General features: G+C 40.6%; 3 protein-coding genes and 1 long non-coding RNA gene across 12 annotated transcripts; all 4 read left to right on the forward strand.

Moving 5' to 3' along the window:
- Window positions 1-581: 581 nt before the first annotated feature.
- Window positions 582-18,163, forward strand: LOC131232538 (uncharacterized). The gene is made up of 8 exons (XM_058228842.1): window positions 582-812; window positions 9,324-9,396; window positions 9,535-9,661; window positions 11,767-11,880; window positions 12,757-12,955; window positions 13,067-13,112; window positions 16,157-16,232; window positions 17,247-18,163. The coding sequence occupies exons 2-8, from the start codon at window positions 9,340-9,342 to the stop codon at window positions 17,450-17,452; spliced, it is 825 nt and encodes a 274-aa protein (XP_058084825.1). The 5' UTR covers window positions 582-812; window positions 9,324-9,339; the 3' UTR covers window positions 17,453-18,163.
- LOC131232539 (uncharacterized) lies at window positions 13,970-16,150 on the forward strand. Its single transcript, XR_009164880.1, has 3 exons — window positions 13,970-14,574; window positions 14,632-15,428; window positions 15,462-16,150. It is a non-coding gene; the product is annotated as an uncharacterized LOC131232539 (long non-coding RNA).
- Window positions 18,164-22,307: 4,144 nt separating the features above from the next.
- LOC131233960 (serine/arginine-rich splicing factor RS41-like) lies at window positions 22,308-31,311 on the forward strand. 4 transcript variants are annotated; one of them, XM_058230856.1, is made up of 6 exons: window positions 22,308-22,443; window positions 28,455-28,600; window positions 29,896-30,008; window positions 30,108-30,346; window positions 30,683-30,952; window positions 31,061-31,311. In XM_058230856.1, the coding sequence occupies exons 2-6, from the start codon at window positions 28,495-28,497 to the stop codon at window positions 31,086-31,088; spliced, it is 756 nt and encodes a 251-aa protein (XP_058086839.1). In that variant the 5' UTR covers window positions 22,308-22,443; window positions 28,455-28,494; the 3' UTR covers window positions 31,089-31,311. The 4 variants fall into 4 exon arrangements, with proteins under 4 accessions (XP_058086839.1, XP_058086841.1, XP_058086842.1 ...); XM_058230858.1 differs by lacking the exon at window positions 22,308-22,443 and having other exon boundaries at window positions 28,461-29,675; XM_058230859.1 differs by lacking the exon at window positions 22,308-22,443 and having other exon boundaries at window positions 28,461-28,600; window positions 29,339-30,008.
- A 24,136-nt stretch (window positions 31,312-55,447) lies between these two features.
- LOC131232582 (protein CELLULOSE SYNTHASE INTERACTIVE 1-like) lies at window positions 55,448-61,410 on the forward strand. 6 transcript variants are annotated; one of them, XM_058228914.1, is made up of 4 exons: window positions 55,448-55,669; window positions 55,822-55,967; window positions 56,313-56,355; window positions 59,588-61,410. In XM_058228914.1, exon 4 carries the CDS (start codon window positions 59,613-59,615, stop codon window positions 61,281-61,283), a length of 1,671 nt encoding a protein of 556 aa, XP_058084897.1. In that variant the 5' UTR covers window positions 55,448-55,669; window positions 55,822-55,967; window positions 56,313-56,355; window positions 59,588-59,612; the 3' UTR covers window positions 61,284-61,410. The 6 variants fall into 6 exon arrangements, with proteins under 6 accessions (XP_058084897.1, XP_058084898.1, XP_058084896.1 ...); XM_058228915.1 differs by having other exon boundaries at window positions 55,822-55,964; window positions 56,311-56,355; XM_058228913.1 differs by lacking the exon at window positions 56,313-56,355 and having other exon boundaries at window positions 55,811-55,967.
- Window positions 61,411-68,837: the final 7,427 nt, after the last annotated feature.

Raw genomic sequence — 68,837 nt, forward strand, 5'->3', positions numbered from 1 at the left:
TAAAAGGTCCATCCATCAGGTGGTTGGGATTGTTCATTGAACCACATGCTTGGTCTGTTTCCCATTGATAATGGGACCCTCCAGATGAGTGATTTGGATGGCTGAAAGGCGGGCCTCACATTTAAGGAATGCTGGTGAGAAAAAAAATTGACAATTTAGGCAGAGGATTGTATACCTTTCAATTTTAAAAAAAAGAATTGGCAGTTATTGTTAGTTGATCTGTTATTTTTCTGATTTATGTAATTACAAAAGATCTTTTATTTTTATTATTTTTTATTGTTGGTCTTTGTCAAGTGTTCCCATGTATAATATACAATAAGTCCCTTCTCTTTCCTTCTAATTATTTCAACTGGACTTCTTCAGATAAGGATTTCATTATTTCCATTAACATATGTGCTATTTGCTTATTAAAATAGTAAAAAAATGTGTTATTTGCTTATCATTAGTAAGTTGATTTTTTTGAGTAATAACAAACACACTATTTGCTAAATCAAGTAAAATTGATATACATATGGTCAAAGGAAATCGATGTCGACTTCCATCACCGCTTTGGCTCTTCCGAAAACCCGCGAGAAATTAATGGGAAGCCAGCCTTCCGGGAATCCTTCGACGTTAATTACGAAGTCGCGACTAGAAACAATGGCGGCAAGAGGGCTGGATCGGGGAAGGGAGGTGATCAATGATCATTCTGTCTTGGAATGTGAGGGAGATGGGGAGCAGAGTCAAGTGAACCAAGATTAGGAAAGTTTGTAAAAGAGCGAAGGTCGACATCCTCGTATTTCAGGAATCCAAGCTTCTGGACTTTCCTCCAGGTACATTAGACTCTGTATGGGCTATTGAAAATAAGGATTTCATTGCTGTTGATGCAGTGGGTACTACAGGGGGAATTATTCTCTCTTGGAACACAGATAAATGGAGAAAGGTCGATTTTCTGCCCGGGTCTTTTACTTTGTCTGTTTTGCCATGCGATGTTTCAACTGGCTTCCAATGGGTGATGACCACGGTCTATGGTTCATGCAAAAGAGATATGCGTAGCCAGTTATGGGAAGAGCTTGATGGGGTTAGACAGAAATGGAGCTTTCCTTGGTGCGTAGGAGGGGACTTCAACGTATTGTGCTTCTCATATGCGAAGTCCAAGGGAGCAAAAATCTCTAAAAGCATGGTCTCTTTTTCTGATTGGATTAATCGACATCAGTTGTTGGATTTGCCATTGGGAGGGGCCAGATTTACTTGGACAAATGGTCAAGCAGATGCCATTATGTCGCATCTTGACAGATTTTTAATTTCAACTGATTGGGCTGATAGATTTCTGGTAGCGATTTAGCGAGGTCTGCTCGGGGCCATTTCCGATCATAGACCTATCGTGCTTGAAGTTCTGGAAGAGAATTGGGGTCCTAGGCCCTTTAGATTTGAGGCAGCCTTGTTAGAGGTGGATGGACAGCTGGTGGCAGACTGGTGAGGTTCATTTTCTGTGGATGGATACGCAGGATTCAGGCTTGTTAGGAAGCTCAAATTGCTTAAGGAAAGAGTGAGACTGGAAAAAGGATTTTATTGAGGCGAGAGAGGCTGAATTTGACAAAATAGTTGAAGAAATTCATGTTTTCTATCTGTCAGAAGAGTGTGGAGCTTTATCGGAGGAAGACAGGGAGAAAAGAAACAACCTATCTCTCATATATGCTCAGAAGGCTAAGGAAGAAGAGATTAGGTGGACGCAGAGATCAAGGGCCATTTGGTTAAAGGAGGGCGACGTGAACACTTTCTACTTTCATAGCGTAGCTAGTGCTCGGGCCTGCAGCAATAGGCTATCTAGTCTGTTCATTAATGGCAACCATACCTCAAACAAGGTTGTTTTTGCTAACTCTATTACATCCTCTTTCCAGAATCTTCTGACTGCTGAAAAATGGGGGAGGCCGAGGCTAGATAATATCCAGTTTGAGAAGATTCTAGAGGATGAAGCTTCCTTGCTTGATAGACCCATTCTGGAGGAGGAGGTTGTCTCGGCTTTGCGTGCGATGTGTGGGGATAAGGCCCCAGGCCCCAGGCCCCAAGAGATTTTGTATTCTCTTCTTTTAGAAAATTTGGCATACAAATGATGTTATGGATTTCATCTCTAACTTTGCTGATAGGGGTCGCTTGTCGTCTGAGATGGGGGCCACCTTCATTATCCTATTTCCGAAGGTGGAAGGGGCGGAGCAAATTAAGGACTTCAGGCCAATTAGTCTCATTGGAGTACCTTATAAAATCCTGGCAGATAGATTCAAGAGCGTGCTCCCTAGAGTTGTATAGGAAAATCAAGGTGCTTTTGTTGCAGGAAGATAAATTTCGGACAATGCGTTAGCGGATCATGAATGTATTAACTTCAGGTACAAAGAGAATACAAGTGGGCTTGTGTGCAATTTGGATATAGAAAAGGCATATGATCATGTTGATTGGGATTATTTTTTTTGGATTATATGCTACTTAGGATTGGTTGTAGCCAGAAGTGGAGATATTGGATTAGGGCTTGTGTTTAATCTCCCTCTTTTTTTTGTCCTTTTGAATGGATCGTCTAAGGGGCATTTTAAGTCCTCAAGAGGGTTGAGGCAAGGGAATCCTTTATCTCATTATTTATTTGTGGTTATTGGTGAAGCATTGAGTGCTATGCTTCGCAGATGGGCGGAGTTTGGCTTGTTTCGGGGCTTCAATGTTGCTGGAAATAGTCCTCAGATTGCTCATCTCTAGTATGCGGACGACACATTACTATTCTGTGAGGCGGAGGCTAAGGCTGTTGATAATTTACATAAGTTGACGGTTTGCTTTGAAGCAACTTTGGGTCTTAAAGTTAATGCGGCAAAATTGAACCTTTTGGGCATTCATGTAGGGGAGCAAGAGCTAAAGTCTCTCACCGGCAATTTTGGTTGTAAAATCAGATCTTTTCCCTCTGCCTATCTCGGTTTGCATCTTTGTATTGGTAAACCTGCTTCTTATCTTTGGGATTGGGAGATTGAGAGAATTGAAAGGAAGTTCGCTTGTTGGCAATGTCGCTATCTTTTGCTAGGGGGCCACTTAACTCTCATAAAGACTACTTTTGCCAACATGCCCTTATACTTTTTTATCTTTGTTCCAGTGCCCGAAGTCGGTCTTGCCAAGGCTTGAGAAGATGAGACGGGACTTTCTTTCGAAGGGTGCTAGCGATGGCAGGAAATTTCATATACTCAAATGGAACGAGGTATGCAAACAAGATTGAAGAAGGCGGGGCAGGCATTAAACCTTTGGGGACTATGAATACAATGTTACTCGAAAAATGGATTTGGAGGTTCGGTGCGGAAGAAGGCAAGATGTGGAGGGAGTTAGTTGTTGCCAGGTATGGTACTCAGGTGGATGGTTTGTTGAGACCTCTTCTCTATATCGGGCTTCAGCGATTTGGAAGTCGGTGACGGCTACTGAGAACCTTGTCAGGGGGTATCTCCTTTGCCCTTGGGAAGGGGGTTTGCATTCATTTTTGGGTGGACGCGTGGTGCGGTGATCATGCGTTGCAAGCGCTTTTCCCTAGGATTGCTCACCTTGCTCCTGATCGCTTTGTCGTTGTGGAAGATTGTTTTTCAATTATCGGGGGTTCAGTGGTTTGGGCTCCTCCTTGCCGCAAGGACTTATTGGATGCTGAAATTGGCGAGTTCGCTAGCTTGCTCCAGATGCTTTGCAACGTGAATATTGACATTTCGAAGGAAGATGAAATGGTCTGGAATCGTAGTCCTTCAGGGAAGTTTTCTGTTAAATCTCTCTTCCGCTTGATTTCAAACCCTTTGCAACGATTTGCTATTCGTCCATTTCAGCACTAGTTTTATGGGGCTCCTCCCTAGGTTGTAGTCTGCGTGTGGTTGGTTTGTTGAAAGAGGATCCTTATCCTTGATAATTTACAGAGAAGAGCTATGATTCTCCCTAGTATTTGTTTGTTGTGTATGAATAGTGGGGAGTCGATCGATCACCTTTTTATTCACTGTATGTCAGGCCCGTGTCCTAGATTGTACCATTTCGTAGACTCCCGCGGTTCTCCTGGTCGAATTCCAGCGACCCGCGATGCCTAGATAGCATTTGCGCGCGACCCTGAGTCGCGTCATGTCAATCTGAGTCGACTTGACCGGAGATGGTACCCATGCGACTGCGCCGTCGCCGTGGTTCTAACGCCGCGTCTCACACTCCGATTCGATACCTAGGCCAGGAGTTGTGGGCCCGCGTTTATCTCGAGGAAAACACCGCGCGTTGCAAATCCTAAGAAAATCTATCAATCAATCACATCAATCAAGTCAAGTACAATAGGTACAACACCCATGCCTCTCTTACCAATAAGCATGGCGCCCCTCTCTCTCCCATCCTTAAAGTCAACCTTCCTTACAACAACCCATCCCTCTCTTCTTACATCTCCTATCTCTCTCATTTTCTTCACCATTATTCCAAGTAATCCAAGGAGAGGTGACCGTCCAAGCTTCCTATGGAGAAGCTATGGTGTGGCCCACTCCCTACCACCGTATCACCCATCTCCACCATCCAACCTTCATCAACTTCCATCAAAGGGAAAGCTAAGGAGTTTAGGAGTCCAAGGAGCCAAGAAGGAGCGAAATCGGTGGGTGATCTACCGTTGATTTCCATTTAAGGGCCCCACTTATTTTGGGACCCATTTTGATATATGTGTGTGATCAAAGAGGGCCCCATAGTGACGGGGTCCCTCCACTACGCCGATCTCTCTCTCTCTCTCTCTCTCCCTCTCTTTCTTTTTCCCACATGTCATGGCCCACCTGTAATGTATGTATTTTTATCCATGCTGTCCACACGTGGGACCATGTGGCCGTGTGGCTCACCTAGATGGATCCCATCATGATGAATGTATTTGATCCATGTCGTCCAACCAAGTGGACCAAATCGGGGGCCCACCCACGTGGACCCCACTGATGTTTGTGTTCTATCTATGTCGTCCATCACATGGACCCATTGCTAATGTGGCATCCTCACCGTCCATTGCTTGGACGGTGGGCCACTTTGTTGTATGTATTTTATCCAGCCGTCCATCACTGGACATTGGACGCTGCTGATCTGCAATAAAAACAAACAACAAATAAAATAATAATAATAATAATATATATAATATATTATGGTGGTCCCCACTTGGGACCCACCTTTGTAGAAGCCGATAGGTCGGTGTACCTACAACAGCTATTTAGCTGCTGTATTGCCGTCAGCAAACCTCCATCATGGGATCCCAACCGTTCACCCATTTGCTGGTGGGGCCCACCTTATACATTGTATCCACGCCAACCATCCATCTGTGGGCCCTATCATGAGGTATGTGTTAAATCCATACCATCCAACACCCTGGATGGGTGGGACCCACCCCTATGTATTGTATCATCACCGTCCAATCTCTGGACAGTGATTGGCTGGACCACCCTAAACCAGCTGTTTAGCTGCTGGATGAGTTCCAGCAAGACTGTGGGCCACAACCCTGATGTATGTGATGATCCACACCGTCTAGATGGCTGGACGGTGGGATCCACGCCATGATGTATGTGCTACATCCAAACCATCCATCCAATTGTTGAGCTCGTCTTAAGGCTTGAGATTAAAAATAAGACAAATCTATCAGGTGGACCACACTGCAGAAAACAGCGGAGGAGTGAATGCTTATCGTTGAAACCCTTTTGGGAGCACAGAGGTTTTGGATCGGTATGAAATTTGTTTTTCCTCTTAATTTAGGTCTTTGTGACCTTATGAACAAATTGGATGGAAAATAAATGTTATGGTGTCCCTGTGTGGTTTAAACAGTGGAAAACATTATCTCCACTGTTATTTGTGGTATGGTCCAGATGATCTTTCGATATGATTCAGTTTTGGGAAATTCTCTAAAATGACCCCTAAAAATAGATGAATGGTGTAGGCATAATATAATGGAAATGCAGTGTATGGGTCTCACCTTCATGTGATGTACTTTGGGCTCGCATGAGAGGCCCTTTATGATGTGTTTGAGGCCCACGGGTTGAGGCCCATTGGTGCGGCCCACTTGATGTATATGAGGCCCATTAGTGCGGCCCATGTGATGCGGCCCACTTGATGCATATGAGGCCCATTGTGATGTATTTGAGGCCCAAGGGTTAAGGTCCAATGTGATGAATATAAGGACCATGAGTGAGGCCCAATGAGATGTATGTGAGGCCTTTGTGTGAGGTCAAATGTGATGTATATGAGGTCCATTGCGATGTGTGATTCCACCATGATGTATGTAATGATGTTTATGGCGGGCCATGCCTTGGGAGCAATGATGGTTTAACGTCCACATTCTAAGAGCAATGATGGTTAAATGTTTGCATCGTAACTTTCCCTAGGGCCCATTGTTAGGCTCACATTTGTAATGTGTAAGCTGCCTAGGCCCATCTTCGTTATGAATAGAGTTCATCACCATATAACATGCTTAGTATGGCTCCATGATTCATACTCATGCGTATCATATGTATGCTTGATATGAGGAGTGACTGATCATAACATATGCCTTCGGGCAGATTGTTTATGCAGCTTCTTGATAGGCGGAGTTGCCTCACATGAGCGCGTGGTACGCGTGGGATTGCTGCATGACTGAATGTGTGATTCATGCACCTCGAATTTGTATGACATGATTATTGTACGCCCTAGCGACATCAGGGCTGTGGCCTCCACAAGCATATCGTGGATGACAGGATCGGATACCGAAAATATTGTTACTAGCATCGGGATGCCATAGATGTCCCTGGGTGAAAATACCTAAATCCGATGGTACCGGAGGATGACTCTAACGTCAAGACCGAGTAGATACATGAGCGCATGAGGGCTGAATATCAGGAGGTTGCGTCTCCCACTGTGTCATGGTCGGTTGGAAGGGGGTGTTGCCTTACCCGCCCGAGGGTAGGGGGCATTGCTAGGCTGAGTGTGACCAGCTTGTAAATGGGTCCGCTATCGACATATCGGATAGGTATTGGCAGACTATTGACCAGCTGGATAGTGAGCTTTCTTACGCCCACTTAGATTGCGCGCCTGAGGAAAGGAGAGTGTCATTTGGAGTGTACTAAACCCTGGTGATTATCCACTGAGAACTGTATTGATATATGATGCTCCAGAGATGAGCTGGATTGATATGTGGATTGGTATGCTTGAGCTGCATCTTGCACATGACATTGGCTATGTAGGCCTTGTATCGTATGGCCTTGGTGTGGCCGATAGCATTCATGCCTTGCATCGCATAGCCTTGGTACGGCTGATTGCATTCATGGACTCATCAACATGATTCCGCATTACTCTGATATTGCATTCTGAGCACGCTCATATTGCGCACACACTTACACCACTCTTTAAGCTTTCTATAAGCTTATGCACGATTGATGCATGCAGGTGACGCCAGGACGCAGCTGTAGCTTAGTCGCAGCAGGAGCGTGCAGTCGAGCTTCAGGAGTTTTCATTATTATTATCTTGTATTTTCCTTTATACGTATTGTACCTTAAAGTTTTTTATCATAATAGATTTTGTGATGGTGTTCTTGTGGTGTTTGTTCATGGGTTATGCTTATGGTTATGCTTATTACGAATCAAATTGATGTTGAAAATCCTCCTTGTAGGATCCCAGGATCGGAACCTGGTATATGGGTGCCGGGAGCCGAGAATGGAGTACTACGGAGGCTGTCGGCGCCGGATTCGGCGATCGGGAATTTTGTGAGCCCGGTTTCCGAGTTTGGGGCGTAACACTGTCCCTTTGTCGGAAAGGTGCGGAGCCATTTCCTATCACTTTTCATATGGATTGGGTGATGTCGGCCACGGTGGAAGATCTCCTGTGGGCTTGGCACGATCGCGGGGTTGGTAAACGTGGTCAAGCAGCCTGGAAATTGCTCATTATGGCTATGTTTTGGGTTATTTGGGGGATGAGAAATGGGTGAGAATATTCTAGCTAGGGTAGTGGAGGCTATAGCTAAAGTTAAGGCTTCCTTAGAGGGTTAGATTCGTTTTGTTTAGCTCTCTGGGGTCTCTTCCCTTAGAGTAGTTATGGTTTTTTGGTTTTTCCTTGCTTTTGTTGGGTGTAGTATTCTTTACTCACTTCTCGTGAGGTTGCTTAATAAAGTGGCTGTTACTTAAAAAAGAAAAGAAAAAGCACATCGATGTCCATCTTCCTAAAATACTACCAACAGAAATCAGGTCTACAATATGACATCAGTTCTCACAGAAGGGTGCCAAGACAATTGTCACCAAGATGATTATACGAGTATCTTCTCTATGGGATAGTTTAAATCCTTTATTTTTCATTGTCTCTGAATGCTATTTATTTTATCAAGGGTGATAAGGTGTTTGACATCTTTGACAACATGTAACATCCACAAGCACTCTAATGCTGCTATTTTTGCATCCTTAGAACAAAATTATGATCTTGCTACACCAATGGACCATTCCCAATGTAGCACTTTACACTTGGAAAGCCAAGACCATTTTTCCGAAGACTTTTATTTTCCTATATTCACAAGAACAATTCTTATCAGTTCAAATAGCGCCCGTAGCGTACGCTACGTAGCGTGGCCGTAGCGCTACGTAGCGTCCCAAATAGCGTAAATCCCCTGTAGTGTACGCTACAGGGGTCGTAGCGTACGCTACAGCTACGTTGCGCGTAGCGTAAGCTACAATGTATTTTTTTTACTATTTTAGTTTTTATTTTTATTTTTTCACGTTTTCTTTGTTTCTAATGTTGAGGAATGTGACACTTGTATTGTACTTGATACTTTTAACCTATGAGATTTTTATTTCTTTTCATAATTGTGACTTGTGGTTTCAATTAGACATTATTAATTAAAGTGGTTTGCTTAGGAAGTTGTTGATGCGATAATGATTTGATTTGGCTTATGTATGTGGATTGACTTTTGATAAATGATAACTAATAACTTTTTTGAACATGCTAATAATTGATAAAATGAATCATCTTTTAGGCAATTTTATATTTCCCCCCCCTTTTTTTTTCCCACTATTTATTATATTTGTCCTATTTTTAAATTAAAAAATAGAAATATCGTATAGCTTACGCTACATGCTACGTATTTACGCTACACGCCATAGAGGGCTGAGCGCTATGCATCACGCTACCGCTATTTAAAACACTAATTCTTATTGATCAAGAAAAGAAGACAGTTGTTTGGCATTACTTCTTCTCATGTCTTTCTTTGGATCTATTTTTCGGTCTTTTTGATGCTTCACAACTGCAACTTTCTTTTTGATGCATTCTTTGAGGGAAAATATACTTTATTTTTGATGTACAAGTATTTATGGTGTTAAATACTTTCCATGATTTAGGTTAAGGAGTCGAGCTATGGACCTCACCCCTTTCAAGCGTGACATTGATGAGCTTATAAATGAGTTCTCTGAGGTATTAGTCTTGTTTCACTCTCTCTCTCTCTCTCTCTCTCTCTCTCTCTCTCTCTCTCTCTCTGTGCATGCGCGCGTCTGCATTTTTTCATACGTGTGTGGTTCCACAGTAACCTTTAACATTTCATTCAAATTTCAGGATGGATTAACAACTTTGGCTGATATGAAGAGAGTATGGCTGTCTCGAAAGTTCTCCTTTATTTATGAGGCCAAGCCAGCCTACAATTTGGCCTTGTTCATGCAGTCATTGTATGCCCATTCAATCAGTATGTTCTTATGATTCTCTATTAAATGTTTTTCCATTTCCTCTTTCTTTTTTCTTTTTCTTTTTTCCCCTTGTAAATGGTAATTTTATGACTAGTGAGAAACGCACATTGAAAGAGGATAGAAATTTTCTTTACAAGTAGATGTCCTAGCCATGCCCTCCCATAGAAAGTTTCTGTCACCTTACTAGCCTTGTGAAGAACATGACAAAAGAAACCTTTAGTAGGTTAATCATGTCTCATTGATAGTCCCTGCATATCTCTGACCCTGATTTTCCTCAAGTCCATGGAACTACTTTGAATGAGTTCCTTTCATGTTTAACTTACCTGAGAAATAACTACAAGCCAATGGTATTGGAAGAGACCAATTTACCAACCCTCCTAATGTCACGAACCTCACACCAATACCAAAGCATCTTGGATTACTGATGAACTTCCACTGGAATGGAATTTAAGAACACCTTCCAGTGGTTATTTCCACATTATTTTGGTCTTTGGTTTCTTATTCTTCCTCCAGTGATGGTACAGGCATGATCAAGGGCCAGTGCATGTAATGTGTAGGCCAGCAGCATGGGCCCCACATGAGGATTTGGAGACCCTGTTATCTACTTTTCGATCATGTTACCTTATCTTTTAGTTCTTAGATAAACTTTAATTCTTAGTTGGAGATTAGTTAGGATTAAATTAACACTCTTGATGAAGATAGCATAAACCTCTATAAATAAATAATGTGCAATTTTTCTAAAAAGTTAATGAATTGGTTTTGAGTTTCCTAGCCTTGAGGTGTTCCTTAGTTTTCCACCTTAGTTTTCCAGCTCCAGTATTGAAGGAGCCTGATTTGATCCTGATCGAGAAACTCATGTATTGTTCGTGTTTGTGGCCTTGCTGATCCCCACTATTTGAGCCACTCACAGGGTGTTCGAGGACCAAATTATTCTGCCGATTTCATTGGCATACCTTTCTCTTTCCGGCTGTCTGTATGTGTTGCCGACGACCTGAATGGGCTTCAAGCGACCAACCTCCATTTCTTAGAAAACATCTTGTACGCTTTGCTCAATAAGCCCTTCTTGTCTTAGCCCGTAATAATGGTGATCTTGTTTCTTTTTGTTGGTTTCAGTGTAAAAGCATCTCTCTCTAGAATTTCTCTTATTTCTCCCATTCCATGTTTTCCACTTTCCTTTTGTTTGGGAGGCAAAAGTAGCCTTCCCTGTTCTTAATGGTTGTCCATTTCTCAGGTTTTCCATCTTCCGTACCCCTCTTGCTCAGCAACCACTTTGATGCCTTAAGGTTTTCTCATGGAAATGATTTACAGGCATGCAAGCCCTATCTAAGAATGCAAGCCCTATCTTAGTGTGAAAGATGAGATTTCCTACAGCTTCCTTAGTGTGAAAGATGAGATTTCCTTCATCCAATAGGCTTGTCTTGGTTATATAAAGATCTAGATAGGTTGCATGCCATAATCAGTCTCTCCTTGTCATTCTCATGTATTCTGACACGTGACTTTCCTTTTGGAGTAAAAATATTATTCATCTTGTCTCCTATTGTTGTGAACTATTTTCTCTTAAATTCATCTGTGTTTCATCCTTTATTTATAGTAGTTATATCTATGTCTCATGAAAGATCACACACTTGTATTGTACACGATGTGTCCAGATGACACTAGAGCACTACTTGATTGCTGCTTTTAAGCAATTTTGGCTATGGACCCACCTTCTCTCAATGTTAGCTTATAGTTTCCCATCCCCTTTTACATGTACATCCAAAATATTTGTCTTATTTCATACATCCTCTCTATGGCAAGCTTTTTCAACTAATAGCGATTTGATTTTGTAAGCCTTCTACACTTGAGGCTACTTTCCAGTTGGAAACAAACCATTTGGCTGGAACTTGGTGTATTGGCAGCAGAGTCATACTTCCAATGTTTCTGCTGCCATATTATTAAGGAGACTAAAATCTAATGAATAGGATGTGATCTCTTAGTTTTATTTTCTCATTGGAAGATGTTTATGATCATTAATGTAAAAGGTAGAAGCATTGATCCGATGGTTTAGAAAGAAAGATCCAAGCTTTAAAGCTTTATGTAATGAAAGAACTATTGGGTTATGCAGGTCACATGGTTTCTACTGGTTCCCTGTCGCAAAGATTGGGCGGGCTATATTGCCTTTATTGCCTTTATGAGACTCAGCCATTCAAGCCTCCTTTCAAGATTTATTTGTCTCTTGGTATGGTTTCTGTTTTACATCATGACCACTTGCATCTGGATAACACATCATCGTCATGAGTTTTTTTGTATTTGTATTTGTATTTGTTTTTGTTGTTCTTCTAGAAACAAAAACAAAGCTAACACTTGTTGTGAGCTGTTTGTTTCATGCGGATTGTTAGTGTATTCCATGTTATCTCAAAAATGGTTCCATCAATTCTATTTCTTACATCAGAAGTCCAAAAACACACTCCTATACCTCTTTAAGATTAGGCGGTAAGCATGTTTAGCTACTGTATAATACTCCATGTATTAACACATTATTGAGCATCATTAAGATGGACATTAACATTTCTTGTGGTTAAACTTTCTTCCATTCTATCATAGCAAATCTAGTTCAAATGGTCTTAGATTCCTTGGCATGTTATGACAAGGATGTACTTCATGAATTTGGAAATATATTGAAATAAATATATGGATAAACATTTGGTGCTAAACTCAATACGAGATGCTAATTCAACTGGGCTTCACCAATGTGGTTGGGCCTCAAAATTAAACACCTGCTTATCCTCTACTGGATCACTGTTTTAAACTTTTGAAGGCTATGTCAACCATTTGGAAATCCCGGGGAATTGAATTAATGTCAGCAAAAGACATCCACCTTTTATTGGTGCAATTTGGTAAACAAGAACCATATTAGGTGGAGTTATGATTTATCATTTCACTGCAAATTGTGAAACTTGTAAATAGTCCACAAAAACATATTTGCATAATTTTTGGAGATTTTCTTCTTTCAAGCATATATAATGTCAAATATGCTGGGTTGACATTAGGGATTTTTCATGTTAGCTTACTTCTTTCAGCTCTCTCTCTCAATTATTTCTGCTGTTTCAAACAGGAGAATTGGGTAAGTTAAGAAACATTGTTATTGATGCAAAACAAAATGGTATCGGAGTTCTACCTGTTCTAGTCAAAAGGATGCTAGAAAGAAACATGTTTCTGTTTGGGTCTGTTGACATAGATGACAGTTCAGTGACTGAGAGAGTTGATGAAATCACAAAGCTACAGAATGCACGTATCCAATTCGCTTATAAAACGTATCTTCCCAACTCAGTACATTTTCTTTTTTATTTCACTCGAGTCAGTTTTGCTTCTTATAATATTTGTACTAAGCTTTCAACTGTGATTGTTTCCCTTTGATCAAACAGGTTATTTGCAAATACCCGGATTGATGAGCGTCTGCAAATGGATCTTGTAAGTTGTGTCCTGTCCTGAGTAGTTATGAAAATAACCTGATTTTTACACGTAGGAGAAAGATTCAGAAACCAAGAAAATCAGATGCCAATTGAGGCAATCATGATTGGTTACTACTACTTGGTCCTTCCCCACCCCACCTCCCACATAGAATGAACAGAAAAGCTGACACAATGCACATAGTGCATCTAAAAGTGCCTATTGGGACACTGTTTAGAATCCGATGTCTCATTCCTCATTTTTTAAACATGGCGGGTAGTCTTCGAGGTGATTTAAAATGCCAAATTATGACTTTATTACATCTAATGGAATTCTATTCTTATAGGAAAACTCTTGTTCGACTACTAGTAGGCACAGTCTGTGAGGGGAAGGACTTTAAGTTAATGCGGGGGCATTTTCACACTGGGCTCGAGTGGGGTCGCTTGTGGGATGCAGGGGCACACTCGGGGTGGGTGCGGCCCATGGAGGAGGTGTCGTGTTCAAGATTCCTCACCGGGGGTGATTAATGCGCATTTCACATTAGGCTCGAGTGGTGTAGTCCGTGGGATGCGGGGACACTTGGGGTGGGTGGCCCATGTGATTTGGGGCCTACAAAGGGGGTTCAGCCGAGGTCTTAACCCATGTGATGCGGGGCCTGGGCTATGAGATAAAGGGATTAATTCGCCATACTCTAACAGTTCGAGCTTCTAGAGCAAGTTGTTAATTGTCCTGCATCAAATTGGTATCAGAGCAGGAGGTCTCGTGTTCAAGACTCCTCACTAGGGGTGATTAATGCAGGGACATTTTCACACCGGGCTCGAGTGGGGTCGCTTGTGGGATGCAGGGGCACACTTGGGGTGACTGTGGCCCATGGAGGAGGACTCGTGTTCGAGACTCCTCACCGGGGGTGATTAATGCACATTTCACACTAGGCTCGAGTGGTGTAGTTTGTGGGATGCGGGGACACACTCGGGGTGGGCGGCCCATGTGATTTGGGGCTCACGAAGGTGGTTCGGACAAGGTCCTAACCCATGCGATGTGGGGCTCGGGCTATGAGATAAAGGGATTAATTCGCCATACTCTAATAGTTCGAGCTTTTAGAGCAAGTGGTTAATTGTCCTGCATCATAAGTGCATGAGATCCACCCTGTCTATCGGGTACAACACCTCTTTAGCTCTTGATCTCAAATCAGGCTGATTCAACACTTAGGTGGGCCACCCCATAGGTAATAATGCCTCTAAGTTCACGTGTTATGGACCACCTTATTTTTGGAATAGCATGGTTTTTGGTGAATGCTTTCATCCTGTCGAGGCAAGTTAGATGAATGGATTGGATGAAATATGTACAGCACTGTGGGCCCTGCACAAAACCAGTGGTGGGCATTCCATACCAACTCTTTCCTATGGTGTGGCCTAACCTAAGTTTTGGTTTGTCAGGATTTTGGGTTCCAATCTGAATGAGCGGCAGCATACCTGATGAACAGGTTGGATCTAATGAAAGTTCAACCCATGTGGTGGTAGGTACGCGGCCTGATAAACAGGTTGGATCTAATGAAAGTTCAACCCATGTGGTGGTAGGTACGCTCCCCGCGTACCTATTGGTGATCAGGCTAGCGCAGCTCATCCTTATATGCACGTCACTGTTCACCAATGTTACATGTAGCACACGTGTAAACAGGAGTACAAAACACAATATACAAGATCTGGGCCACTCATTAGGCAGGTCCCTCCATGGATGTCACCTGATCCAAAAATCAGAGGGCTGGATTATCGTAACTGTTGGATTTGAGGAACCATATGAAAGCATAAAAAAGTTGATGAAAGGTCCATATGCAATGCTTATTCTGCTGTCTGAAATGTTAAAGTGATGTGATATTTGGACCAGATCACATGTGATGGGCAACTGGATGAGCACCTCTGGTATCGTACACAAGTACACCCTTCAGTGCCTTCACCCACTCTCCGTACATAATGTTGGTGGATGTGCCAGTAAGATTAGTGCCCCATACAGTTATGATGGTTAAGGATGTCAAAATGTGATGTTAATGGATCTCCCAAACAAGATCCTAGCTTACACCAAAGATGGGTACTCGGGCAGTATGACTAGGTTAACACACTTGTACAGACTTCTAAAGAAACTAGACAGCCCTTGATCTTTTACAGCGCCCCAGATATCAATGAAGGAGACTTCTCAACTGCAAAGACTGCTTCAAGAGATATCTAAATAAATATCATTCTACTCAAACAATAAAAAGGCAGGATTACAGCCAGTGTTTAAATAGCTATGCTATGTAGCGTGTAGCTTATGCTACGTAGCATAGCATTGCCTTAACGCTATGTAGCTCATGAAAATAGCTTAAGTCGCTTGTAGCCTACGCTACATCATAATTTGCATGCGCTACACGTTATGTAGACTACGCTACCCGCTATGTAGCTCACATGATGTTTTCAATGATTTGTTACATTTTTCCATTTCCAATAAAAATTAGTTAACATTTTTAATGCTTTCAGTAAAATAATCTAAATAACAATATTAAATCAGTTTCATTGCTCTTTCTTTGCCTTTATACTTAATCATTTCCCTTTCCTATTACTTTAGGTTGCATTTTATTGCACCAAATATCATGAAATTTTGTTAAATTTCATTATTAATCAGTCTAATCTGGTATAGAATATCATGACATTGGTGCAACCAAGCACCTTGATTAAAAATCCAGAAGTTGTGTAGCTTACGCTACATGCTATGTAGGTTACGCTTCATGCTTCAAAGGGGTGAACGCTATGCTACATGCTATTCACTATTTAAAACACTGATTACAGCTACTTGAGTGCTCAAATGATAAAAAGACTGAACACAGTTGCTCCTTGGTAACCTTTGGACAAAATTCACTACTGTTCTCATGGCAAGTAGGCTTGTAAATGCCAAGTTTCTAGCAGTTCTTGGGTCATTGGAGTTACCAGCAAAAGTATATTTTGGTGCTTTTCCCTACATCTTTGTAATAGTTTCCTGCTATCAAGGACATCTTTTCCTGGCATGTAGCTAACTTTCATATACTCATCTGTCAGGGTGAAGAACTGGACTTGAAAGGACTAGAGAAAATGTCCACAGAATATGCAAAAGCTAAGGAACTAGCCGTCCAAGGTACCTTCCATTTTCTCCTTTCCTTCTCTAGTTAATACCAATGTAACATGAGTATGTTGCACAAGCATATCATGATAACACAGAAAGTTCAATCAATGGGCACTTGCGCATACTTACCCTACATGTGTTGTAGATTTGGGCATTTTATCAGGCTGGCACCATCATATGTGGATCCCAAATCATGTCAGTCCACCCATGAGTTGGGCGATGTTGCACTTGTTTAAAAGAATGATTAGATTTTAGCCAACGGTCCACGTTTGAAATTCATGGCCTCCCAGATAATTGGGCCATAGGTCTAAAACTTGGTGCTTGTCTCAAAAAGTGGCCGAGTCGACTGAGGGTGATTTCGAGCCGAGTCACTTGGAAACTTGCTTGTAGGCATGACCTGGTCCTGACTTGTTGAGTCGGCTGGCTGACTTAGTCAACTCGACGCAACTTAGATTCTAACCAGTGAGTTTTTGCTAAGCGCATACGTGTGTGCAGTAAAGCTCATGTACACACCACACGTGCCCACATTGGATGATAGACCGGAGGTTGAATCCATCCATCAGAACACCGCCACCGTATTGATGCCCTAGCCCAAGGATCAGGTTTATCCACTTGTCAGGTGGGCCACAGTTTGCAAAACAAACTTACGGCTCTGAAAAACTTGGCTGAAGTTTTCTAACCTATCCAACTTTTTAAATATTGGGGCCTACATGCTGAGCGGACCAGATTTATTTTTGGGAAAACATGTACAGGGTTGAACCAACCTGATGGATGGATTGGATTTCGCACCTATGTGCTATGCTGGCACATGTGTGGCGTGTACGTGTGCTTTATTGCAGGCACCTTTGCGCTTAGCAAAGCTCCTAATCAATTCAATTGGTTTGATGATGGGTCAACTGTTTTGTTGATAAAAGTTAAGACATAATGGTGGATCCGGTGTGCCACCAAAAACAGTGCCCACATCGTGTCTGGGCTGTCAACTATATCTTTTGTTTTTGTGACATCATCTTTATCATTGTATTAAAGAGGCCAGCGCAGTGGTTGGAATCGATGATATAAAGCACATAGCTCAGAACAAGAACTTGATCGGAGATGTAGTAAGGAAGATCTCGGATGAGTGGGATGCTCAAAAGGAAGTGTTCCATCAACAGACAGGAGTAAAGCATCCCCATGAAGAAGCAGGGACTGATGAATTCGATAGGGAGTTGGAACACCTGTTAACTGATTGCTAGTTGGGAGTTATCCAGAATGTGACCTAAAAATCACCAATGCACTTTGGCCACCTGCACGTTCTTGAAAACAGAGGCCCACCACTGGCCTAATCCAACAAGTTCAAACCTAGTTGACTACATCGGCTCTCTCAGTCCAATGTGCTCGAATTGCTGTTATTGGCTGCAGCCTTCAAGTGTCAGAGATGTGAAGATGTCATCAGCTTCATTTCATCCCGATAGCATGCATGTCCAGCTTTATCTTGCCATAAATTCTTCAGCATCTGTAATCAAGAGCCCGTTTGGATGCCCTTCTACAAAATGGGGTTTCTGCAAAAGGGGTTTTCATGCCCACTTTTTTGGTTGACTCGATGAGTCGGCTTTTTAATACATATTTTGCTGAGTGGGAGATGAGATGATGTTTGTAAAAGTGCATCCAAGTGCATAACATGATGACATTCAGGTGTCAAATGCCTCTTTTGAGGGTGTGTCCAAATGGGCCCTGAAGGAATGAAGTTGATGGTCCTGTCAATTTATTGGATATTAGTAGCTGTTTAGGGACGATTATCATTGTCATTATTAATTTTTTTTGAAAGACAATATTGAATTCATTGGAATTTCATCAGACGATGTAATGGGTAATGACACTATTTGCTTGATACGTCATTTCTAGACGTGTATTGCGTCCCAAACCTCAATAAACAGAATTGTGGCTTTCAGTTCCACATTTGCATGGCTTGTGGTTTGGTAATCTGGACTGGTTGATCTGACAGCACCATTTTTAATTTTATTATTATTATTATTATTATTATTATTATTATTATTATTTTTATAATGGATGCTATAGTAATTCCCCCAAATTGGAAGATCCTTGATCCTCCGAACTTCCGCCTAATCTGTTAAGGGCTGACTGTTGCTGACCCTCTTTTCCTTAAACCTCCAGGTGGGTTGCTCACGTAGGACCCATCAGATCAACAGAACAGTCTTGATAACCGACCATGACCTGGACATTTATAGAATTTGGGGCTTGACATTACTGGACAATCACTGCGACTCTGGAAGTCCTCTCCGATGTCTGGGGCCGGTTTGTAATACCATTCATCTTACTTGTGTCCCACATGCGCCACATATGCCATTGTCCATCTTCAATCCTCAAATATGCCAGCTGTCAAGTCTTGTGCCACTGTTAACTTTCAAATACCTCACATGTGTGAGTCTTGTGCCACTGTTAACCTTCAAATACCTCACATGTATCACATATCACACGTGCGACAATCCAGCTTCAAGTGCTCACATGTGCCATGTATGCCATATATGTCACTATTCATCTCTAAGCATTCCACTTCTAATATGGCACGTGCTAGTGACTTCTTTAAAAAAATCTAAGAAATTTTTTATTTAAAGATTTTTTTTTTCTTAAAATTTTTATTTATTTATTTTTTTTATTTTTTTATTTTTATTGCCTAACAACAAACTTGAATTTTATGAAAAGAAAAGCAAATTAAGGAAACGATTGTTTCCTTGCCCATAATTTTTTTGAAAATAAGGATTTCCAAGAAAAACTATTTCCATTCCAATGCTTTTCATGAATCCAAACAGGCCCTTGGATTATTGGTTTAATGAGTTGATCTTCACCCGCTTAGAAAATTAAAAACATCCTATTGGTCTATTTCCACAAATGACCGTACACAATCAGCGGTTAGGATTGATAAACTAATCTGATCTTTTCAGGTGTAACTGGTGCATTAGCATGATGGGGCCCACCATCTTGTGTGCATGTCCACAATGGGATGCACAATTTGGTTGGTCAGGATAACTTCATAAACCATCCAAATCATACTCGCATGGTGCAGCCCACTGATTTGTGCATGTCTTTTCATTCTGCTGGTTACCATGTGATTAGGCCATCGACAATGTGATGCACGAGTTAGATGGCCTAATCATGAATCCCCATGGTGGGGCCTATGTTTTATATACGTGTTAGGGATCTAGGCCATTCATCAAGTTGGTTCACTAGATTAGGGTAATCCCTGATTTTTGGCATGTGCCATGCGCTACTTGATGAATGGCTTAGATCCAAGCCATCCAAATGGTGCACTCGCATGGTGGGGCCTATTGTTTTATTCATAACATAGGCTCACTCGATTAGTATAATCCCTGATTTTTGGCATATGGCATGTGATTAACTTGCTTTATTGCAGGTTTTATATTTGAATCTGGCATCCTCTGTTTGCTACAAATAAAAAATTTCTATTTGTTGCAATCAAATTAAACCAAATCATCACGACATAAGAAAATATAAATTTTCTGTTTGTAACAAATAAAGGATCCAAATTCTTTATATTCAAATGTAGTTGTAATGTTTTTACAGCCTGCAAAACCTTTATAGGTAGTTTCAGGCATCAAACGACTTTGCAATCCCATTACCTATAATTTCTTTACAACTTAGGTAAATTGTTTCATTTTGTCATATTTCCTCTGCTCATGCTCCTCAACATTCTCAGAATGGTTACATCACTTAAAAGCTTTTGGCCACCTCACCCAACTGACAACTCTCCCTTTACCCTTTCGGAACACATAATGAATGTTTCAGCTTAATTATTTTATTTCCTCTCTTCTTCCAAGTCAACTAGAACCATGATAGAATGGTAAGTTGCCGAAAGATTCTTTGCCTTTTGCCCCAACCACCACCCTGCCATGCCATGCCACCAAACACAATAAGTGAAGGAAAATTCTTCTATCATGAAAGAGCCCCCGACCTTACAACTCTTTGAGGATCCTAAGGTTGCTTACAGATGAAGATTCTTCTTTATGTAGACCTAAGAAAATTTTAGACACTACAAATAGTTAGGATGACTTCATATGCGATAATCTTGTAATGGCTAAGAATATTCTAGAAAAAATTTAAATTATTAATATTTTTACAACAATCTATTAAAAATTTTACTTTTTTTTTTTTCACAATTTTACTATATTATATATACACATAACTCGAGTGTACAAGTAATACCAAAAAAGGCGGAGCGACTTGAGAGCCTCCTGAGAATGACTTGTCTATTATAATATCTCCCACCTATTGCATCAATAGCCTCGTTGATCACTTGTTGATGAATTTCCATCAGTTCCTTGGAGTTTTACAGCATGTCATTGTGTCCTTGTAATCTTTGGTAAGCTGCAAGGCTGATATATATATATATATATATATATATATATATTAGGTTAGCTTGTTAGTAGACACCCATGTCAGTACACACACTCCATGTTAGCCACCCCCACCAGGGATCGATACCAAGACCTTAAGTGTTGAAACGATGCATCTCCACTCAGTCTGCCAGTTGAGCTATGGATCTGATATTATTCCAACCTAAACCTTCACTTTAGCACCATAGTTCCCAGGCTTGGTTGCCTCTCATCCATGATGCTAATCACTGCAAGGTAGGGTGGTAGGGCTGATATTATCCCAGCCTTAATCTTCCCGTCCATCACGCATGATCCAACTATGAAGTGGGCCTACATCATGCACAACACATGTTGGATGTGCCCATTCATCATAAAGGGCCAACTTTTGGTGTAGACTGTCCATTACATGGGCCCACGTTGATGTGGGTCATCTATCATGTGGGGCCCACCATCAATGTTAATTGTCCCATCTTGTGAGGTCCACCTTCAATGCCCACGGCTCATCACATGGAATTCACCTTTGATGTGAACCATCCATTGTGTTGGCCCAACCTTTAGAGTGGGCTATCCATTATGGATGATATAGGCATTCATTATAGGGCTGACCTTTAATGTGGATCATCCATTATGTGGGGCCTACTTTCAATGTCCCATCATGTGAGCCCCCTTTGATGTGGATCATCCATGGTGTGGGTCCCACCTTCAAGGTCAGTCGTCCTTCATGCGGGGCTGGCCTTGGATGCAGGCCATTCATCTTAAGAGGACGACCTTTGATGTGGACCTTCCATTATGAGTCATTCATCTTACGAGGCTAATCTTTTTTTTTTTTTTTAACACATGCACACACACCCCCACACACTCACACCACAGTGGATTTCACCACCTATGGATACCTGAACCCTGAACTGGGTGTTGAAATTCCTGAGAGTCTACCTCCAGAGCAAGAGAAAGGATCCATATGAGGCTAACCTTCAATGCCCATTGTGCATCACGTGGAGCCCACATCATCTGAAGTATGGGCCTCACCTTTGATGTGTACGTCCATCAAGTGCAAAGACGAGAAAGAGAAAGATGAGAAGGGAAGAACAAAGGAGAAGAAAAGAATAATGTTTTTACCTCCATTGATACTCCAACGTTGTACTAAACTCTTAGGGCCTGTTTGGCCGGGCGAATCCCTTGGGATTAGGAGGGATGGGATGAATTTTAAGGAAATGATGGTGGTGTCAGTGGATAGGTTTAAATCCCATGGGATTACTATATCCCGGGACAAGTTCACTGGGTCTATTTAGCAAGCCCGGCATATTTACCTTCCAATCCATCCAAGGGATGAGATCAATTTTAAGGTAATAATGGTGATGTCAGTGGATTGTTTTAAGATCCATGGGATTGCTTATATCCCGGGATAAGTTCACCAGGTCTGTTTGGCTCGTCATGCAGGTCCCCGGATATCGCGATCCCTTCCCTCCTAATACCATGGGATCGGTTTGGCCCAACAGGCCCTTAAGTATGTTTATCCTACATTTTATAGGATTTGACAAACAAGGAATGAAACAACTAAGTGCAATATTATATGTGTAATTGGACGGAATCCCATCAGCTACTGGGGCCTCATTACGCCCCCGGTCGGACATTCCATACGCATGCTAGGAAGGCACGTGTGCTACCTCTGAAGGTGCGTGTGGAGCGGCTGCGTGCGTGTTGGGCTGGCAAGTCGCAATTTAAAGGTTCGCATTAAGGGGCTTCCGCACTTCTCACTTTTAGGGTTTTTAGCCCCTTTCCTCATTTCCTTGCAAGGTCTCGTGTTCTGCGGCGTCGAGATCTCTTCTGAATCGAAGGTAACAAAACCCCAATCTAATCTTATTCGATCTTTCTGATTTTCGATAGCTATTTTTCTCAGTGCATTACAGATCTTCTCGTTACCAATCTGCACAGACCTTCATTGTTAGGTCGACGTTTTTTTTTTTTTTTGTTTCCTGCCTAACCTCTGTCTTGATTTCTGCAGCCATCATCTGTTTACGGAAATCGGTTTCTTTCCTATGATTTTGCTTCGTTCTACGATTTCTCTTTCATTTCTGATGGTTTGATTGCTTATGCTTGAATGCTTGAGGAATTATTCAACTACGTACAGATATTCTAGAAAAATTTTCGACTTCTCGATGTTTAAGGCATCGAATTTGAGAATCAAGAAGAATCGTGGAGTCAGAAAGAATCTTTTCTCCAAATTTTAGATTCGGGTCTTCTTCGTCTTCATCTTCTTATTTGATTTTGATGCGTGCCTTCCTGGAATTCTTGTGGAACGTAAGTGGTGTATAAGGTGGCCCCCAGCAGTAATTTGGAGATACTGAAAAAATCAGGATGGTGTACTCATCAGGAGGGCCACTTGTGTTTATTGAATGTAGACCCTTGGCAAGTTTTTAAACCATCTATTCTTTTTGTGTAGTGGTGGCCCACCTGATGAGTGGACCAGCCTGGTTTCATGCAGGCCTTGCAACGGGTGGGCCCGGAGTTGGTGCAGGCCTGGATTTTGAACTGGTTGGGCCAGGCCTATCCAGCTGGCCCTGTTCAAATTTTTGACTTCACTTGGTCCAGGTCCAGTCCATTGCCAGCCTTACGTTAGTTCATCTTAACAATTGGTCCACCTTATGCCCTCTCAGATGCTCCACACGCTTGTCATGCTGGCAATTAGGAAAGATTGATCTTTTCTGGCTTGTTCGTGTTCTGCTCCTTTTGAGTTAAATTGGTTCATGCGAGTTGACAGGGGCAGAAGGTACAAATTGTTTGAGTTATGTCATATAAAAGCAAAAAAAAAACTTCAGATGTTTTAAACCAGCATGAGTTATCCCATTCCTGTTAACAATTTATAGTGTAATAGATTGGAGAAGACAGTGCCTATAACAACATGAGTTATCCCATTCTTAGCGTAGTTAATGTCTCACCATGTTGTGCCATTTTGTTTAAGATGGTGTAAAGCGATGATAAAAGGGTGATGGGATCTTTAAAAAAAGAAGGTGATGGGCTACTTTGGTGGTATAAACTATAGTGTCACTAGAGAATGGAGTTTTTTTTTTTTTAAATGACATATGAATTTTTTTGAGTGCCATTTAGTTTTTGTGGAGTGCAAAAGGTTCAAAAGAGGAAATTAAGTAAAATTATATTCGTTGCACTATAATTTGCATTATATTTAGATGAGAAAGATGAGAATGAAATGCTAAAGCTCTCTAGCACCTTGAAGGTGATGAATGGTGCTGATTTGCCGAAGTGATGAGGATCCAACAGATTCCTACACAATCAAAGATTTGTGGATCTTGAATAATAAATTGAAAATCTACAATCTCTTTCAGTGGCTCACCTAATTGACTATCAGAGAGGAATGTGATGAGATCCACAAATACAATGGCCCATTGGATGCAATCAAAGGATTGGATCACATGATCAAAGTGCATTGATAGTCAATCAAAGGCCATCACTTTTCTTCTCTGTTCCCTCGTCAAGAACATCTTGTAGTAATTCTCAAGGTCAAGACCTCTTTATTAAATAACACGAGATTAAGGGGATGTTATAAGGTATAAGGATAAAGAATAACAACCTTATCTCTCAAATTTCCTCTCCAGAAATTCAAATGGTTGGGGGTTTGCAGCCCTACCATACCCCGCCCACTAGTGGTTGCATAGAAAACCAATGAAGTTATCTGATTGGATAAGAAGTTGTGCCTCCAGGCCAAGGTATTCCTTAATGGTAACGATGGCCGTAATGGCCACCGCCGTTACCATTACGATACAGGGTGTAACAGCTGTTATGGGGGCCTCAAAGGCTGTTACGGTCTCTATTTTTTTATTGGAAAAAAAAAAAAAAACTTGTATCAGCCCTATAATGGACCGTCATGGACTTTATGGGGGGCGTAATGATATGTTACAGGGGCTGTAATGGCCTTTAGGGGTCATTTTTTCTGTAACGGTCGTTACGACTTTTACGACCCCATAATGTGTAACGGCTGCCACAATTACCTTTACGTAATGGCCTTTACAGCATACTATGTTATAGGCTGATATTGAAAAATGAACAATGTCCTATGTACCTTATGCGAGTTCACTAGGTGGCTTTATGTATGCCATGTTTTGTAGTTGACTAGACATTAGTTGCACAAATAGAAATTGTCAGCTATTTCTAGAGTAACTGGGGATAATCTTATTTGCAACCCATCAAACATAAGGATTAACATGTATCATATCGTCCATGATCGCTTCTAGATATATATGGATGATGTGTAAGTTTTGGTCCAGAACAATTCCAAAACCCCACAAAATGGATTTAAAACATGTTAAGAAATATTTCTAAATACATATCTCCTCAATGAAGGGCTTAAAATAGGTGAATTGAAGCTTCTTGGTGAGACCGACTTGTATAATTGAGCACCGAAACTGATACCTATCTGGCGACATATATCTCTCTCTATAGATACTTCAAACTTCGGTCAAAAAATATTTTGCTATCTAAGATGGACAAAAGACATGATGCTTTCTTATGAAGATACCAACCAAATTGTAAGGGTTTTTTGATGCAGTCTGGGGTATGGATTCCGACATGAGGAAGTCAACTTCATGGTTAATTTTCTGCTATTTGAGAGGGACAAAGATCAACTTCATGGTTCATTTTCTGTTTTTTTGAGGGGGCAAAGATCAACTTAATGGTTCATTTTCTGATTTTTGGGAGGGACAAAGCACCCATTTCTTGGTTGAGCAGGAAACAAACACCAATAGCCATATTGTTCATGGAAGATGGGTATTGCTTGTTCTAGAGCAATTTAGGAAGTTGTTTGGGTCTAAAGATTCTTGAGAGGTTGGTGTTACGAACACATGTAGCTAAGGATTGATAAAAACCTTTGCTGTTTGATCTGGCAAATGATTCTAAACATCATAAGAAATCAAAGCATATAGAAATCAAGTATCACAATGTTCAAGAGCAAGTAAGAGATAAAAGGGTAGTTCTTAGTTACATTCCCATCAAAGAGATGTTAGCAGATCTCATGACGAGCTAGCTAAAGATCTATTTTAGGTTCATGACAGGCAAGAAACAAACATCAATAGCCATTTTTTTTTGTTCATGGAAGTTGGGTTCATAGCTTGTTGTAGAGCGATTCAGGAACGTGGTTGGGTCTTAAGATTCTAGAGAGGTTTGTGTTATGAGCACGTGTAGCGAAGGATTGATAAAAAAACTTTTCCATTTGATCCGACAAAGGAATCTAAACATCATAAGAAATCAAAGCATGTAGAAATCAAGTATCACAATGTTCAAGAGCAAGTAAGACACAAAAGGGTAGTTCTTAGTTACATTCCCATCAAAGAGATGTTAGCAGATCTCATGATGAGCATATAGCTAGAGATCTATTTCAGGTTCATGACAGGCAAGAAACAAACACCAATAGCCATTTTGTTCATGGAACTTGGGTGCATAGCTTATTGTAGAGTGATTCAGGAAGGTGGTTGGGTCTAAAGATTCCTAAGAGGTTGATGTCATGAGCATGTGTAGCTAAGGATTGATAAAAACCTTTTCCATTTGATCTGACAAAGGGATTCTAAACATCATAAGAAATCAAAGCATGTAGAAATCAAGTATCACAATGTTCAAGAGCAAGCAAGACACAAAAGGGTAGTTCTTAGTTACATTCCCATCAAAGAGATGTTAGTAGATCTCATGATGAGCATATAGCTAGAGATCTATTTCAGGTTCATGACAGGCAAGAAACAAACACCAATAGCCATTTTGTTCATGGAACTTAGGTGCATAGCTTATTGTAGAGGGATTCAGGAAGGTGGTTGGGCCTAAAGATTCCTAAGAGGTTTATGTCATGAGCATGTGTAGCTAAGGATTGATAAAAACCTTTTCCATTTGATCTGGCAAAGGGATTCTAAACATCATAAGAAATCAAAGCATGTAGAAATCAAGTATCACAATGTTCAAGAGCAAGTAAGATACGAAAGGTTAGTTCTTAGTTATATTCCTATCAAAGAGGTGTTAGCAGATCTCATAACGAATTATATAGCTAGATATATTTTTTTTTTCCAGGCTCATGAGAAGCAAATGAGAGTAAGAAAGCCGTGATTTTCTAGCTCCCTCACTGCTCCCCCCCCCCCTTTTGAGAATGTATCTCTATCTTTTCATATACTTTATGACTATTCATTTATGTTGATCATCTGTGCCATGTTTTGTGCAACTTATTTTTGCTCCTAGTTTGGTTTTCCATTGGCATTAGTTTTCTCAATCATGCAATAAGGTCATCTCCCTTTGTCAGCAGGTTGCTCACCCACTCACATGGTACGACTAACCCTGATACACAAACTAAGGTATATTTTGATTCTAGGGTGACATCTTCACGGTGGTGCGAACCTTTGTGTCTATGGTAACTACAGGCGATGGTGATTAGAGGAGGCAAATACTGTGACCTCATTCAGTTATGGAAACTGAAGATGAGAGTAATTAATAGTCAAAATAATGTAATCGTAATCCATTGCGATATTCCATGATAAAATTATGGCCTGAACCTAGAAGCCAGGTCATGAACTAGTGAGGAGACAAGTAATATATCACGAGTGATGACATGTGTATTGCATACCTGCCATACACATCGTATCATCTACTTTATGGTGTGGGCGAGAAGTGATGTGCGGGGAACTTTTAACTTATATTCAATCTAATCATTTTTTTTTGAAAGGTAATAGTACCAGTAATTGAACCCTGGGTCATTCACACACACTGCAGTCTCTACCAGCTCATCTAACGAGTGGGACCCTTTAGCAAGTTGTGCATCGATTGGGTGTTGCTCATGGTGTTTAAATGTCGATTACTAACAGTGTCGTCTGCCCTTGTTACGTGTTATGTGGCTGAATTGGTCCATTATGAAAAAATGGGACATACCGGCCTGTATCAATCGATATTGGATTGGATGTTGTGTAGGAGCACCCGATATAAGATGATCTCGCCATAAAGGCGACATTAATTAATTATTTATTTTTTAAATTTTCAGTAGTTTCTCATTTTTCACTTCTTTCTTCATTTCAACTGTGGAGGAGCTTTACTAAATTTTGGGGATCAAAACACAAGATTTGAATGGGACTTGACGAATCGAAGCGGAATGGGCCATTTTAGGAAATATCCAAAAGAACGGATAAACCATCACTTTTGTTTTGTTTTTTCATTTTCCTTTTGTTTTATTCAATGGGCCCTAATCCACAAAACCATGGTGTATTTGTATTCGATTAGGTCCTATGTGGTTGACTTTTATTGGGTGAAGCTTTCATACAACATTCTTAACAAAGAATGGTCTGATAACACGAATACATGTGAAAAACACAGACATCGATAAATTTTGATGTTTTACATCTTATATTTTCCTAACATTTTCAAGAATTTTTGTACCCAAACTGAAAAGGATTAAAAAAGAAGGCTGATACGGGCTGTATCAGCCAATATGGTCCGATACGTAGTGTATCACATCATTTTGGGCCTTGCCAATTCTGCTACCAATACATTTATTGAAAACTTCGTTGTTGTTACCTTAATGGACAATGATGAAGGCCTTGGATATTTCGACCGGACTTGGTTCTATTTGAAAAGTGGTTCCAAATTACACATTTGCATAGGGAAGTTTCTGTGAGGCCATCACAGCTACACTAAGTTCATGGGAATATTAATACTCACTTGTGACAATTATCTGCTGACTATATTGAGTTTTCTGTATGCTATTTTATTTCAATGACATTTTATCTTCCATTTCCGTGGATGTTTGCTTTCTTTGTATCTTTAGTTTGACAATTTTATCTTCTGTTTGTGTCTTTACCACATGTTGAAGGTCCAAGAACAGTTTAACTCACACTGCGTTGTCAGCAACAATGAGGCCCATTTTCTGCGGCAACTTTGAGCATGATGCCCGTCAATCCGACCTTGAGCGTCTTTTCGGCAGATATGGGAAAGTCGACAGGATAGATATGAAATCAGGTAAGTGTCTTTTCCATACAGGTTCTTTCTTGTGGTTGTGATCTCACTGTTGCAGAAGAGTGCTGTTCTTCCTTACCCTGCTCACTACTGTTTCTATTATCCGTTGGATTATTTTGTTCCTGCCACCAGTTCTTTTTTCACTTTCCTTTGGTTGTTATAGACTTGAAATTACATGCCTCGAAGGCCATATCATTGGAAAATATCCGCTAACTGTAGCTGATGATCTCTTCCTACTGCGTTTCATCAAGTTTTCGAGCTGTGATAACCCATTGCATGAGTTCATGTTGACACAATATTGAAAACTGGACATGGGATATTGCGTGGAAATAGAAACCATTTTCTACTATCTGATAGCATGCCACAAATTTTAAATGGACTATTATGCCCATTTTGGGGCATGCTTGTAAGTAGTGACTGAAACTACAATGCTTCTGATTATCTAGATCTTAATGGTCTTGAATAGATAAACAATTGAGGTATACACAATCATTCCAACCTTCACGTGTGGACACATCCTACCAAGAAAAGCTGCATATCAAGCTGGGGGGACCCTCCTCCCATAAAGGTGATAGTTATGGGACTGCATCGATTCTTCATATCAACTGCCACAACATTTTCTGGACTACATAAAACGGTGAAGGCAGTCCTTTTTGGGTCCTTCGAGGGGTCAGGATAAGTTTACGAAAGCAGTCTGTTTTTGAAGTTTAGCCCCCATAATCAACAATTTCTTTGGCGCAGGAATATCTTGGAGCATCCATGCTCCTCCTGGCTGATGGCTCTTGTGCATTACCTTTCCTGCCCGTGCACGTGCTTCTTCATCTTATGTTTTTCAGAAGAGCTGATCTAATCCACAATGGCATCAGCTTACATTCTCCCCGACAGACCATTGCCTTTCATTCCTCATGACCTCTGCCCCATCTTCAATCCGAGACATGTTCCGAGGTAGAACCCATGCTGATCTTGCAGCCAGGCAGGAGAATACATGGAGAAGGCACTTTCTGTTCGATGAACTGCCATGAGGCACCACCTACCTTTGGATTATTGTTCCTTGACATCATTTAGTTCAACGCACAAGGTCTGTTCCTGATGTTTTTTTTCTGGTCAGTTGGTTTCTGGCTTTCACAGAGATGGTTCGATGTGTTAATTTCTTGACTGGGCTTTTATGTGTTTTATTGGAGCTATCAATGCCATCTCATGTCGAGGGATCCTTTCACGGCAGGGGTTCTTTACTTTTTAATAAATTTTCTCACATAAGAAATGGATTCTCCATCTGTGCTGACTCTTACCATTTATAGGATTTGCTTTTGTCTACATGGATGATGAGAGAGATGCTGAGGATGCAATTCGAGCACTTGACAGGAAAGAATTTGGCAGACATGGCCGCCGGCTTCGCATTGAGTGGAGTAAGGTAGTTTCTTTTTCCAATTATATGGGTGCTGCTATTTCACACCATTCTAGCTCAGTTTGTCATTGCATCTTATTCAAACTCCCGCTGAGCTCTTTACAGCAACAAGATCGTGGTATTAGAAGACCTGGTGGTTCAAGAAGATCTTCTGCTGATTTGAAACCTTCAAAGACGTTGTTTGTTATTAATTTCGACCCGATCAATACAAGGACGAGGGACTTGGAGAGGCACTTCGAACCATATGGGAAAGTATTGAGTGTGAGGATCAGAAGGAATTTCGCATTCATTCAGTACGACTCGCAGGAGGATGCAACTAAAGCATTGGATGCAACCAACGAGAGGTTTTCCTTACTTCTTTCATGCATATGTTAATTCTCGTTTTCCATCCCTCTTCTTATTGCTGTACTTGTATCGTTCTCCATGTTGTTTGCACCCTTTTTCAGTGCCAAAAGTAGATTTTAAGAAATCCCTTTGAGACAACTGAAATCAAGATATATAATGGCATGCAATTGCCACTGGAGTTTTCCGATAGTATGAAACGAATTTGTAATTTACAAAATGAATACCAATATCCACAATTGGATCTTGTAAGGAACGTGAATCCTTAACAGGATTAAGTATGGTTCTTTCTCCATTTGTTGCTAATGATATCTCATGTTCTTCCTATGCACCTGCAGTAGGTTGATGGATCGGGTTATTTCGGTAGAGTATGCAGTACGTGATGATGATGAGAGAAGAAATGGTTACAGCCCTGATAGGAGGGGCCGGGACAGGTCCTCTGAGAGAGGTGGTCGTGACCGTGGGAGATCCCCAAGTCCCTATGGAAGAGCTGCAGAAAGGGCTAGCCCTGATTATGGCCGTGCCCCCAGTCCGTACACCAGGCCTGAACCAAAGGGCAGTCCTGGTTATGGCAGAGCAGAGAGCCCTGCTTACGACGACTACCACAGGTTAGTATTCTGAGCTTTCCTTTTTCTGTGTTTGTACATCCTAAGTTTGCAACCTTTAATCCCAATGTGCATTGCTTTACCATTTTTACCTGGTAACTGGTGATGCAGTCCTCCCCCAAGGCAGGACAGATCTTGAAGAAGTGGAAAGTCTGCCGAGGTTTTGTAAGATCTTTTACTTGGTAATGTTCCCTTACCCCATTGTGGAGCCCAGGTAATTTTCTGAGGTGCGCTTGATGTACGACAATTGCGTGGATTTTGCCTCCGAATGGACACATTCCTTAGGGTTTTGTACACTGCCAGTTTGCAAGGCTGCTTCGATTCTGTCATTCTCTACTTAATGGATTAATCATTGGTCTCTACCCAAATCCTTAATCGTGTTTTGGAAACCCCTCATTAGGTCAAAGATCCATGTCAGGGGCTGAAACCATTGTTGGTCGTATGCATTGCAAATTGTAATAGCGCCCGACTCGTATTGAATTGCAAACTGTATTGGATTTCCCTGAAATACAGGGATTTGGTCAGCCGTTGAACCTAGTAGTTTCTGCCCCCTTTCCGTGGGGATTGAAAGACGGCGTGGGCTAGAATTCTGGCTTGATTTTTGACCTATTCAGCCACAGGAAAATGATAGAATTGGGATCCACACACAGTTTGGCATGTTGATCATCTCTACTCTCCTACTTGTTGCACGTCATTAATGGAATTATGGACAGTGTTAGTCTAAGTGGGCCCATGGTTCTGCATTTAAAGTGTTTGATATTGGATGGGAAACACCTCAAAAGAATCACCACGACTGCAAGAGCCTAACCCTTCCATCAATGGCCGTCAATCTGGCCTGCTATGAACAGAGTACATCAGCCTTCCAGGAAAGAAGGCCAAAGATGGGACCGTTAGGATCTTCCAATTGGGTGGAATATTTGGTGCTTTGCCCATCCAAGTCATGGCACATCAGGTGAAGGGGCTGCATCCCCCAACTATGCATGCTGCCTGTAGGGACAGATGTGCATCTGTACTCTACAGAATACATGTATTGATGCGCAAGTGCTCTAGCTATTTGTTTGCATTGCAGGTTAACCATAGCGTCGAAAGCTGCAATGCTTTATTGTCCAATTAGCATTTAAGAATTTTCCAAACGGGTGTTGTGAAGCTTGGTCGGCATAATTAAAGCTGCAATGCTTTTGTGCTTCCAACAACGGACAAGTTGAGATGTGAATTGGGTCTTAATGCTTATATCAGTGATAGATGCATTGTGTTTTAAAAACTGAGGTCCTGGGTTTGAGTGCCCATGTAGGGTGTCAGTGGGTGTGTGAAAAAGAGAGGATGAGATGTGAATATGCGACTTCCAACTGTGTTTTGAGACCAGAATAGCAACTCCCGGGCCTTGTAGCACTCTTAAATTGAGGGATCGGAAACAAAAGCTTCTGCTTAATATAGCTTTGTTTTCTTTGGCATAAAGCCAAACGACCAACTGCAATAGAGATGATTAAACCATTTGTGCAAATGCTACCTGACAGGGAAGAAAGTAGGTCCAGGCCGAGCATGATGAGCATGAGTATCAGGGCATGGGTTTTAGGTGTAACAACTAATCTTGGCATAGGTTTGTGCGATGGAAGATCCAGAAGGTAGGCTAGAGGTGGCCCAACTTATTTAACATTGTTTGACTGATTAGTGGATTGGCATGTCATCACTCATCTGCGCCCCAAGTACTTGCCTCCCACAGGCTAAGCTGGTTAATGTCGGGGTTTGTCCCTCTTCTTGCCCCACAGGCCTGGTTGTAAGCACTGGGGCGTGAGAAATGGTAGGAAGCATCCTGATGGATGTGCCATGAGAAATGGTAGAGAGCATTCTGATGGATTTGCCATGAAAAAGAAAAGGTGTCCTCTGAATCTCTCTAAGGAGCTGTACTCAATCCTGGGAACACAAAAGTAGAGGCACGTGATGTGTGTGCTTCGGATGCGATTCTCAAAACTCTTTAACGGTTACCTTTCCTTCGACTTGTCAATATCTACATCATTCCGCGCGCAATTATAGGTTTACCATTTCTCCGACAGTAGGGACCGATCCTTTGGTGGACCACACGTGCAATAGTCGAAATTCACAGAGAGCCTGGTGTGTAAACAAGTTGTGAGCACACATCACATAATGCCAGCAGGGCACATGGGTTTGAGATCCATTCACAGAGAGCCTGGTGTGTGAATGAGTCTCTTTGTTTCCATGCGTTCGCACAAAAATCAGGCTGGTTTTGTTGATCATATGGGTCCCAAAGTTCACAAAAGGAACGATCGGCCGATGGGCACGTTTTTCTAAGCATTCACCTGTTGCTGATGATGCTATTAGACCACACGGGATGGATTGCGGGCCCACGGAATCTACTTGGTGGAATCACCGTGATGGACGGATTGGATCCGTGTGCCACGAGTGCCACAACTGGCGGCGTGAACATGAACTGCTTCATACACGGGTGTGGTCTTGGCAGCCTGCTGCGGGTAATGAGTTATTGGTACAAAATGGCTGTGGTCCACGTTTTAGTGGGCGGAAACTTGGGTGCACCCAATTTCTGCAATCTGGTCTGTCATGTGGTGGCCCAATGGATCAATGGCTTCGATCCCCCTGGTTGTGGGCCATACGTGGAGATTGAGAGAGAGGAAAAACTTCGATACTATTGCAGTGTGTGATGGATGATACCCAGGCATTTAGAAATTGTACACGTCACATAGGGGTACTCGAACTAAACAGTCCAAATTATGGTACGCAGTGTAGATAACTGTATTCGAATTATCTGATTATCCAATTGGTGAGTATTTATTGGACGATTAAAATTGAAAAAATATCCAACGGTTTTACTTCCACTAACAAGTGTCTTCAACCAATCTGATCTTGGGATTCTTACCTGGCAACGGCAGGCTGTACATTCCAGTCAATTTTATCTGAGGTGATATATGTAATATTGTCTAATAAGTTTTATTTGAGTTAACATATGTCACATGTACAATTTTTTGTTTGAGTTAATATATACTACATGTATAGCTTTATTTATTTATTTATTTGAATTAATATATGCCACATTTACAATTTCTTAGTGCCTACAAACTAAGCCTGAGTATCACGTCTCTCTCTCTCTATATAGAGAGAGAGACGTGTAAAAGTGATAGTGGGAACCTCTATAGCTGCTAGTTAGGCTCGCCAGCACCCTATCTTCAAACATCAAACCCTATCATAACACATGATGAAATGACCTGTTTAAGGGATCCAGATGCTTTACAAGATAGTTCGTTTATTACGCTAGTCCTGTCCTATACTAAAAATGAGGTTGGCCCATCCATCAGCGCACATTTTCTCTAGGTGGTTGATTGTCATTTTTGGAACCATCCATGATGTAGAAAATCACACAATCATTATTACGCTTGTCCTGTCCTAAAAATGAGGTTGGCCCATCCATCAGCGCACATTTTCTCTAGGTGGTTGGTTGTCATTTTTGAAACCATCCATGATGTAGAAAATCACACAATCATTATTACGCTTGTCCTGTCCTAAAAATGAGGTTGGCCCATCCATCAGTGCACATTTTCTCTAGGTGGTTGATTGTCATTTTTGGAACCATCCATGATGTAGAAAATCACACAATCATTATTACGCTTGTCCTGTCCTAAAAATGAGGTTGGCCCATCCATCAGTGCACATTTTCTCTAGGTGGTTGGTTGTCATTTTTGGAACCATCCATGATGTAGAAAATCACACAATCAAGACTAAGGTCTTAGCATCAATTGAGAAAAATGAAGAAAATTACTTAGTAAAAAAGGTAAGAGAGAGGCAAAAATTACTTACTAAAAAAACAGTAAGAGAGTGAAGAGTGTTTTTACATATACGTTGTGTATTCATTAGTGAGCCCTTATAGAAGGGAGCTTTGTTTCTTAATCCTATTGATATCACAACTTTAAGAAGAAAATATACTAACAATTATTTTTCTAATTTGACTCAATTAAAAGTTACTTAATAACTAAGTATCTTAATTAAATTATGACTTTGCAATGATTCTCAACCCCCACTTGCTGTCAATTCCCACTTCAAATTTATTTTGAAGAGATTAAATTTATTCTTGCTTAGTGGTTTGATGAAAATATCCGTTGCTTGGTCATTTATAGAGATGTGAGTGAACTCTAACTCTTTGCTAATAATCTTTTTTCTGAATAAAGTAGCAATCAATATCCACGTGCTTCGTACAGGTATGAAACGTTGGATTTGACGCTAACATAATCGAGTAAACACTCACTTATGATAGGAAAGGGGTAGTTGACTTTGTCTCTAAAGTATCTCAATAGTTGTGTCAACAACACATTTCCACATATAGCTATCATAGTGGCTTCTTGCTTCCTTGTAAGACACTTTCTAGAGTAATATTGAAATAAAAACTGGATGCTGAACAATGTGGCTTCTTGCTTCCTTGTAAGACACTTTCTAGAGTAATATTGAAATAAAAACTGGATGCTGAACAATGTGAAGATGGTCCCTAGCCCAATTCATATCATAATAGCTTACAAACTTTATTGATACACTATACTTATAAGACATTTATTAATGGTCACCTTCACATATCCTAAGATATGTTTTATTGCATTCATACACGGCTTCCTCTACTCCAACGTAAACTAACTTATGACCCTAACTGGATATACTAAATGTAGGCAAGTGATGGTTAAATATATCAACCTACAAATCATCTCTCGATAAGCATGCATATATGTGGAGAACATTGCTGGGTTGCGCCATGGAAAATCAATATCTGGTTGCTCCTTGACTTATTTTATGCATAGATTTATCATCCATTCATTGGCCTAGTTCGTGTATGTAGAACATATTTTATTCTTATAGATTTGTGAAGTTTACGGTTATTATCCTTTGGTAATATGATATTGGAAACAATGAGTTGTGTCTGGGGGAGTATTGTGATCCATGGATCTTAGGACCTAGACCATACAAATTATTAGACATGCCTGTTTTACTTAGATTGACCATCATATGTTAGGGGATTGACTTAGCGTCAAGATGGACATTCTCTACCAGAGCTGTACACGAGTCGAACTGAGTTGAGCTTGGCACAGCTCGACTCAACTCAACCACTAGCTGACACCGGCTCGAACTCGGCTCGGTCCTTGAGCTTGACTAGCCAGCTCGGCTCGATTCAGTCAGCAGTTTGAGCTGAGTTCAAGCCTGTGCGACATTTTCTCAAACACATAGAGTTTACCTTTAATTTCTCACAATATGCAAAATAACAGCAACAGTTTACAGACATTTCATCAAACACTCAATAGGCAACATCAAAATCAAGATACAAAGGTAATTTTATCATGTAACGTTGTTTTTTTTTGTTTTTTAAATGATTTGTTTCATATTCATACCTTCCTCACCACCAGCTGATCCAGCGGAGAATGTATGCACCCGAAACAACACTTCATTGTGTCATTTCATCGAATACTTGGTGAGCAACATCAATATCAAAATAACCAACTCACCGAACTGGTTCGATCTGAGTTCGATTCGAGTTGGGTTCGATCCGAGTCGATTCGAGCTTAAACAAGGTTGAACTCAGATCAAAATGTTTTCGAGCTTCAAAAATCAACTCGACTAAGCTCGAACTCAATTTCGAACTAAGTCGAATCGAGCTTTTTCGAGTCGAGTCGAGCGAGTTAACCGAGCTAACTCAATTCATGTACGACTCCAGTCTCTACTATCAAGCCTAATCCAGTGTCAGTGTATCTTCGTCCTATCGATGCCAATGTATGAGTATGTTATGGATGATTCCCTAAATAAGGCCTTTGATCAATTATATCTACGAAATCGCTTGCAAGTAACTACTCCGCTCTAACTTTGACTGATTAGAACCTCTCTAAGTAATAAGTCAAGTAACCGATTCATGTGTATCCAGGTTAGAAAGTGTATTTTTAATTTTTATTAAAAGAGGGCATGATTATGATCGGAGATTTATGGTATCTAATTAGAATTTGGATTTTTAAAATTTAAATTCCATTGCATTTTCATAAAAATCAATAAAGCTCTCCATCTTTCGACTGCATGTAATTCACTTCAAGTGTTGTCGTAATTGATTTTAACCCTATCAATCTTTTAAAGAATTAAAATTTCTTTTTTCTCTTCTTACTTTAATACAAAAAAGTACTAAAGATCTATTAAATCTTTTATTTCAAAACTTCGAGAGATGAAATTATAGAGATTTAGACCCCCAAAAAACCCAGATCAACCATATATTTTATAAATTCAGATCTAACACCACTGTTAATTTGTGCGCTTTGTGAAAGCACGTACAAGGAAGATAGCCAATGATATAAAGCAGAATAACCAAGCAATAAAAGAAGCAACCACAGAATACATGATATTTTATGTGAAAAAATCCATTCGGGAAAAAACTATGGCATAAAGCGACATAATTCTACCATAATAAAAACCTTAGAGTAATACATCACTTACATTTTTTATTATAGATGTACCCAATCTCCCATTGCGATGCTTGACACTTGGAAAACCCTTCCTAAGTCCTTACAAGTGTTGGAAACCCTTTCATCTCACAAAAATCCTCGGCATTAAAGGGAACACTCGTAACAATATAAGTCATAATCGTGAATTAGGCTTAAATAGCCCGATTTTCCCAACTCTACATAACAAGTTCAATCAAACTGAACAGAACCTTTGGTTGGACCGAATTAACCCGAAGTACTTTTTGGTCGAAAAAAAAATGTGCGAAACATCACAATGTGCAACTTGTCTTTCCACCAATTTTCGATCGAACCGAAAATGGACTTGGTTGAACCGAAACATGACAATTCCGCACAATAGATTGGAAGAATCCAAGGCATCCTTCATAATTGAAACTTTTAAACTTTTCTGCCACTACAAGAACATTGCCTGTAATGATCAAATCATCTATCTAGATAACACATTTAGTGTTGTCTTTGTACAATACTTCATAAAATTGCATTCATAAGTGAAAAGAAGGAATAAAACCACTTGAAAGAAATAATTTTCTAAACTTTGCAAATAAAGCTCTAGGTACTTGTTTTATACTATGAAGTGTATTCTTAAGCTTGCTCACATACCTCAACCTTTTAGAATCTTCAAATACGTCGAGTTGTTCTATATGCACATTTTTAAAATCAATATCACTATTTAAGAATGCGATCTTTATGTCCATCTATTGAAACATCCAACACTTTGTAGATGTCAAAGTTATAATAACACGCATATTGAAGATTTTTTGCCACAAGATTATATATTTCATTGTGATCTTCCCTATAGTTCTTAGAGAAACCTTAGCCATCAAACGCGTCTTGTAACTCTCGACTTTGCATATAGTATTTTGCGTCTTGTAACTCTCGACTTTGCATATAGTATTTTTCTTTATTTTGTATATCCACTAACAAACAATAACTTTTTTTTTCTGAAAGCTTAAATAAGTCTCATGTGCCATTCTTTTTCACTATACCAATTTCTTCTTATATGGCTTGGTAGAACTGAAAATCATCAATCACTTCTTTAAAGGTATTCAACTCGTAAGAATTAATGACCTGCATCGTATAAGCATAATGAATATTTGTGATATAATAATATTCAAGTCATTTAACATAAAGCCTTTTACGAATAAGATATTTTCATTCTAAATTATTATTCAAAGAGAATACAACCTTATTTTCCTTTGATTATGCCAATTAAGATCTTTTCACTAACTTAAATGATTGTGGAGTGGACGGTCCTGTATATAACTTTTCATCTGATAAATGCACCTCACTATTTAAAGCTTGATACTATCGTGAATTTTCATCATATGTTACATAACAACCCTTGTAGATGTGACAATTTACCGATTATAACACCAGTATGCTTTTTCTCTAATATGAATATTTAAGAAAAATACACTTTATGATCTTTTCATCAAGTTTGTGTATATATATATATATATATATCATTGTGCTTCACATAAGCTATTTATCTAAATACCCATAGATACGTTTAAATCAGACTTCTTATAAAGAATTTCATCTGGGACCTTCATACTAGATCGCAACGGTTTACGATTGATCAAATACATTGCAGTATGCGTGGCTTCAACCCAATATGGGCGATTGGAATTTTGCTCTAGGAAGATGTGTGGAGTAGAAAGGCCTTTGTATTATATTTCTGAGCCTCACGGATGTTGCTGTAGTTTGCTTTGATTGAGGGATAAGAGTAGTTTGGAAGCTTGTCTTCAATAGGTATTTGAAATGTGACAAAATTCTAATGAGAGTGTGTGTGTATGGGATATTGGAGGATTGTATTCATGTTGATTTTTTATTTTTTTTCTTATTTGGTCTTTGCCATTGCTAGAAATTCTCACCCTGCTGTGAGGAATTTGACTTGCGACTGGCTGCATCATGTGTTGAAAAGAGGAAGCAATGGTGGTAAACCATTTTTCTGTCCATTGTGCTATGAGTAACCAGGTGCGGTGTTTTCTCAATTTTTAGTCAATTTGATTTTCTTGGATAAAGATTAAATATTTGAGTGAAGGTCCGTCATACTCTTCCTCGGGAATAAGGTGTAGAAGTTTTGTAGGACTACCATTTGCATCCCAATGTGCAGAAAGAGAAATGACAGAACTTTTAGTAAGAAAAGAGTGAGTGAGTGACCTTTTGGAAGTTAATTAAGAGCATTGATATCCCTATAAGCAGTTCAACAATACCTATAAAAGAGTTTCAACCTTTTTCCTTGCAAGAGGTGCCTTGTTAATGAAAGTTAATGGTTGGGGTTGTTCAAGGATCCAAAGATTATGTGGTTTGTGGAAAAAACATTGCTTTTGGTACCTAAGTTGACATTGATAAGAATTCTTAGATAATTTGGGCCTGGTCTTGGTTGAACCTGTTGATGATGATATTAGGTTATTAAATTATTTAGAGTTATTTTGTATTTCAATAACTAAAAACATATGTTCAAACTCATTAGTTGCTATTAATTTGATGTTGGTTTATAGTTAATTATTTATATTTAATAATTTCTCATCATTAAAAAAAAAAGATTTGAAATAACTGGCTAACTTTTGGAGCCCCCAAATGATTTATTTAACATAAGAATTAGCTGCATGTTTTATTGAATTGGGATTTTGCCAATAATCTATCCTAAATAAAAACTTTATAAGTTATTTGACTTTAAAAAAAAAAAAGAAAAAAGAATTTACTACTCCAAATTAACTATAGACTGTAAGTATATTACAAGTAATTTAAATATAGACAAGTGTTTGCCCTTAATCACATTACATATTAAAGCCAAGCAAGACAGGTTATAATTACTTTACACCTGTGATTGAATTACAACTCAATGACAGAATCCAAACGACCCTTAATTGAAATTAGGGCGTGTCAATGATTATCCATCACACAATATGAACCACGTGGTATCCAGCCTAGCTGATGTGGACATTACAAATGCAATTTTAGTATCCGAACAGTTCATATCATCGTCCATTCTTCCTACATGTGGGACCACTTGAGAAATGCTGGGGCTAAGATAGAGGCAGGGGACATTATCTGAAGTCTTGCACGCGTCTGTAGCACGTCAGATTGCGTGTATGGAATTGAGATTCCTCAATCCCTTCCGACGAACGCCCACTTGCAGTCGCCCATTTGTATCGTCGCGTTGTATATCCAAGGTGTTCGTCAGCTAGACACTTGGGAAGTATGCCTGCCGAGAAATTCTTGCGGGTCCACTAATAAGGTAGACCACATATGTAATTTGATTTTGGACGGTTGGTTATCATTAATTAACTATACATCCTTTCAGGCACGTGTCGCCCACTAGGAGAATGGACGGTAATGATTTTTGGTCTGGGGATTCTAATCGCGGGCACTGACTTATCAACATCCGTCATATCTCACAAGCGTACGACGTCGGTGCACGTGTGTAAGGGTAGGAGATAAGTAGCGGTAGCGTAACTCGCGTGGGCATACCCACCGGCCACCACTACACGAGCGCCACATCCGGGGTACGTGCACAAGATCTGTATCGTCCTTCACGTGCGCTGCCTTATATTTCCGCTGGAACTCAACGATTAGGCCATCAAGCATGACCTGGCTAGAGACGGACGGTCAGATCAGGGGCTCTGTGGGGCTCACCGAGCCGAAAAAGGAGGTAGATCGAAGGATAATTGGACCACACCACATGAAGTAGTGGGGATTGAACTCCTACCGTTGAAAACTTTATAGGGCCCTCCTTGATGTTTATTTGCCATCTGTGGAAAACATAAATATCAGCTAGATCCAAAACTTCTGTGGCTTTAAGTACTCAGGCTTTAAATCCCCGCTGTTTCATGTGGTGTGGTATACTTGAGCCTTTGATCTACCTCTTTTTTGGTTAATGCCGTAAAATGATCTGTCAAAATAGATGGACGGCGTGGATGAAACAATTAGATCAATGTGGGCCCCACAGAGTCCCTGACATGACCGTCCGTCTCTGGCTACGTCCTGGCTGGGGCAGTGCCCAATCTGCGCCCATCAGGACGGGGATCAGGGATGCCCACCGTTAGTTGTCTGTGGGTCCCACTGTGATGTATATATGCAATCCAATCTATTCATCCGACGCGCCTCGAGAGGATGAGAGGAAGACGCAAATATTTCGCTATTGCATGACTTGTACAGGCCACGACACTTGAATTTAGAGCTTTCAAGCATGATTTTACACTGTTTCTTGTGGTTTGGCCCAGTTGATTTTTTGATGAGCCTGATTTTAGTGATCAAGGCCAAAGGAAGTATCTTGCATCCGATGGGCCAGATGGATCCAACGCACATAAAATCGTTCCCGATGTTAACGGTAATCACAGTAGCCTTTTCGTTGGTTTCTGCAGGCATCCTTCCATCTCCCTTCCGAACTACGCTACCCTACCATCCTGCCTGCACGTATAGTAGCCACACGTGGGAGTCGGCAGAGTTTGGACCGTTGATCGAGCATCTGATTCTTTTATTATTATTATAATTATTATTTAGATATTCTAATATTATTAGATTTTTTTTCTAGTAAAAAGCGCGAGTTTTGACTAATTTACGTTGGACACCTACAAGCGACTCGCGCGAGTGACATGATGGAGGACCCCGCCGCATACTTGCTATATTGGGGCACCTTAAGAAAATCTTGACCATTCATTACGTAGGGATCAGCGCGTCCATGCTTTCTTGAAAATATTACCGGTATGCTAATCAGGAGGCCCATAGCTGTACATTGGATGTCCGTTTTCTGTCGTTTTCTCTGACCCTTGATTTTTCTCACACAAATGTGGCCTACATAATGAGTACACTGCCCTGATCTTTTTTCTCTATATGGGTCGTGTTGAATCTCTACATAAACAATGGCTCGGATCTCTCATGCGTAGCTTCACCATCTCACTCGCGTGAATACTCTTTGCAGGGGACGTGGACATCTCATGGTTTTTTAATCCATTTGTTACGAGAAAGAACAAAAAGAAGTGCTGTACGCTTTTCGTAAGTAGGCCCGTCGGCAAATAGTGCTTTCAATGGCCGGGTCCGGGATTGACTCGGGCCCCCAATTTTAAACGGGTCCGAATCGACCGTTCAAAACTTTGGTTTTATTTGTCCTTGGGCCCACCCCATTGAAAAGCCTATTAGGTAAGGCCTCGTTTGTTATCGCATCACTCTCCCAACCTGTAGTTGAACTTTAGGCATGATTTATTTTCAATGGCCCGCATTTAATTTTAAAAATCAAAGGTTCATTAGTGATTTTAGTCTACTTGAGCGTCGGATCTGCTTTTTTTTTTAGCTCATGCCCTAAAATAATATAAGAAAAGAGATGATCGCTCCCTTCAAGGACCTACTTTGATTTATGTATTTTATACGCTCCTTCCTTTCATTTTACCAGAATATTTTAGGACTAGAGCCCAAAAATAGCATATCCAAAACTCAAATATACTGCCCCACATGAAACAGTCTCATATGTTTTACGCACTACAATATTTGTTGCCGAGGATTCCGTTCCAACTATAGTGGGATATAATCTGAAAAAAATATACAAATGGATAGTAAAAGATGCAAGAGGATCAATGGTCTAGATACAACATACAATTCTCTCTAAATCAGTGGTCAGGATCATCCTGTTGACATGGTTCTATGGCCATATCATTTCTTAGTTAGGATTAGTAGTACCCAGTATTTGAGCTCGTTTTTCGTAGTTGAGACTCAGACTCATCCAGCATGAGCCGCTCCATGGGACTGCATGCAGATACGGTAGGAAGATAGACCAAACCAATATGTGCATTTCTTGAAAGTGACCATCGCATGGTGGCGCGTCTACAACAGAGGCCGGAAGATGAACGGTTCCAATCATCCCAGATTCTCTGCCGACATGCATTTGAAAATTCATGCTAAAAAAGCACAAAACAACAATGCACGCGTCGGTGAAGCCTGATTGAGAACCGGCATTTGAACGGATTGGGTGCATTTCTGATTGGCAAAGGACCCACAGAACCAATTAAATCTTCTTCTTTTTTCCTGAGATCTTTGGTCCTATCCTATTTATGAAAAGAAAAGGATAATACGAGGTTCGTGGAAGCAACAATTGCTAGAGATGAATTCTTCAAGGGGATATGACAGATCTGACAATGGACACATGAGAAGATGCAAATGCGAGAAGAACTGTGGTAAATAGATTTTACAGTGAGGCTCAGAGAAAATGAGGCTAATGGTTGCAGAGTGCCCAAAGAAGATGATTGTGCCATAATCAAAATGAGTTTTTCTTAAGTAAAACACATGAAGTTGATGGGAGATGGGTTCTCCAAATATTGATGCCGAGGCAGTAAGTTATAGCAAGACATATCCCCAGATTTGACATTTCATATTTGAAATGCCATGTAACTGATGGAGAGGCTGCAATTCTGGCAGATGAACCTATGTTCTGAGCTATGATTTTAGCCCGCGAATACCCGTCGCACATGACCCAACTTGGTGCTGACTTGACCCGACTTGGTACCTATGACTGGGTTGAACTAGGTCCGAGTTAGTCCAGGCCAGACTCAGACTTGGATTGGGTCAGGCATGCTGGACTCGGTATTGAGTTGGGTCGAGTTTGGGTCACGTCTATTTCAAAATAGGGTCGACTCGGCTCAACCCTAACTTGGTCCAACTCAACTTGATGCCCCGCTCTACACCCCATTTGTGCAATTGAAAGCAGAAGTAAAGGCAACCACTCACGCGGTGGGAGCATTCGCATAACTTGATCCGAAACTCTTGTGGCCCTTAAGAAGTTTTTAATGGTGGGCGTTCAATCAACATTGTTTCCTATGATGTGGTCCGCTTGATATTTGGATCTACTTTACTTTTGGGCTGATGCCAAAAAATGATATGGAAAAATAGATGGATGGTGTGGATGGAACACATACATTATAGTGGGGCCCTTGGAGCACTGACCAGTGGCAATGTTAGTAGCCAAACTGCATCCAATTAGGATTGGATTAGGTTTAAACTAAAGGCCTAAATGGACCACATTTGCTGAAGTCATTATGATTGAGACAAATCTACATAGCTTTTACAATGTGTAAACCTTGATAATTAAGTGTCGAAATTATCCTCTATGCAAGGAAAGACTTAGCTCACCCCTCTTATTAAATGATCAAGATAATCATTGAAGGCAAGGTGCACAAGAATATAAAAAGAGAGACTATCACTTAGATTACGAAATTAAATTAGGAGAGCTTGTTTATATATACCCATCCCAACCCATTAATAGTGGAGCCCATTCTCCCATGGGCCACTAACTGTGGATGCATTCTCCCATGATATCTTTTCATTTTCTTATCATTTAGGTGTCCATTCACACATTTCCCATGTTGCAACTATTAAGTCCATCTCATTATTGTCATTCTAAAAATTTATCAAGTGGGACCATGATCTACTAGTTGGCGCCAAAGGTGGGGCCCACATTGCCTGCTTCCAATATAAACTAATAAGATCTAAGTATAACCTATTTGCCTAGGGGTTGCATCTAAATTAGGTTGGTCTAATTTTTAGTTCTTTATGAAGTATGAACTTCCTTGAATCACAGACTGTACATTTTCTTTTTACAGGTCTTGACATTTAGTGAAGTGCCTTAATTACCTAAATTAGATGGGTTTAAGTGGTAATTCTAGATAGATTCAAGGCCAAATCAATTTCTAAATGATCCAAAACTGACTCATTTAAAAGTCGTGTTCCGAGCGGGGTGGGTGGGGTCAGCTCACTAAGTTTTAAGCCCAACCCATTAATGATTTGGGTGGTACATATTTTGGAGCCAGATCTCACAAACTAATTCAAATTTCAAAATCCAAATTGATCGATTATCTTGTGTGGCCCTGTGACCCTTCGCGGGGACCCCTTTCATCCACTTAAATTAAATGGGTTTAAGTGGTAATTCTAGATAGAAACGAGGCCAAATCAATTTCTAAATGATCCAAAACTGACTCATTTAAAAGTCGTGTTCGGAGCAGGGTGGGTGGGGTCAGCTCACTGAAGTTTTAAGCCCAACCCATTAATGATTGGGGTGGTACGTATTTTGGAGCCAGATCTCACCAACTAATTCAAATTTCAAAATCCAAATTGATCCATTATCTTGTGTGGCCCTGTGACCCTTCGCGGGGACCCCTTGCATCCACAGCCTAACAATAAAGCACCTGTTCATTCAAGAATCATTTATGACTATAATAACTTCTCATGTCTTATATCTCCCTCTCTGATCATCTAATAAATGAAAGGGGACTTTTGGACAAAGGGAGGCTTAAGTAGCAACATTCTCCCATCTTGACTATTTTTATTTATTTATTTATTTATTTCCTCTCTCAGAGCCCTGCTGAATAACGGCTTTGAGTAATCTCATGGACTGTACAAAGAATGATACTCTAGCTACCCAAGCACACTTCAACGTGCTATTGTTGTTACGTGTGCTTACGTAGCTAGAGTACCATTCTTTGTGTAGTCCATGAGATTACTCAAACTTAAAGCAGTTATTCAGTAGGATTGAGAGAGAGAGAGAGAGAGAGAGAGAGAGAGAGGAAACATAAGTATATTGTTGAATCACATAAATATTTGTATTTTTTTGTATCTTATATCTTTCTTGACAATATAATTTTATTTTTATTTTTATTTTTTTTGCTTGGTTTGTCTTATATTCATTATGTGCGCATGTTTTTTTCATGACACAATATATATGCAAGGTCATTAGTCATGTGAAGCTCAACCTTATTTGATTTAAGTGAATTCTCATATTAAGGACCAGCTCGGATATCCCCGAATAAATTACTTTTTAACTTATGTTAAGTAATTAAGTTGTTTTTTTAAAAAAAATTAAGTTCATTTTGGCAAGCATCAATGTGAAAATAATTTACGTGCCCAAAGTTATTTATTATAATAAATCATTTAATTTAGCTTTTGAGCTTGAGACTTTTCTACTTCTCTCACTACATCTCAAAGGAGGTTCTCTGTCTCATGGTCCATGGTAAAGGAGGCCCCACTTGGTGGATTGTCCACGTTAAAGGTGGGGTTCACACAGTAGACAATCCACATAAAAGGTGGGCCTCACATGATAGATGACCCCATAGTAGTGTGGGGCCACATATGGATGGTCAACATCAAAGGTCAGCCCATAATGATAAACAACCCACATTCAAAGCGGGCCAATATGATGAACGATCCACTTCAAAGGTGGGCAGGGCCTACATGATGGATGGTCCACAACAAAGGTAGGCACCACATGATGGGCAATGGACACTGAAGTCAGCCCCACATGATAGAAAGCCTATGTTGAGGTGGCCCTACATGATGGATGGTACAAATCAAAGGTTGGCCCCTAATAATGAATGGCCCACATCCAAGGCGAGCCCAGTATGATGGGCAACCCACATTGAAAGTAAGGCCCACATGATGGATAGTCCACATCAAAAGAGGGCTCCTAATGATGGGCAATTAATAATGGTGGGCCCCACATGATGGATGGTCCACATCAAGGTGGGCCCCATGTGATGGACGATACACATCAAAGGTCGGCCCTAATGATCAGAGGCCTAAATCCGAGGCGGGCCCTGCATGATGGACAACCCAAATGATGGATGATCCACATTAAAAGTGGGCTCCACATGATGGGCAATGGATATTGAAGGTGGGCCCCAAATTTTATGGACAATAACATTGATGGTGGGCTCCACTTTTTGGACGACCAACATCTAAGGTGGGCCCTACATAATGAATGGTGCACATTAAAGGTCGGGCCATAATAGCGAATGGTTCACATCCAAGGTGGACCCCTATGGTGGACGACCTACATCAAAGTTGAGGTCCATACAATGAATGGTTCACATCAAAGGTTAGCCCCAATATGATGGATGGTGGATGTGACGGGGACCAAACAAACTTGAGAGATAATTGATTATGATGTTGAAAACCAAACATGCTTCTTTACTTTTTGACCGATAAGTATGTCCATTACTAAACATACTTATCAACGGTTTAAATAAAAACCAATATGAACTACTTGTGGCATAAGTAGTTTATCCAAAGTAAGTTATGATACAAACCCCCCTAAATGACTTGGATTTTACACAAGCTTTCCACATTCACACATGTTGTGCAACAAAGCATCACATGTTGTGCCCTACAACGCATCCAAGTTGACTTGGATTCAGCAGTACCAGGTTCAGTTTGATACCCAATTCAGCCCGACTGAAGTCGTCCTTCCTAAGCATTGTATTAGAAAGTAGGAGAAATTTCTTTTTTTCAAATCTTCCTAATCCGTAGGTAAATATTTGAGGCCATACATCATGGATTGAATCAGATGGTATGCTCTTGCTCTAGTGTTAAAAGGTGTCAACTCTGTTATCCATTAGGTTGGTGAATAATTGGATCAATCCGAACCGATGGATTGATGGGCCTACATGCGAATGGTCTATTTGGGTGTTTCCAGAGTTCGATTCATGGCCTGTTATTTATTTATTTATATATTTCCTGAACAGTTGATATAAACAGTTTTTATTTTTCTGTTTGACATTTAAGAACTTCGATTCTGCCTGGATACAGCTCATTCAATAGTGGGCTTATGATTGCACAGGACGGATCTATTGCCATGGGGACCCAACATTTACTGCTAAGGTTGGTACCATTTCCTCAATTACACCTAAGGGCCTCTTAATGGGATCAACTAAAAACACGTGAATGTTAGCCTGATCCAAAACATATGTAGCCCCACCAATGTTTTAAAGGTGGACGTTCAATCCTTATTCTTCCTGTGGTGTGGCCCACTTGACTTTTAGATCTACCTCAATTTTGGGGGCCATGCCTTGACATGATCCAGCTTTCGCAAGCAATCTTTTGAGAGACGTGATTGGGTAGTGAGGCTCTCTTCACCCTCAATGGTGGTTTAGTGATATGGTGAGATTTAAATGGTGGGCCATACGCTGTCAAGGATGAGCCTGTAGGCTCAAAAACCTGTTTGGGAACATAGATTCGGAACCCCCTAGATTTGGAATCTTCCCCTTGTGTCTGGCACTCTAGATTTTAGAATCCCCTCTAATCCAAAAGTAGTTGTGCATAATATATTTGTAGGGGTTTAAATTTAATTATTAAATTAACTTTAATATCTCTAAATAATATAAGTATGTAATGTTTGACACATTGGTTGTAACAAGCCCAGTTGAAATATATATTTTGCCTGAAAATGATGAAATTCGAAGCCTCGAATGGGTCACAAGCACAAGATAACATCTGATTGACTAACTACTAATTTTTTGCTGTTGATTTACATGGATAATGTTTGGACGGCGTAGATCATTGTATTAAAGTAATTATAGCGATGTAATTGATAATCTAATTGTTTTGGGATATCAACAGTAGGCTATGTGCCTAATAAATTGATAGTTTAGTGACACATATGTTACACATGCAACTCTTGGAACCATTTTAAATGTAATCCAAGCTTTCACAGTTGATTTCAAACTCTTCTTTGAGGGATTTGATCTCGTTGGATTTGAAACCCTTAATTACTTTATGGTGGCAAACATACAAAAAGATTTGAAATCCAGTGGATTCCCAGACTTGGATCCCTGATCACCGTGGTACCCACTTTGATATATGCCCCTTACATCCATGCCATCCATCTGTTTTCACAGATAATTTTAGGCATGGTCCAAAAAATAAAACAAGTCCAAATCTTAGATGGGCCACACCATTTCTTGATGACGACCGTTATAAAATTCTTTGGGGCCAACAAAATCTTTATTTGCTATCCAACTTACTAATAAGGTCATAAAGACCGCAATGAAAGGACGGTACAAATATCAGTTTCACCTAAAACTTTTGTAGCCCATAAGAAGTTTTCCTGTGGTGTGGTCCACGTAAGATTTGGATCTGCTTGATTTTTTGGATCATGCCTTAAACTAAAAGGTCAAAATGGGACGGACAACATGAAAGTAAGGCACATATAGCACGTGTCCCCGCAATCAAGATCTACCTATCTCAGTAGTGATGTGGTAACAAGGCCATGTTTGGCTGGTGGGATTATATGCTGTCAAATGTCCATGACTTTTTTAAGTGTTTTTTGGCTGTGCAGGTGTGCAGCCCATCTCTAACAGCATAAGGCTCACCAATCAAATCTTGCCTCGTTGCTACACCACCGCCCTAATTTGTTTTCTTTTCCGTGTCTATCTATGGTCTCACCAATCAAATCTTACCATGCAACTGAGGGTGGTGAGTTAATCCATACCTAATCCGTGGCCTCTTTTAAGTCGGCTTTAATGTTTGTAGATCTCTAACACCCTGCCTACACGTGATTTGCTGCCTTCCCACCTCTACTTTTTCCGCAAACACCTTCACATGCAGCTCAAGTGTCAGGCTACCGAGGGCACAGGACATCCGAACATGTGCATAAGGTGTCTCCCACAAGAGTAAAGGCAGTTTGGTTGGAGTAACAGCGAGTTCCGTCAAGTCACGACGCCTTCTCATTCGCCTGCTAACACCATCAAGTACATACTTGACCTAATAACCTTTTAAATTTTGGTGGCCCCCTTTTGATATGTGGGCCAATGAAATTTCACCAGATCACAGTTTGATGGAAGTCAGTATTACCTTGACTGAATCTGATCCCATCCTCCATGGTGAAGATGACTCAGATCGGTGCTGGAAAAGCTCCACAATCACCACCATGATTTATATGTTTTATTGACTTTGTCCTTTAATTTTGCCCACTCATTTAGGGTATGAGCAAAAATAAATAAATAAATAAAATAATAATAATATACAAATCTAAAGCTCAAATGGACCACATCACATGAAATCGTGAGAATTAAATGCCTATTATTGAAAACTTTGAGAGCACCAAGAAAGTTTTGGATAAGTTTATATTTGAATGGCTAATATACATCTCCGTGGGCCTAGAAAGTTTTAACACCTTGAATTTCGAGGGTCGAGTAATACACAACTCTCAAATTTTCGAGTGCCACTTATGCTTTATAAATTTAATTAATTTGGGTTTCATTTGATTGATGTATGAGTATTTGAAAAATTAAATTGATCATGCGGCGTAAATTGAAATGACTAGCTAAATTAGAACATGAGTAACAAAATGATGTGTAATAGCATAGTGTACGGGATCGTGTCCCACCAAAATACATATAGTTCAAAAGATGTACAAAATGTCCTTACCCTATGGTCCCATTGCTGGCCCTAGGGCAACTACAGTGGCCTGCCCAAGAGCTGAAAATACGAGAGCTCCTCTTTCGAGTCTATGGACACCTCATCCAGCGCATCGGATTCTGTGATACCTACATTTAAGATAGAGTCTAGTTGGTATTTTAAAACACCGTCCCAGAGTGGGAGTCAGTGATCAATTGATCAGTGGTTCCATTAATAACAAGTTACACAAGCTATCAAATCCCAATGCACAATTAATGAAAACTAATTTTAAGCATTCAGTCTCTAAATACTTTTGTTAATGCACATGCATGATATTATGATATGATGCATGCCCTCGCCATCCAACACTCTTTCAAGCGACTCCATTTAGATGTTTGCATATGACCAACACTCCCTTAATGCGACCTCGACTGCCGAGTCTCCAACCTAACTAATTCAATGCGACAATGATCATGTACGTCGAGTGTTTAATATGTCCATTCATCTAAAAAGATTGGAGAAACTGAGGCACTCCCACGAAATCAAGGCTCTAATCCGATCGCGAGGCCTAAGGCAGCTGTAGTGGCCTCGTGCATGCAATCCTTGATTCGTCTAGGTTCATCACACCCAACTAAACTCATACGAAAGGTGGGTTTATAAACTGGGTTGCTCGTGGTCACTACGAGGAGGCTCGTCACCCAGTGCAGGTCGACAACTTGAACATAATGTCTCATACCATCATATTTGGCTCACGAGACTTGTGAATCGTATCATAGCGGTTGTAAGTGGGCGTTTCAGGAGCGTGTGGTGTCTCGGGTTCAAATAAACATGGTCATACATGGTGAACATCGATGGTTGGCCAACTAATAGATCATACCGGCACTAAGTGCAAGCATCCCGTGTAGTCGAACTACTGCCGGTTGTCTGTCTTCCGCTCGAATCGGTCGGATTGGTTCAGGGCAACCGATCCAATAAGGCTGCCCTTATGAATTTTTCCGGTTTGCTGGCCAACCCAATTACCAATAGACTAAAGTTCTACAACATACTACAAATAATTTTATTTAGGAATAGGTAACCAACTCAATGGTATTTTAGGATATTTTATTTAATATGGGCAAATAAATAGGCATGGAAGTGTATTATTCAATCATCGCACAATTTACCGCAATCAGCTAATTGGGCGCATGTATCAGGGGAAAGATATGGAAAATGTGAACATGAAATTTCAGCGAATCCGGTCTATTTTAGCATGCAATCAATAATCGGCAGGCATAAACGAAAATTTCACTTCGCGGAGGACAATAGACGTAAGGATTAGTCACTAGTTAACATGCAATTCACAATTTTCACTTCAAAATCATTATTTGCGACATAGGTTCGATAATTGGCAACCTAAAGGTAATGGTCCGCACCTAAGGTTAGCCCATTGATTTTCCTAGCACCACTCCAAGGATTTCGGCAAAGTATTTGACAGATTAACGTCCTGTGTCGTATAGGTTAGCTTGTAAGGGCGCATGCAATAGCCCACAAGGCTCAAATTTCAAAGGGGGTAGGGGATTACCTCTCTATCGTGGCTAGACCGCTCTTGTTACGGGCTCCAACTTGGGCAGCAGTAAGAGAGAAATTCTCCGAAACAGCTCCCCAAGGAGCTCGTTCTTCCACTTCTCCCCACTCCCTCTCTCCCTTGCAGCTGGAATTTGTATGAGAGTGAGGGAGTGAATTTCTAGGTCTTATATAACTCAAATTTTATGTCTAAATGGCCATGACGGCCATTTTTCTAGCATGCATGCCCCTATTAGGCTAAATTTTGGCCATAGGGCTATGTCAGGGGCCCGTTGGCCCATCCGTGCCATGGGGCAGGTGCCCCATCATAGGATGAGCGATCGGTCCAAATTTAGTGGAGATCAGATACCTCGATTAACCGCAGAGACCGTACTTGCGATCGACGGCTATCGATGTTCGATCAAGGCCACAATAATACGGATATGAGCAAAGAAATATCCTTAACTCATGCCTCGAGTTTGGTTGCAATCTAACGGTCGAAAAGCCACAACTTTGTGAAATAGCGGAATGTCTATTTCACTTAAGTTTCAAGCTTCAGCTTAGGGTATTTGTACATTTCAAGCATTCGTCCTTTGACTCAAGTTGCATAGTTTTGGATACTATTTTAATTCGCCACCCGTGATGGATGTCAAGCCCAGTGAGACGGACATTATTCTATAGTTTCGGAACTAATGGCTCACTAACGAGCGGTCTAGAGCTTGTTTGGATAATCGAGACATTTTTAAAATGAATTACGTATCAAGATTTCTTGTGCGCAATTATTAGGGTTTATATTAACTATGTTTATAGTGTGGCCTATTCACAATTAGCAGAAATGACGATTTACTCATAATCACTCTAAACCGTTGGTTCGTAGGCTAAATGAGTAATTGAGTTGATTTTGTTTATTAAGTAAGATCTGACTCATAGTTGTCTCAGCTTTAGATAGGTATTTATTTGGTTATGGTTGTTTTGATTGCTCAGTGATAAGTTGGCTAGATTTGGGCCTTATGTGAACAAATGACGGGGTTAAACTCGGTGTTTAAGAGATCGGTCAGATTTGTTGGCTTTTTACAGTTGATTAATTTTATTTGTGCAGTTCTTTATCAGTACCACCTGCGTATAGGCTAACATAATCAGTAAATGATAACATAAGTTACTTATATTAAAAATTTTCAAGGGTTTTAGAAAAATCCAAAATAACGAAAATCTGGAAAGTTACATATGTGGTCCACCTAGAGCTTTAGATCTGCGTTATTTTTTTGGCTCATGCCTTAAAATGAGCACCAATAGAGGGGTTACCACCAGATCTAAGTCCGGTGAAGATGACGTGGTGCGAAAACTAATTACTGAACTAGGTGAACTTCTTGGTAGGGGCCTCCTTATGCACGAATTAGATGTGTCACACAGTTGAAAGGTAGGCGCGCATTCTTATGGAGAGGTGCATGGGGAGATGAAGCCGGTGGACCATCAAAATCTTATGGAATATATAGTATCCTCTCCTTTTATGGTGGAAAATCAACATTTCTTATAAGGGCCTATTCGGGAGTGTGGATTTGGAACCCCCTGGATTCAAAATCCCCTGGATTTGGAATCCTTATATTGTGTTCAACACCCTGAATTAGAACCAACTTAATCCAATAGTGGCTATGTATGGTATATTCACTGGGGTTTGAATTTAATTACTAAATCAACTTTAATATTTCTAATTAGTGAGCATATATAATGTTTGACACAATGGTTGCAATAAGCCCATTGAAATAGATACTTTGCCCAAAAATGATGAAATTCCAAGTCTCGAATAGACCACAAGCATAATATTATGTTTGAGTGACTAACCAACGATATTTAATTGTTGATTTAAATGGACAATGTTTGGACGGTGCTAATCATCATATTAAAGTAATTATAATGATGTAATAGATAATCTAGTTGTTTGGGGATACCATTAGTGGGTCATGTGCCCAATAGTATATTAGCTAATGACACACATACTACACATGCAACTCTTGGAAGGATTTTATCCAAGCTGGGGATTTGAAATCCTCTCCGTTCCCCTCAAATCCATTGTGCAAAAGACCCCTTCCCTGTTTTCTTACTTGTTTTGTAGTGCCAATGAATCCACCGGTATTGCATCTCCATGGTAATTTTGTTTTTGAAAATTTGAATTTAGATTTAATAAGCATTCCACTTTAAATACAGTGTAATTTTTTGAAACATTAGATGTGTGGGACGAATTCAGAATCGCATAGAGACAAGGGAAAATACGGTGCTCCGTGGGCACAATCCTCCTTTGACAAAGGAAACTTCGGTTTGGTGGATATGATTGGTTTTTTTTTTTTTTTTTAAAACCAACGCACAGACACCCCCACACACTCACGCCCTAGTGGAATTTCACACCACCTTTGGGTACTCGAACCCTTGCCGGGATGTTGATGCTCCCAAGAGTCTACCACCCGAGCAAGAGTTAGGACCCAATGATTGGTTGATTTAATTAAGACCATTCAAATTATTATTATTATTTTTAACTATCTACTAAATCCAGACGTTATTTAAATTTATGGCTTTTGTACTATGATGACTTGTCTAAAGTGCGGCCAACGGTTACTCGATTTGATCTGGGCCACATCAGCACAGCTGTACACGTATGATCCAACGGACTCAAAGATTCAAATTTCGTCCTTTGCAGGATGGGTAATTCGTATACATTCATCCACTTAGTAACTGTACACGTGGCATTATTTAACTGACTTTAAACTGTGAAGATTGTGGGCCCACATTTAGATAGATCACAAAGCAAAATTTACACTGATTTTCTTATTCCCACTTGATAGACGTCTTAAGACAATGTTACAACGAAAAATCAATCAATGGCGAAAAATTGATGAAAATGTCAGTCTAAAATGTGTACGATAAATTTGATCTTGGGTTTATAGCCCGATTTGGACGGTTTGATTTGAGTTACATGAATTACATGTCCACATTTGCTGAGCGCCAGCGTATGAACTATCACCCTCCATCAGAGTACCAAATAACTCCTCCTCTGAACTCCCGGCTTCGAAGCTGTCCGTACCTGCATGAGTACACGTGGCAGCTCTGTCAGCCGCATGAGACGCTGATCTCTGCGGGACTGCTCCTCAATGCGACAACTGCTTCCGTCCAACTCAGATATATACACCTTACCATTTCAAATAAACCACATCGAGCCGTCCATTATCGTCCACGTGTCAACATTTGAATCGCGCGCATCTCGGTAACGCCAGCCTTTAAAAAAATAAAAATTAAAAACCCCACTTCAAACTCGAATGCTGTCCGAACGGTCGGATCTCCAGTGGCCGCTAAATACCATCCGTCCGATCTTCGAAACCTGCTCGACATATAACTCTGCCCAAAACGGAAGCTTCGTTAGAAAAATCAGAAAAAGAAAGGAAAAACGTGATGCAGAGCATCCGCCCGCAGACCTGGCTTTCCATAGAAAGAGAGGATTCTGGTTGCGACTGTCCATTTGAAGGTGCCGTTTTGAATCCCAGCCTTTTATTTTAATTCCCATTTTGTCCTCTTTCTCCCGTTAAATGTCGATCAAGTTTCTGAGATGCCTCATTTCTTCATTTTTTTTTAGTCGATACGACCGTTGTAACACCGCCTTCTGTAGTTGGTTTTCAGGGGCTTGTGTCTTGCAGAAGAAAAGGAGTTAAAGATCGAGCGTTTTGGTTGCTTCCGTAGAAGAAGAAGGCTTAAAGGTCGAGCATTTTCTTCGCTGCTTAGTAAAGAGAAAACAGCGCTTGTGAGGCGAAGCTCAAAAGATAAAGGTACGTGAGGTATCTTCGTGTTTTCTCTCTCTTTTTTACCCTTCCCGTTTGTTATTATTTTCTTTTGAGTGAGGTTTGGAATTCTTCAATACACTTGAAAAAGACGAGTTTCTTCTCTTCAAAGCGAAGGTTTTGTTCTGTGGTGCGTGTGAGAGTCTTGAATATTACGATTGAAATATTACTTGGCGACTCAGTCGCTTCTCTTTTACTTCTATTGAGGAAAATAAGCAGAATGGTTGGAGATATTTCTGGAAATAGATTTTATTTATTTATTTATTGTAGTTTTTCGGGTTTGATTTGTTGTAAGAGGGGGAAGATCTAACTTGCGCCGGTTGGGGCTGGCAGGAGGAGGAAAGTCTAACCTTCGACCAGGGTTTTTGCCTTCGAGGTTAAGAGCCGGAGATAACCCGGCGCACTTTAGCCAATCCCGATCTCCCAATTTTCTGTGCTTATTTCTGTTTTGAGGTCCGTTCGGCAGTCCGTCGCGGGACCACCAAATCGTGTACTGTGTGCCCCTACTTAGAGACGTTACCGTGGGCTGATGGCGTGGGAATCGTTCTAAGTAGTAATCTGCGGGCCACCGTCGATTCCTGTTAGGGACGTCGGTCTGGTAGTCTGCGGACTAGTAAAATGAATTATTAAGTCCGCTATTCAGGCCATGCTTATGGATGATTAAAACCGTTCAAGAGGCAGGTCGCACCATAATTTATTAGATCCGAAAAATGATCCTAGTTATTGCATCCATGGGCGTATGTATATGGTCAACGGCTTACATTCAAACCCATATGTAGAACATTTATAATCCTCATTTTCGGGGCCCACCTCCTGAGATGGGTCTTACGGTGATCTACATCGCCCAGCTGGCCGAGTATGATTTAACTTGAGTAGCCCGAGGACTACCTACCTTTTATTTATCCCTTCCATTTTGAAATGGGGAAGGTTCCGATGTACGCGGTTTGGCTGGTGACCCCAACACCAGCCAGCTAGCTGTTGTCAAATCTATGTGGGCCCCACCATGATGTATGTATTTTATCCACGCTGTTCATCTATTTTTCCAGCTCATTTTAGGGCATGAGCCTAAAGAAGAGGCTGATCCAAATTTCAGGTGGACCACCACACCCCAGCAAACACTGGAGATTGAACGCCTACCGTTGAAATTTTTTTTGGGCCACGGAAGTTTTGAATCAAGCCGATATTTGTGTTTTTCCCTTCATCATGTATGTATGACTTAACAATAGGTTGGATGACAAATAAACATCACAGTGGACTCTAGAAAGTTTTAAGTGGTGGACGTTCAATCAACACTGTTTTCCTGTGATGTGGTCCACCTGAGATTTGGATCTGCCTTATTTTTGGGCTCATTCCCTAAAATGAAATGGAAATATTGATGGATCGCGTGGATAAGGCCCACAGAGATTTGATACAGCTAGCTGGCTGGTGTCGGGATCACTAACCAAACCGCGTCCGGTGGCGATAAGGCACGTAAGACGCCGCATGAGTCGCTATACACGAGTCGAGTTAGCTCGACTCGAAGTTGGATTCGGACCGAGTCGAGCTGATTTCTGGAGCTCAAATTTTTTTTTTTCAGATCGAACCTCAACTCAGATGAACTTGGACAGAATCAGCTCAGTTATTTTGATATTGATTCTGCTCGCTGAGCGTTTGATGAAATGACTCAACAAAGTGTCATTTCGGGTGTGTACATTCTCCGCCGGATCAGCAAGTGGCAAGAAAGGGATGGATTTTTTATACAAATCATTAAAAATAAAAAAACTTATAAACTTATTGTTATAAGACTGACTTCATATATTGATTTTGATGTTGCTCCCAGAGTGCTTTATGAAATACCTGTAAAGTGTTGTTACTATTTTGAATTCTTTGAAAATTTGAAGATGCAATATATGTGTTTGAGAAAATATCATGCGGGCTCAAATTCAGCTTGAACTGACTTGAGTTGCTGACCGAACTGAGCTAATATCAAGGTGGGGTTATCTACCGGCCGAGCCAAGCCGTGCTGTGCCAAGCTCGATTTGGCTCGTATACAGCTCCAATCGCATGACTGGCAGCATCTGATGGAGCCCACCAATGAGAAAACAAAAAAGTTAACGTCGTTAGTCCGTCCATTAAAGAACACTAAAATGACCATATTAGCCCTAGGTTGAGGATGTTGTAGTCATTTCAACTTCCATCCGGCTAATTAAACCGTGTGATTTGGTAGGGATTTTATTCTCCCTAGTCGATTGTCGATTGTCGGTCCTCACTTCCTTTCTACTTCTGGATAGCAACAGCTTTCTGCAGTTGTATTTGCAAAAGCAGAAACGGTGGGTGCATCTATCAATAAGGTGGGGGTGTATTCCACCCAAAACTCTCTCATTCTAGTTTTCTAGTCTTCGTGCGCCTGTAAAGCCAATCAAGAGTAGGTCTGGTTTCTTTACTTGCTTACGCGAAACCATACGAGCCGCGTAGGGACATCTGTTTGGTAGGTCGAATTTTTGCTGAGGTGGAACTCTATACACGTTACATCATTTTTATTAAATAAATGAAACAAATGACATTTCTACCCTGATATTTGCACCCACCTGATTGATAGATGCACCCACAAGTCGACTAACTCACCATGACCAAAGTACTTACTGGTATGAAAATATTGAAATATCTTGGGTACTCTGGAAGGGTGTGATGGATCATACACCGGCATTTAGAAATTGCAAATGTGGTATGTACAAGTTGAATCAACTGTCCAACTTATGGGTCCCTGTCCAGATGTCTCTGGAAAAAAAAATTAAGGTTATTTAATTATCTGAATATTGGATTCCGGATGTACATTCTCTGAGCGCCTATGTATCGTGCATCATAGTACGCCAGAGTATCAAATAACTCTCCCAACCCAAATTCATACCGTTAAGAGGAAGTGGGTCCTGCCGAGTTGGGTTATGTGCATTTGGGGTCCACTGTTCGATGATCCAATCCATTGATGCGATAAGCGTGCCTGATCATGGATGGGGGATGGACCGGATTCTTCCTAGCCCTTGAATAATTAGTCTTGTCCTCGTTGAATGTTGACCGTTGCTGTTTTTTGTCTCTCAGCTGTGTATGTGTATGCTACACCATCAAATGGTTGTAATTTTAAATTTTGGAAATCTAAGAAGAATCTCCCGTACATGGAACTATCATATCATCGTATTGGATCGTCAAAATGATGGCCCCCTCAATTACTAAATTCAAATAGTATGCAAATTATGCATTTGCTGATGAGCATGAGCTTTTAATTCCTCGATGGTGAAACTGTGAAAGCAGTTGAAAACCGTTACTGTAACCGGCCCTTCTCTCTCTCTGTTCCTTACCTTTTATCTCCTTTTGCAATGAGTGCTTCCTCACACGCTTTTGTGGTCTTTTTCTCATGTGTACTTTGATCTTGTTGGTCGGGCCCTGTTTTCATCAAACGTTCTAAATGTGATGTACAAGACTCTCGAAAGGAGTTTCTTGGGTCTTTTGTAAAATATTATCCTCCTGATGGTGATTGTAGCGGCATCATCATCTTTTTCATTCACATCTTTGCCTTTTCCATGAAAAACAATTTCTGGGTCTTCTTCCTCTTGATTCCTTCCTTCCTCTAACAGCTCTTGTAATCCCCACATCACACCAATGGTCCAAGAATCCGAAGAGATCGTGGACACCCAGTCGGCAGAAGGCTGCTTGTTGCGTGCCCAAGAGCTCATCCCGGCAGCCCTTGATAAGGCCAGGTCTGTAAAGGTATTCACTGGCCGATGGAAGATCATAATTTCCAAATTGGAACAGATCCCAGCATGCTTATCTGATCTGTCTAGCCACCCTTGCTTCTCGAAGAATGCTCTCTGTAAGGAGCAGCTGCAGGCTGTGTCAAAGACACTGGTTGAGGTGATTGAATTAGCGGAGCGGTGTGTGGAGGAAAGGTATGGTGGGAAGCTTCAGATGCAGAGCAACTTGGATGCTCTGTCGGCGAAGCTTGATTTGAACTTGAGGGATTGTGGGCTTCTTGTGAAGACGGGGGTGCTTGGAGAGGCCACTTTGCCTTTGGCAGTCATGCGGTCTGGGGAAATGGAGGCCTCCCGTTGGAATATACGGGAATTGCTTGCTCGGCTTCAGATCGGGCACATTGAGGCAAAGCACCGGGCTCTGGATAGTCTCATGGATGTGATGAAGGAGGATGAGAAGAATGTGTTTACTGCGTTGGGTCGGAGCCATGTGTCAGCTCTTGTGCAATTACTCTCTGCGACTTCTCTGAGGATTCGGGAGAAGACGGCTTCAGTAATTTGCTTGCTTGCGGAGTCAGGGACTTGTGAGAATTTGCTTGTTTCGGAAGGTATGCTTCCTCCTCTGATTAGGCTGGTCGAATCGGGAAGTGCAGTGGGTAAAGAGAAGGCGACGATTTCGCTCCAGAGGTTGTCTATGGTGACCGAGACGGCCCGTTCTATTGTTGGACACGGTGGAGTCCGCCCACTGATTGAGTTATGTCGGACGGGAGAATCTGTTTCTCAGGCAGCAGCTGCAGGTACTCTGAAGAATTTGTCGGCTGTGCCAGAGGTGAGGCAAACGCTGGTCGAAGAAGGAATCATCCGGGTAACAATCAATCTCCTGGACTGTGGGATCTTGTTGGGTTCTAAAGAGTATGCAGCTGAATGCTTACAGAATCTGACGGCCAGCAATGATAGTCTTAGAAAGGCTGTTGTTTCAGAAGGTGGGATCCGGAGCCTCCTTGCGTATCTAGACGGCCCATTGCCCCAAGAATCTGCTGTTGGGGCGTTGCGGAATCTGGTGGGTTCTGTTTCTGTCGATGGTTTGGTTGCACTCGGCCTTCTTCCCAGTTTGGTTCACGTGCTGAAAGCCGGATCTTTGGGCGCTCAGCAAGCTGCTGCATCTGCTATTTGTAGAATTTGCAGTTCCATGGAAATGAAGAAAATGGTTGGCGAGATTGGATGCATTCCACTGCTCATTGGTATGCTCCAGGCCAAAATGAATGGGGCGAGGGAGGTCGCTGCTCAAGCAATCTGTAGCCTGTTGAGCGTTCCACACAACAGTAGAGAAGTTAAGAAGGATGAGAAGAGCGTGCCAAGTCTCGTTCAGCTGCTCGACCCAAGTCCTCAGAATACGGCAAAGAAGTACGCCGTGTCTTGTCTCGCTTCTCTTTCCTCAAGCAAGAAATGCAAAAAGCTGATGATTTCCTATGGTGCAATTGGCTACCTCAAGAAACTGGCTGAGATGGATCTCCCTGGTGCAAAAAAGCTGCTCGAAAAGCTGGAACGAGGGAAGCTGCGGAGCTTGTTTAGCAGGAAATAGATAATGCCTGCCCCCTCCTTTTGTAAAATGTTGTGTTTTGTTCTCGTAGAACTTGTTTCATTGTCTGTATGAAACGAAGTAGTCGAAGAAAATTTCGAACTCCACTAATGAAAGCTTTTCTGTGTGACATTCCATATGTGATTTTAATCATGTATCTCTTAACTATTCTAATCAATGTTTCTGGATGTGCTTTATATGTGTAAAAGAATGCTTTTCCATGCAATGTATGATATATGATTTCAATCATATATCTCTAGGTTCTAATCATATATGTAAAAGAAGGGCCAGAAGTTCCATTGTCTACTGTTGCTAGATTGTTTTTGGTGGCTTTTGGATGCACTATTGAAGTGAACTTTGTTTCATTGTCTGTATGAAACGGAGTAGTCGATGAAAATTTCGAACTCACCACTAATGAAAGCTTTTCTGTGTGATGTCCAATATATGATTTTAATCATGCCTCTTAACTATTCTAATCAATGTTTCTGGATGTGCTTATATGTGTAAAAGAATGCTTTTCCATGCAATGTATGATATATGATTTCAATCATTTATCTCTAAGTTCTAATCATATATGTAAAAGAAGGGCCAGTAGTTCCATTGTCTACTGTTGCTAGATTGTTTTTGGCTGCGATTGGATGCACTATTGAAGTGAATTGTAATAATTTGTTACAGTCAGGTGGAAATGAAGTAGTAGTAAATGGGTTCCTTAGTATTCATAATCAAGTTCCCTTGAATTGCTGGTTGACTTATTCCTACTCTTAATTTGAATGAAAAGTGAAGGAAATGCAATTTGGTCATTTCCTCTTCAAGGCATCCATTGCTGCAATTCAATTCTATGGTGCATATAAATGCAGCCTCATCTTGCCATCTTGGCAATAATTGTGCTTTAGGGTCTGTTTGGGCAGTAGAGCCCACATAATCAGGATTTAAGTCTAAACCTGATTTTGGGGGCTCCATGCCTTCCATGTATGCTTCACGTTGGATTTGCCACACTTGAGCAGGCTTTACTCTGCACAAATGCAGTTAATAGCTTCTCTTCTTTTTTTTTTCTTTTTTTTTTTTTGCTTCAGTTGTGTTTATATGGAAGAAAGCATCAGTATATTGCATTGAATCTTGCGTCGGCCAAAATCAGGACGTAACTTTTTCCCACATGCATGCTATGCTTTGTCCCCTTTCCTGCTATTTTTATTGTTGAAACTCTTTCTTCGCAGGTGAATTTATTGCAGTCTGTTTGCTGTAGGAGATGTTGCAGAATGTCGGGGCTTGTGAGATTTCTCTTGCTTTGGATGTGGGGTGGTGTCATTGTAGGATTCTGTGTTCTTTTTGTAAGCTTAGATCTCATCTTACTGATATAGTTGAGCTTATCCATCTTTGTCTGATATGCAAGCTTTTCTGCTGTTCTTAGTTTATGATCCTCTTATTTGTTCAAATGAGGAATTCTGAATTTTTGCTCTATGTTGTTTTGGCCGTTGATTTCTGCGGCTCAAAGGACATTATTCGAACAAGTATTATTTAATCCTCGACCTGAGTGTATGCATTGTATCAGTGTTTCTGGTTTGTACTAGTGTGGCCCATGATTCCTGGTCTAAACTACGTACATGATGGGTGCACCAAAAATCTTTAATGACCCAAAAAATTCCAGGTTTGAAGAGCCTAGCTATCTCAATCTTAGGCATCTTTTCTTTTGAGTTGATTGTTGACCTTTTCTGCAGTTTTTCTCTTAACCATGTATTTGCAGATTAATGATGCAAGGGCTAGGAGTTGGGATTGTTTTGTTGAGGAGATTTTTGGATCGTGGTCCATCCATGGTGGCCCCATTTGGCCTGTAATCTGAACTACTGAAGATTGGGTCCCGCTTTTACAAAGAAACAACTCAAGATGCTGCATGTATCTTGGGATTGAGGATCATATCTCCTCACTGAAACAAATGGGATAGGCTCCCCGTCTGCTTGTTGGGCTCATTTGATTTCTTTAGAAACCAGATCAAACTGTTAGAAATTTCAATTATTTAATAATGGATGATCAGCAAAGATGGATCGCACCTAGCATTGTCCAAGCAAAACCCATCAGCTAAATACCCATGCCCAGCCTGTCCTGCTTTCTAAGCATCTTGGTCCAGATCAGGCCTTTATGCGTAGCAAACACATGCCCAGATGAGCATGTGGGCCTTTAATCTGAAGCCCAAATCCAGATAGGGTGGGCTGGGGGAGGTTTGAGACCCAGCAAGTTTCACCCTTACTCAACGGTCTCACTGTGAAATCATCCTCGGTATAGATGGTGAGAGTAGAATCTGACCAACTTTACCCCTACAATGTTTCCCAGGATTTTCAATTCTTTAGGACCAGTTGTCCGCTCCGACATTTCTTCCTCTTTGCATTTATTTCACATCGACGGGTATTATTAGGGGCCTATGCAACAATGACTTTGGGGCCGTTGTAGTTTCTATGTGACATTAGGCCTGGCAATGGGCCAAGTTTAGGCTTGAATGTTGAAGTGGTCATTTTAGTTTTAGAGCTGGGCCTATTCAAAGTTCTAATTTTTCAAGGCTTAAGCATAACTCATTGCCAGCTTTATATGACATTCACTCTATACATTTGTTGCGTTGTTTAAAACTGAAGTAGATTCAAAACTCGAGGAAGTAACCACACTAAAATTTTTTTTTAAAAAAGTGAGAATAGGAAACAAGCATTGAAACCATTATGGGAACCCTTCTCTCTCTTCATGTAGGCTGCACCTATGTGTAGAGATCATTGCAATGGTTGCTGGAATTGTTTGGACCCATTGATATATTCTGGTGTTGATGGGATAAGAAATGCTAATCTCATAAAGGCACAAGCAATCAAAGTTGCTTTTTATTATTATTATTATTTAAACACTTGGGTGGACCACCTATACGATCGATAAAAGTGCATGTGGACAGTACCATAACGACGATGTTGCATGATTAGCTGGAATAATAATTATACTGAGTTATTGTAGCAAATATGTGGTATTTTCACTAGGCGTGCGCACGCCTCATAATTGCGCACTTTATGCTATGAAATTGACGGAATTATATCATACAACTGAACTTGGTAAGCCCACACGGTTGTGCACATGTGCAAGCATGGCACAATTGGTCCCAGATCTAATCCATTCATCAAATAGCACTACTATTTTGATGCACTAAACTGATAGTCAGGTTGATCCACTGGTCAGGTGGGCCACAGTTTTGAAAATATATGTACGGCTCTGAAAAACTTGGTAATTTTTTTCTAACCCATACACCTGGTTTCAATAGTGGGGCCCACATGCTGAATTGAACGGATTTATTTTTGGGAAACATTTACAAGGTCAAATGATGCAAGGATGAACATGATGAGTTCGATCACCGTTTTCCTCAAGGATAACTACTCGACCCTTCTCAAATCCAAGACAAAAAGAAATAGAAATAATTGTAAAATATATGAAAGAAACTTGTTGGTAATTGATGGAATCTCGCAAATTTGACATGGGCAACCCAGCTATGCATGGTTAGTCGGCTAAAGTAGCTCGTCCACCCCCAAAATCATATATGATACATCGGCTATCTCATTCTGATTTACGAGATATGCCTGTTTTAAGGTTCGGACGGTCTTGATGAAAGTGTCCGCAACCTGCTCTACATCATTAGACCAACCAGTTGGATGGATTGGATCTCGCACCATGCCATGCTGGCATATTTGTGGTGTGTAATTGAGGTGTATTGTACAGGCGTGTGTGCTCAGAAAAGGCCAATGAAACTAGCTGCATATGATAATATCATGTGGAATCGCCTGCATGCCTCAAATGAAACCATAGGGTTTAATGAAACAAAGAGAAAAACTTTGGTACTCTGCAAGAGTGTGATGGTTGATACACAGGGCAAAAAAAGAAAAAGAAAAAAGAGGCAGCTAAAGTGCTAAGCCATCCTAATTGAAGGCCCCTAGATAAGTTACTTTATAAGCTGGATCCTTACTCCTGCTCGGGTGGAAGATTCTCAAGAGTTTCAACACCCGGACAAGGGTTCGAGTGTCCATAGGTTTGTGTGTGCGGGGTGTGTATAAAAAAATATATAAAAAGTTACTTTATAAGCTACTTATGCCTTAATAGCTTGTCTTAATTTCTACTAATCCAATGAATAAGCTTATTCAATTAACAATTAATTTATTAGCTAAAAATTATAAAAGCATGTTTTGTTTCAACACAAGTTTTCAATGTGGATCTAGTGGGGCCAATCTTTGTTGTAGACTGGTCATTGTGTAGGCCCCACTTTTTATGTGTGTCATTCATTATTAGGGGCTAACCTTTAATGATGTAAGAAATTACACACATTATTTAATAAAATATTTGAGTTTTCTCTTTCTCTCATTCTCACTTTTTTTTTATTCAAGGTTTTGATTACTAGAAAAATATAGTGATTTTTCTAATTATTAATTTTTTACTCATTGCACTCTTTCCTATGTCAATTGATATCAAAGCGAAGATTTTACTTGGTTTGATGACATCTAACAATGGTAACATCAACAATCTTATGGATGATGCTTTAAAGAATAATCCTATGACAATGACAGCATTTGAAGTTTCCCAACAGGGGAATTGGCAAGCCATGCAAGGACTATAAGTTGTGCTTTAAGACCGACTTGTATTTGTAATAATAAGCAACATGAGATCGGCAATGGACCTCGCGGTCACCATGTTTGTGGTGCGACGTCAGTGACAAATTGCAAGACACCACTTAATAATGGTGAATTGCAAGTCACCACTACGGTTGTGAGAAAGCTGTTGTATACACCAAAAGAGAATATAAATTTATATAGCACAAATCTTTCAAACAAGGTGCACCGTGAATCAAATGGTCTGTGATTTAATTTAAAAAAATGACAGAAGTAATGAGAATCTCGTGTCTAAGACTATGGTGGAAAAATTGTAACAAAAGACAGAAAAGCACCCTTTTTCTATACATGATTTGATGGATTAAAGAAGTTTGTGAAACAAATGTAAGTGAATAATGTCAAATTTAGTTCTCCCTTAGTAACTATTATAAGAACGAAGTAATATAGATGAAGTAATGTGTAATGAGATTGATGTGGAAGTTTATCACATGTAACTTGATTGATCAATCCATCATGATGTTGATGCAACACATAAAGGCCGGATGTGCGGCCTCTCATCACTATCAAATTTCATCAAAAATATATTCATAAAGTTACATAGCCTTGGATGAAGTGAAAACACAAATATCATATCCATACAAGACTTCCGTGGGCCCTTAGAAGTTTTCAACGGTAAGAGTTTAATCCAATTGTGTGATCTTTAATCTGCCTCAGTTTTGGACCTACACCCTCAATGACATGGATAAATGGATGAACGGTGTGGATAAAACCCATACATCATGGTGACCACTCAGAGCTCCTGCCTGTTCCCAGCGAGACGGGCGGGGATAAGACACAATCCGCGTTCGCATCGGCCCTTAATTAGTAGGTCCCACCTCCTAGGGCTGAAAGTCGGGCGGGTTGGGTCAGGTTGGTGCTCAACCCTAACCCAAACCCAAGGTTCTCATGCCTCAACCCTAACCCAACCCAACCCAATCTCAGGTTGGGAATTCTCAACCCAAGCCCAACTCAAGCGGGCTCGGTCGGGTTGATCAGGTTAGTTGGGTGTATACGTGCTAATATTTTCGTTATTACATTAATTTATTATATTTTAATATAAGACTTATTTTTTTATCTATAATTTTATTAATTATATATATGTGATTATTCATTGTAAAGAATTTCATTTTTTTTCTTTAAAAAAATAAGCTAAAATATAGGACAACTACTCCTTTAAAAGTTATGTAGCATAGCAAGCAATCTATTTGGGAGAGAGAAATCCGACATATCTTGTTAGCTTGAGTACTTGGAAATGACATGGACAAATGAGACCGGACATCACTAGTGTGCCTTCGACACAAACGATCCACACTCAATTATAATTTATAAATAACTAATATATTGATCGGGTTCGGATTGGCTCGGGCAACATGAGACGTCAACCCGAGCCCAACCCAAGTTTTATGGGGTTGGTGTTTGTATAGCCCAAGCTTGAGATCGGACCCGATATATCTTGTTCGAGCCCAACCCAATGTTGGGTCGGTCACGGCCTGCTCGAGCCTAACCTAATGTCCGGTTGGTCGGGTTGAAACTGCCCAACTTTCAGCCCTACCACCTCCTGATCGAAAGAAGCACAATTTCACGTACTCAGGAAGTGTATGATACCATCTGCGTCACTCTCAACGTGGAAGGGGCGGGTTCGAGGCGAAGGTACTAAGAAACACCTATACTCTTGGAGAGTGTGATATTCCATACAAATGCACCAAAAGTTCACATTCCATACCTTTTACATCCAAGCAGGCCAACCAAATTGTGGGAACCGACTATAAGTGGGTCATAGTATAAAAATTATATTGAACGGTCAATCCTATTTGGACGATTGATGGACATCTAGCGACCGTTAAAACTGATAATATTCAAAGGCTTGGATTCGACAGACAAACCTCCGTCAATGAAAGATTGGATCCGTCCAATCATTCAGAGTTTGCTCATATAGGCACCGAGACCCACGGTTAGGACTGTTTATTTTGAGGTACGCACTTGCCTCTTGTTTAATTTCTAAGTGCATGCGTATCAACTTTCGTACGCTGCCAGAGTATCCGGTAACCCCTTGTCGCTTCCGGCTTCTCCGTAAGTAGAGAAATTGATTACTGCAAACGCCACCTTTTACGTAGCATCTTTTCTGAATCATCTCAAACTTATATTCCTAGTCTAAACCTCTCATGTACGGACACACTAATTGTGAACGAAAATACCTCTTCTTTCAAAGAAATAGCTTTAAAAAGCAGGGGGGGTTATTTTCGTCCTCAATCAGTCTGTCTGTACGGAAAAGGTTTAGACGGGGAAAGTAAGTTTGGGAGCGTTTGATAAAGACGCTGGATAAAAGGTGGCATTCACAGTGGTCAATTTCTCCCCATAATATCCTTTCGAGACTACGCTACAATTCAGTACCATTTCTAACGTGGTGGTGATTCATCCGTTTTGGGCATACGATGGCGCAATCAGGACCGTCCAAATAACTATCCTCAATGTGGATGAATAATATGTATGCTGAAGGAACGATCTTTGGTTTTTCTATCGTTTTGAACAATGGAAATTGAAATCTTAGCCGTCCAATTTGTAGCCAGCCATTCAATGGTTAAAATCGTTTGATCAGCATGATCTTTTTGTTCTGGGATCATGCACAATAATTAGTCCAGATTTTCATACATGTATGCCACGTGCACGGCGAATTAGTTGCACCATTTAAAGCAAAATAGTGATGAATGATCACCCGATTCTTCTCGTCGAACCTGGGCTTAGGTACATATGACAGTTTTATTTTCCATTCATACAAGTAGGACCCATATCCTATTTATCTGAACCGTCTGACTGTTAGGCCCCACAACTGATTGATCATTCACGGAAAGCTCTCAAAATGAAAAGATCACAGCCACTTATCTTGAGCCTCTTTTCAATCGAA

The sequence above is a fragment of the Magnolia sinica genome, chromosome 18, assembly GCF_029962835.1.
Source record: "Magnolia sinica isolate HGM2019 chromosome 18, MsV1, whole genome shotgun sequence".
Taxonomy (NCBI): domain Eukaryota; kingdom Viridiplantae; phylum Streptophyta; class Magnoliopsida; order Magnoliales; family Magnoliaceae; genus Magnolia; species Magnolia sinica.

Coding starts and splice junctions, on each gene's coding strand:
- LOC131232582 (XM_058228913.1), top strand. CDS start 59,613: ATGGTCCAAGAATCCGAAGAGATCGTGGACACCCAGTCGGCAGAAGGC.
- LOC131232538 (XM_058228842.1), top strand. CDS start 9,340: ATGGACCTCACCCCTTTCAAGCGTGACATTGATGAGCTTATAAATGAG. Junction 9,662..11,766: donor ATTGTATGCCCATTCAATCA/GTATGTTCTTAT, acceptor TGGGTTATGCAG/GTCACATGGTTTCTACTGGT. Junction 11,881..12,756: donor CAAGATTTATTTGTCTCTTG/GTATGGTTTCTG, acceptor TGTTTCAAACAG/GAGAATTGGGTAAGTTAAGA.
- LOC131233960 (XM_058230856.1), top strand. CDS start 28,495: ATGAGGCCCATTTTCTGCGGCAACTTTGAGCATGATGCCCGTCAATCC. Junction 30,347..30,682: donor TTGGATGCAACCAACGAGAG/GTTTTCCTTACT, acceptor ATGCACCTGCAG/TAGGTTGATGGATCGGGTTA. Junction 30,953..31,060: donor GCTTACGACGACTACCACAG/GTTAGTATTCTG, acceptor CTGGTGATGCAG/TCCTCCCCCAAGGCAGGACA.